General features: G+C 45.0%; 1 protein-coding gene, 1 long non-coding RNA gene and 1 pseudogene across 2 annotated transcripts; 2 read left to right on the top strand and 1 right to left on the bottom strand.

The window, feature by feature from the left end:
• The first annotated feature begins 27,153 nt into the window (after positions 1 to 27,153).
• On the top strand, positions 27,154 to 30,197 carry LOC132766751 (uncharacterized). The gene is made up of 3 exons (XR_009630562.2): positions 27,154 to 27,240; positions 29,924 to 30,019; positions 30,139 to 30,197. It is a non-coding gene; the product is annotated as an uncharacterized lncRNA (long non-coding RNA).
• Positions 30,198 to 33,229: 3,032 nt separating this feature from the next.
• LOC137096168 (serine protease HTRA2, mitochondrial-like) lies at positions 33,230 to 44,884 on the bottom strand (annotated as a pseudogene).
• Positions 44,885 to 45,162: 278 nt separating this feature from the next.
• LOC132765665 (nuclear factor 7, brain-like) lies at positions 45,163 to 58,296 on the top strand. Its single transcript, XM_060759944.2, has 5 exons — positions 45,163 to 46,188; positions 50,548 to 50,643; positions 51,750 to 51,983; positions 55,583 to 55,605; positions 57,420 to 58,296. Exons 1-5 carry the CDS (start codon positions 45,781 to 45,783, stop codon positions 57,856 to 57,858), a joined length of 1,200 nt encoding a protein of 399 aa, XP_060615927.2. The 5' UTR covers positions 45,163 to 45,780; the 3' UTR covers positions 57,859 to 58,296.
• The last annotated feature ends 2,917 nt before the right edge of the window (positions 58,297 to 61,213 follow it).

The raw sequence follows: 61,213 nt of genomic DNA, 5'->3' as shown, positions 1-61,213 counted from the left end.
GTAGCTCATGGTAGAAATTGAGCTTTCCGGCACTAGTATATTGGTATGAACCATCCCTTTTGTAATGCAAAGTATTCTGTGGTTCTCAGACATGAATGGACAAATCAGACCATTAGTTGATCAAACCATTCTTTTTTGGTAGAGGTGGAGACTGAGACCCCATCTGTACTGCCATATAATCCAATGACTTGTCCCATATCATCTGCTTTGAACTGGATTATATAACAATGTAGACTCATATAACCCAATTGAAAGCAGATAAACTAGGATGATAGTGTAAGCTTGTCTTATGAGCTTGGTTTCCAAGCTTTTAGTTTCCCTGGTGATGAAATGACTCTCCTCCCAGGCCTATCCTTTCACTTTTTAAAAAATTCCTTCTGTTGTTGCTGCAGCTGGGAGCATTTATTGAAAGAAGTGAGTCTTGCAAATACTCTGGCTGCTCTTTCAAGGGATCCCAGTCTTATTTATTTATTTATTTGCTACATTTATATGCCACCCTTCTTACTCTGAAGAGGACACAGAGCAGCTTGCAAATTATATGTATATACAATCTCTCCCTCTCTCTCCCTCTCTCTCCCTGTCTCTCTCTCTCTCTATCCATCTATAAATGCTCTGTTCGTTTTGAGTGACATCATAACTCAAAAATCACTGGACTAATTGCCACCAATGACGGAATTGAACCAAACTTGGCACATAGGACTCCCACAACAGAAAACACTAGAAGGGTTTGGTGGGCATTGACCTTGAGTTTTGGAGTTGTAGTTCACCTACATCCAGAGAGCACTGTGGACTCAAACAATGAAGGCTCTAGACCAAACTAGGCATGAATACTCCATATGCCCAAATAAGAACACAGATGGAGTTTGGGGAAAATAGACCTTGGCATTTTGGAGTTGTAGTTACTGGGATTTATAGTACACCTACAATCAAAGAGCATTCTGAACCCCACCAACAATGGAATTGGGTCAAACTTCCCACACAGAACCCCCATAACCAACAGGTTGAGAAGCACTGACTTAAAGCCATCCAATCCAACTCTCTTCACCAGGGCAAGAAAACATAAACAAAGCCATCTTGACAAAGAATTATCCAGCCATAGATATAGATAGTATAGATAGATGTATCTGATTTACACACACACACATATGTATATGACAGATATAGTATCATAGATTTGAAAGAGAACCCTAAAGAAGGACAATTATATGTTGCTCTGGAACAATTATATGTTCCAGAGTAGGCAAACCAGACAATCTCCACATCAACACGGACAAAGAAACAACTAGAAATACTTTTTACCCACAAGCAAAAAGGAATTACATATATTAAAAATGAACACTTTCTCATTACTTTATTTTCCAGATCACCAGACTGGGCCACAGCAATGCGTGACAGGGGACAGCTAGTATATTATATTATTAGCATAGCACAATATTAGTATTATATATTACTATACTGTACTATACCACTATACTGTAATATTATTAGTCATATTACATGTAATATAAAACATATAATTATTATATCTTAGGCATAATGAAGACTACCCAAAATCTATTAATTGCAACTGGCATGTGCATTCTGAATTTCTCAAATAAATATACCTGTATTCTGTATAGAAATTGCTGCAAATTATGTAAATATATAAAGACATGATCAGCTAATCTTCCACAGCCTGATTCCCTTCAGATATTTTAAACTACAGCATCCAAATTCCACAGTCAATGTGGCTACAGTATTGCCCATAGAATGCAGTGTAGCCCATCTGGTTAGGTTTCATCTGAGAGAGGAGTAAACACAGATAGCCATGAACAATGTACTCAGAGACAGGATTTGGAACAATGCTTCAGTGCTGTATGTATTTAACACCCCCACACCCAGCATGTGAATTTCAGCCCATCACAAGACATGCCGGATGCCTTGCTTGACCAGCAGTCTAAAAGCATCAAAACCCAAAGCCTCCTCTCCTTCGCTCTACAACACCACATCCTGTCTATAAACAGAAGACTATGAAGCCCATTTCTGATCATGTTACTCAAAACCCAATTTGTCTGTCTGGCAAGGTTTACATGACCAAAGAAGCAGAGCTTCAAGGATGTTTAGTATAATGTTCTAAGGACAACCTCAGTGACCTTGTCGTGCAAGTGGTGTGAGAACTGATCAAGTGAGCTCACACCTACTCGGGAAGGCTGGAGACAGACTCTACAAAGACTGAGAGAGCCTCAGAAGTGGTAGAGCCCTCCGGCAAAACATTATTCCCAGAAGGCCGGAGGCAGACCCTTTGAAGACTGAGAAAATCTCAGAAGTGGTAGGGCCCTACGATAAAACATTATCCCCTGATATGGTACCTCTTTTTACACATTGGGTTAGATAACAGACCTGCCTTTGCCCATGAAGTATTACAAACCTTAGCCAAATTACTGAAGATAATCTGAAAACTCTATTGCACATTTAACCATTTGTTCACTGCATTGAGTTCCACTCATGGGAGAAAAGTGGGATCTAAATAAATAAATAAATAAATAAATAAATAAAATGCTTGCACATACCTCTGGTTAAAATTCTTTCCAACTCAGACATGTTTCCAGATACCTTTAGATATTCCAAAATCTGTCATTCTTTTTTATGGTTCTTATTTGAAGCAAATTACAAACAAAGCAGGCAAATACAAATATTGTAAACTAAATGGTTAGAGGAACCTATCTGGAGAAGGGTTGAAAACATGGCTTTGTGACCAAACCTTTGGCAACTATTACAGTGCAATAGATGACTTGGATTTATGTGTAATGATCATTGGAATGGCCTGACCTTGATTGTGGATAACATGATTTCATAGCTGTAAGTGATATTGTTTATGTTTTAATTGTTTTTAACCTCATTTAGATTTTCAACTAAATGTTATTTAAATGTTGAATGTTTAAGGCATTGAATTTTGCCTCTGCTGTAAGTTGCCTTGAGTCTCTCCTTTGGAGCGGAGAAGGGCAGCATATAAATATGGCAAATAAATAAATAAATAAATAAGGGTCATCTTTATGAAGTTGGGGAGGGGGCTGGCTTCACAAAGCATCCTATAGTAACAACATGTATGTATATGCCATAAATTTGGGAAGCAGTCAGTGCACCTAACTCATACAACCTTAACTGCTTCAAATCAACTGTCATTCTTCACAGATGGTCCCCACTCTTCCTGTTGTCATCAGATCATCCTGTGGGTGGGGTCCTTTGTAATTGCCCTCCTACTAGCAGCTGTCATGGTCTTAGGTGAGTATAAGAATAGTGTATATAATATATTCACAGTATAGTATGATTTTTATAGGGATGGGCAAAGCTAAGAACACCCCTAAGCATGCCCATCCAACATTTTCCAGTCCTCAACACTTCCTAATGAAACAAATAATAAAATAGAATAATAGATTTGGAAGAATGTTTAGAGGGAATCTCTTTTCCTAAAATTTGAATTCATTGTTCTGTGCTCTATGATCTTCTCCATCCCATCTTGGGAGTCCATCTGCAAGTCCAATTAATTTGTTGGTGCTGCTGCTTACTACTTGTCTGACTGAACAATGTATTAGGTAGCCTGCCTCTTCTTGGTTCTATCATTTCCAAAACATTTTCTCTAAATGCTATTTCACTAGCTTATACCAGTAGCCCATATCCTGCTGTTTGCCCCAATTGGAGTAGGCTATAGAATCAATGGGAACATGATACTTCAACTCAAGGGTCATTTCCATTGTCTCCAACCTATACCTCGTTTCCCCCCTTACACATACAAAATCAATTAACCATTTATAAATAAGTGCTAATTACATTTATATGTATGCTCAGATCTTGTACACAGTTTTTCATGATGGCTTCACCATTTTATATAGCCTTTGGCCCTTAAAATCAGCATTGATATTTGGTACACATTGTGTTTTTTTTAATACTCTGGTTTTTAAAGAAGATTGTTTTAGTTTTTAATGAATGTTTCTATTTTTTTTAGCAATCATACATTGCTCAGCTGCAAAGCCATCCACAAATATTTTAATAAAGGAAGTAAAAGTTCTCTGCTTTTCCAAAGCTTGGCAGGTGCAGGTTGCCAATGTGGAAAAATACATTTCTTTGGCCAAATTTAAGTCTCACCTAAGAAGCAAACTCTGCAGTAAGATCCAAGAGAGCTCCTCAGGTAATGCATGAAGGCTTTGCAGTTTATAATTTCTAGCAAAGATGCAACATTATTAGAATGCAATGCTGGGAAAGTATTATTAAGAATGAAACACAACAGGATATTTTCATCTATGTCCAACCTCTCCTTTCTGAACAAGGTCTTTGAGCATGTGGTGGCCTCCCAACTCCAGGGATTTCCAGATGGAATGGATTATCTAGATGCATTTCAATCTGGTTTCAGGCTAAATTTGTTCAAATGACTGCAATGGAACAGAGACAGCTTGGTAGCCTTGGTGGATGACTTCCACAGAGGACTAGACAGGGAGAGTGTGTCCCTGTTGGTTCTGGGTGGGGTCACACTCCCCCTGAAGACACGGGTCTGCTTTTTGGGGGCCCTCCTGGACTCGGCACTGAATCTGGAGGCCCAGGTATCTGTGGTGGCCAGGACAGCCTTTGCACAATTAAAACTTATGTGCCAACCGCACATAAGAGAAGCCAGATATGGCCATGTTGGTAAATGCCTTAGTTAGTTACATCCTGTCTGGATTACTGTAACGCACTCTAGGTGGGGCTGCCTGTGAAAAGTGCTTGGAAATTTCAGCTGTTCCAAAGAGCTGAAGCCTGTAGGACTGGAGACCGACAGGTTAGAGGCTCGAATCCAGGGAGACTGGGTTGAGCTCCCTCTGTCAGCTCCAGCTCCCCATGCAGGGACATGAGACAAACCTCCCACAAGGATGGTAAAACATCAAAATATCCAGGGGTCCCCTGGGCAACGTCCTTGCAGATGGCCAATTCTCTCATACCAGAAGCAACTTGCAGTTTCTCAAGTCACTCCTGACACACACACACAAAAATGCTTTGAATCCCCTCGGGAGTGAGAAAAGTGGTATATAAATTCAGTAAATACATAAATAAATAATACCTGCCGAAATTAAGAACATTAATTTCAACAGGGAGAAATCTAAAATGGTACACTTGGATGAGAAAAAGTAGCATAGAGATTTAAGATGGGTGCTGCCTGGTTTGACAACAGTATACATGAGAGTGATCTAGGGGATTTAGTAGATCATAAGCCGAGCATGAATCATGTATGTAACAACTTTTTAAAAAAACCAACTGCCATTCAATTCCACTAAGACAGAAAAAATGAAATAAAAAGATACAGAATGGGGACTCCTGGCTCAACTGCAGTACATGTGAAAAAGATCTTGGGGTCTTTGTGGACAACTAGTTAAACATGAGCCAACAATGTGATGCTGCAGCTAAAAAAGCCAATGGGGTTTTGGCCTGCATCAATAGGAGCATAGTGTCTAGATTCAGGGAAGTAATGCTACCCCTCTATTCTGCCTTGGTTAGACCTCACCTGGAATACTGTGTTCAATTCTGGGCACCACAATTGAAGAGAGATATTGACAAGCTGGGATGTGTCCAGAGGAGGGCAACTAAAATGATCAAGAGTTTGGAGAACAAGCCCTATGAAGAGTGGCTTAAAGAGCCAGTCATGTTTAGCCTACAGAAGAGAAGGCTGAGAGGAGACATGATGAGGGCCATGGATCAAGATGCGAGAGGAAGTCATAGGGAGGAGGGAGCAAGCTTGTTTTCTGCTGCCCTGGAGACTAGGACGTGAAGCAATGGCTTCAGACTACAGGAAAAGAGATTCCAAAGAACTTTCTGACTGTGAGAGCTGTTGAACAGTGGAACTCTCTACCCTGAAATGAGGCTCCTTCTGTGGAGGCTGGATGGGGGTGTTTTGAACGTGGCCAGGGGTTGGGGGTGTTTGGACTGTTGGGGGTGTTTTAAATGTGCCCGGGGGTTGGACTGGATGGCCCAAAAGGTCTCTTCCAACTCTGTGATTCTATGATCAGACCTTACCTTGAATGCAGAGTCTAGTTATGGGCACTACAATTTAATTTTTTTTTCTAATGGTAAGTAAAAATTGCTGCTATGGAGCGTGATGGAATTTCCTTCTCTGGAGGTTTTTAAGATGAGGCTGCCTAGCTGCCTGTCAGGAGTCTTTTGATTGTGTATTCCTTATGACAGGAATATGATTTTCCTACTTCTTGGCAGTGGGTTGGACTGGATGGCCCACAAGGTCTCTTCCAACTCTATGATTCTATTATTCTATGACAGCATCAGCATGTTAGACTGGATGAATCTTGTGGTGTGTTCCAACTCTATGATTCCAATAGCTTGAATTAAGCCACACAGAAACCTATGAGTTAATCACCAATGCTTTGATAAAGGTGAACAAGAGGAAAATGTGTTTACAGTTGCATACCTTTTGTATGCTCCTCAATGCTTCATCTTTTAAAATGCAAGGCCACCCACTCACATAGCTAATCAGAAACATCTTTGAATGGATTGTTCTGGCTCACCTGGTCTTTTATTGTGTACCCATTATTTACCCCATCCCTATAATAGCAGACATCAAGATACACCTGTAGGTCTACTGAATAGGAAGGAAAAATGTAGACTTTTTTGTATACTTTCTGTATGTGTGTGAATTTTTCTGCTAATCAGAACATTAATCCCTTTCCAAATTTTCTTTCCCCAGTGAATTCCTCCTGCCAAGTTTGCCCTGCTTATTGGCATCTCCACAGCAACACATGCTATTGGCGGCAGTCAAACAATTATCTTAAAAACTGGAATGACAGCAGAGATGACTGCACAGCAAGAGATGCCCAACTCTTGATCATCCAAGACAAGGAGGTGTTGGTAAAGGAAACAATGACACATCTCTTGAAGTGTATTTGTGTGTATACAGATTATATGTACAAGATTAGAGAGAAGGGCCAAAATTAACAAAATGAAGTCAACAGGGACAAATGCATGACACTCCACTTAGGCAAAAAAAAAAATGAAATGCAAAGATACAGAACAGGGGATGCCTGGCATGACAGCAGTATGTGTGAAAAAAGATTTTGGAGTCCTCGTGGACAACAAGTTAAAAATGAGCCAATAATGTGATGCAGTAGCTAAAAAAGCCAATTTTAGTGTGCATAAATAGGAGTCTAGTGTCTAGATCCCAGGAAGTCAAGCCAGCCCTCTGTTCTGCCTTGGTCAGACCACACCTGGAATCACACTGTGTCCAATTCTGGGAACTGCAATTTAAGGGAGATGTTGACAAGCTGGAATGTGTCCAGAGGAGGGCAACTAAATTGATTATGGGTCATGAGAAAAAGCCCTATGAGGAGAGACTTAAAGATCTGGGCATGTTTAGCCTGCAGAAGAGAAGGCTGAAAGGAGACATGATGAGCCATGTATCAAGGTGTGAGGGGAAGTCATAGGAAGGAGGGAGGAGGCTTATTTTCTGCTGCCCGGTAGACTAGGACATGGAACAATGACTTCAAATTACCGGAAAGGAGATTCCACCTGAACATTAGGAAAAACTTCCTGACTGTGAGAGTTGTTCAGCAGAGTGCCCCAGAGTGTGGTGGAGGCTCCTTCTTTAGAGGCTTTTAAGCAGAGGCTAGATGGCCATCTGTCGGGGGTGCTTTGAATGCGATGTTCCTGCTTTTTGGCAAAATGGGGTTGGACTGGATGGCCCACGAGGTCTCTTCCAACTCTATGGTTCTACGATTCTATGGTAGAGTCTTGGTGGTGCATCTGTAAATGGCTGTGAAGGTCTATCACAACAAGAACATAGATGTATTGTTGAAGGCTTTCATGGCCAGAATCACTGGGTTGTTGCAGGTTTTTTCGGGCTATAGGGCCATGTTCTAGAGGCATTCTCTCCTGATGTTTCACCTGCATCTATGGCAAGCATCCTCAGAGGTAAGTGACCTCACTACCTCTGAGAACATAGATTTCTAGATGGAAGATAGGGGATCACTCATGCTTATAATTTTGAGGCTTTCCTAAAGTCGGCAAAAATTTAGAAAATAATAGTTCTGTGTAAGTACTCCAAATGTTTTCTGTCTTTATAATACAGGATTTCATAACAAAAATCACCCAAGATAAACATTTTGCATATGCATACTGGATTGGACTGTCTTTATCACTGCCAGAGAAGAAATGGATATGGACTACAGGCTCCCAAATAGACAGAAATATGTGAGTTCATTTTTCATATTACCTCTGCCTCTCAAGATGGGCATGAAAAGATGGAGATTTTATTGCTGAGACAATCTGAATGTACAAAGGTCAATGTCAGGGCCCTTCTGCACAGCCACATAACCCAGAACATGAAGGCAGAAAATTCCACAATATCTGCTTTAAACAGGGTTATCTGAGTCCACACTGCCATATATCCCAGTTCAAAGCAGATAATGTTGGATTTTATTCAGCTATATGGAAGGGGCCTCAGTGAGGGAGGGGTTTAGGTGGTAGATTTCCCAGAGACAGGGAAGCATTGAGATTTCAAGGTGGCATCTCAGGCAGAGTTGGCAGGTTGATTTTTATTAAAACTGGGAAGTTACTACAGCCACGAAACCCACGGTGTGAATTTATGTTCTTTTCTTCCATAGAATCCAAGAACCAAACCACAGTGAAGAACAATTTTGTGGAGCAATAAGGAACAGCAAAGTCCTGCCGGAAGCCTGCAGTGTTGAATTCAGATGGATTTGTCAGAAGGACGCAGTTTTGATATGATGTTGAACGTTAATTCATGGGGTCATTATGTTGTTAATAACAATTTTGTTCTTTGCTAGAAACACAAACACACAAATAAAAACTCACCTAGAATGCATTTCTGTTTCTATAGTAATCACTCGTTGAGACATGTTCAATTCATTATGCCAAGACTCACTCCGTTCAGGATACTAGACTAAAAGTTTTTTCTGTTGTGTGCTAAGAGTCCAGATATGGGTGGCACACAATTAGGAGGCACTTTCTCCTTCATACTCTAAATGTGAGATGGACCACTACTAGAAACTGGTCTTAGGGCTAAGGACTTTGTGGCATATGTCTGCTATTCCACTGCAGTCGAGTTATTGATGGTGGACGAATACTAGATTGATCACATTTATTTATTTATTATTATTTATTTCTTGCACTTATTGACCGCCACTCTCAGCCCTAGGGCGACTCGTGGCGGTGAACAACAACACAGAAAAGACAGCTTACAGTGAATCAAGACAATACATGACAATCTACTACTACATAACACATACTTATGCTAAAAATCCGCTTCGTCAAATCCTGGGTCGTAATCCATTTCATAGTCATTGTCCATTCCGGTCATCATTCCAATGATATAGCACTCAATTGAAGGCCAGCTCGAAGAGCCATGTTTTCAGGCTCCTACGAAAGGCCATAAGGGAGGGCGCCTGCCTAACTTCAGCAGGGAGGGTGTTCCACAGCCGGGGGGCCACCACCGAGAAGGCCCGCTCTCTCGTCCCCGCCAGGCGTGCCTGTGAGGCGGGCGGGACCGAGAGAAGGGCCTCCCCGGATGATCTCAAGGTCCTCGTGGGCTCGTAGGCCGAGATGCGGTCTGCAAGGTATTTTGGGCCGGAACCGTTTAGGGCTTTGTAGGATAACACCAGCACCTTGAATTGGGCCCGGTAGCAAATCGGCAGCCAGTGGAGCTGGGACAGCAGAGGCGTTGTATGCTCCCTGCGCCCTGCTCCTGTTAACAACATGGCTGCCGCGCGCTGGACTAGCTGGAGCTTCCGGGCCGTCTTCAAGGGCAGCCCCACGTAGAGAGCGTTGCAGTAGTCGAGGCGGGATGTGACCAAAGCGTGTACCACCGTGGCCAAGTCAGACTTCCCAAGATACGGGCGCAGCTGGCGCACGAGCCTAAGCTGTGCAAATGCTCCCCTGGTCACCGCTGAAACCTGGGGGTCCAGGCTCAGCGACGAATCCAGGGTCACACCCAAGCTGCGAACCTGCGCCTTCAAGGGGAGTGCGACCCCGTCCAGCACAGGCTGTAACCCTATACCCTGTTCGGCCTTGCGACTGACCAGGAGTACCTCTGTCTTGTCTGGATTTAGTTTCAGTTTGTTCGCCCTCATCCAGACCATTACAGCGGCCAGGCACCGGTTCAGGACTTCGACGGCCTCCTTAGTAGCAGGTGGGAAGGAGTGACAGAGTTGGATGTCATCTGCGTACAGGTGACATCGCACCCCGAAACTCCGGATGATCTCACCCAGCGGCTTCATGTAGATGTTAAACAGCATGGGGGACAGGATGGAGCCCTGAGGAACCCCACAGGTCAACGGCTGTGGTGTTGAACAGGAGTCCCCCAATAACACCTTCTGGGTACGACCCTCCAGAAATGACCGGAGCCACTGCAAAGCAGTGCCCCCAAGACCCATCTCTGCAAGGCGCCCCAGAAGAATACCGTGGTCGACGGTATCGAAGGCCGCGGAGAGGTCCAGGAGCACCAACAGGGACACACTCCCCCTGTCTAGCTCCCGGCGCAGATCATCCACTAAGGCGACCAAGACCGTCTCGGTACCATGTCCCGGTCTGAAACCAGACTGTGCCGGATCCAGATAATCCGTGTCTCTCAAGAATACCTGGAGTTGTGAGGCCACCACGCTTTCCATGACTTTGCCCAAGAAGGGAAGATTGGAAACAGGCCGAAAGTTTTCAAATTTAGTGGGGTCAAGTGATGGTTTCTTCAACAGCGGCTTTATAACAGCCTGTTTTAGGCTCTCTGGAATCTTGCCTTCCCGGAGGGAGGCATTAACCACCACCGTTACCCACTCGGCCAATCCCCCTCTGGCCTCCTTCAGAAGCCAGGATGGGCAGGGGTCTAGGATGGACATGGTGGGTCTCATTCCTCCAAGTATCTTGTCCACATCCTCGGGTTTCACAAACTGAAAAGAATCCAACAAAATCGGACAAGCAGGTGCTTGTGTCACATCCACGGAGACTGCATTTAATGAGGCGTCCAGCCCAGAGCGGATCAAAGCGACTTTGTCTGCAAAGAACCGAGCAAATGCTTCACAGCGCGTGGCCGAATTGTCAGGGCTCCCACCTGAGATAGGGGGAGTTAAAAGACCTCTGACAATCCGAAACAACTCCGCCGGACGGTTTTTTGCAGACGCAATAGTGGCCGCAAAGAAAGTTTTCTTTGCGGCTTTTATTGCCGCGGCATATGCCCTTAGAAAGGACACAAACCGTGTTCGATTTGGCTCGCTTGGGTCCGAGCGCCACACGCTCTCTAGAACCCTCTTCCTTCGCTTCATCGCTGCCAGCTCCTCAGTGAACCAAGGGGCTGGTTTAGCTCGGCTACTTGAGAGGGGACATTCCGGAGCGATCCTGTCAATTGCCCTGGTCATCTCCCCATTCCAGAGAGCGACCAGGCCTCGACATGGTCACCTACCGAGGTGGCGGGAAACTCCCCAAGAGCCGTCAGGAATCCATTCGGATCCATAAGCCTCCTGGGGCGGACCATCTTAATGGGTCCTCCACCCTTGCGGAGGTTAGGGGGCGCAGTGAGCCTAAACCTGATCAGGAAGTGGTCGGTCCATGGCAACGGAGCGGTAGATAACTCCTCCACACCGCCACCCTGCTCCCATCCCTGACAGAAGACCAAGTCCAATGTGTGTCCAGCACAATGGGTGGGGCCAGTTATTCGTTGGGACAGCCCCATGGTTGCCATGGCGGACATGAAGTCCTGAGCCGCTCCTGTGAGGGTTGCCTCGGCATGGATGTTGAAGTCCCCCAGCACAAGAAGCCGTTGGGACTCCACCGCCAGGCTCGAGACCACCCCCGCTAGCTCAGGAAGGGAGACTGTAGTGCAGCGAGGTGGACGGTACACTAACAGAATCCCTATTCTGTCCCGGTCACCCACCCTCTTTCCATTGTGAAATTGCACTGATTTAACAGTTTGTGGTCCCATGATTATACTTCCACACTTAGAGCCCATCCAGACAGAACCTTTATCTCAGGAGCTTCCACAGCAAACAAGAGGGTGGCCAGGCACCGTTCCCGGTAAGCACGGAAGCAATCACTAAAAATGGCAATGCGAAATTTTCAGGTGCAGGAATATCCCAGTTCTGAGACAAAAATCCACATCTTTGAATACCTATATGTCCCTGCACTGGTTTTTTTTTAATCTTGGTTTGTTTCTGGGTTTTAGATGTTTGTTCCTGATTGGTCAGTTCCTAAAAAGGTGACAGTTGAGTAAAATGTGAAAACTTTGTGTGCCAGAAACTTCATGAAACATTTGGAGGGAGCATTTTCTCTGACCAGGAAAAGTTGTGTCCTCCCAATCAATGTTATACATCTTTTCACAATAAGAGCAATCAGGAACCCTAACCCTCACCCTCACCCAGGAACAACACCCTGTCTGTACAGATAGCCCTGCAGCTTATATAACCCAGGAACAGAACTTAACAATAATTTACATCTTCACATGTTCATATCTTAAGTATATTTATGTCATGTGTTGTTGGAAATAACTTCTGTTATGGTAACAGTGTTTAATTCCAAGTAGATCATGAACCAGGAAGCATTTGGAATAGAGAGCTTAGTTGGTGCCCTTCCCGTTCTGAAACAAGCAGCTGTTCGTCAATGGGAGCTTTGATCAATGACAGCTAACCTGCATGTTTAATGCACCACACTTTAACAGATTAAAATGTATGAAATTTCATTCTGCTCATTTTTCAGAAGAGCTTTTTAAAATTTGCTCATTACTTCATACATAAAATGAAAAGAACTTTCAGATTGTTTAAACAAAAAATGGCATATTTACATGCAGGCCCAGGGCTTTTGAAACTGGCATTGGTTCAGTATGTATTCAACACTTTTGATGGAGATGAATTAGGGTTTGGTACTTTAAAAAGATAACAAGAAACTTTTTATTTATAATGGCAGAAAGGGAAAGCTTGAACTTTCCCTGGAAATGCCTGTAACTATTGAACTGGCCAGTGTTGAAACCTTTGAATTTCATTCTACAGTGTTCCCTCGCTACTTCGCGGTTCGCTTTTTGCAGACTTGCTGTTTCACGGGGAAGGGGAAGAGGAGGGCTTGCTTCCATTTCTTCCTTTGCTGTGCAAGCATATAAGGAGGAGGGGGGAAAGGAGGAGAGGGAGGGCTTTCTTTCTTTCCTTCCTTCCCCATGCAAACGGGGAAGGAGGAGGGGGAAAAGGAGGAGGAGGGCTTGCTTCCTTTCCTTCCTTCCCCATGCAATTTGTTATTTTGAGACACTGCACGAGCGGGGAAGGAGGAAGAGGAGGAGGGCTTGCTTCCTTTCCTTTCCCATGAGAGGTAGGAAGGAGGAGGGGGAAAAGGAGGAGGAGGACTTGCTTTCTTTCCTTCCCTGCATGAGCGAGGAAGGAGGAGGGGGAAAGGGAGAAGGAGGAGAAGGGCTTGCGTCCCTACTTCACAGGTTTTCACTTATTGTGGGTGGTCCTGGAACGTAACACCCACAATAAGTGAGGGAACACTGTACTTGTTTTTGACAGGCCCATATTCAAGTTCAAGTTCACTTTATTACAGTCAATAAGCAGCTCAAGAGAAGCAGGACACAGTCCCACACAAACACATCAGGAGTAAGGGTCAAGAGATTTAAAATTTTCAAATAAGTGCATCATTGCCAGGACATCAAGACAATTAACCAAAGAATCTGAGCCAAAAGCCACATACAGGATTTTACTAGCTTGGAGACTGAGATCATCTGGGGAGGCCCTGCTCTCGGTCCTGCCTACCTCACATGTCCGGCTGGCGGGGACGAGAGACAGGGTCTTCTCAGTGGTGGCCCCTTGGTTGTGAAACTACCTCCCTAGCGACATCAGATCAGCCCCCTCCCTACTAGCCTTCAGGAAAAGAGTCAATACCTGGCTATGTGAACAGGCTTTTGAAAATTAGGGCAATGCAGTATTCCGAATATTGAATTATGTGCAATTTGACCTTGGAATAGCCTTAGACCTTGAACTCTGGATGGTGTGTTTTTAACTTTGAATGTATTTTAATCATGTCTATTATGTTGTAGTTTTAAACTATTTTTAGGTGAATTTGTTATTTTGAAGTACTGTGTATGTGCCACCACCTTGAGTCCCCTGCTGGGGTAGAAAAAGGTAGGATATACACATGGCAAATAAATAAATGATCAAAACCCAATACAATTAAAATATGTGTATACTATGGTGTATGTAAGGAAGTCATGAGAGAAAAGCTTTGGTATTGTTTTCTACTTTCATTTTTTGGCAGAGAAGACTTAATCGCCTCCCTGAAGGGAACATTCTTGCTTATGATCACCAGGCTATCTTAAGCTTGAAAAGTAAATATGAATTAATAGTTCTGTGTATGTACCTGAAATACTTTATGATCCAGGATTTCGTAACAAAAACTACTCAAGATAAAAGTTATGAACACTGGATTGGACTGTCTTTATCACTGCCAGATAAGAAATGGATGTGGACTACAGGCATCCAGCTGGTCCAGAAACAGCTGGCCTGTTTTTTTCCTAGTACCTCCATCTCTCAAGTTGGGTGGGAAAATATCCAGATTTTAGAGCGGAGACAATCTGAATTCACAAGAGAAATTCAGATTTGCAACACAGATAGAGCCGAGACAGTGAGGGAGATTGTTTTTCATTAGAACTTGGAAACGCTACTGCAGCCTGAAACCTACCAAGTGAATGTGTCCTTCTTTTGTTTGTAGACCTGAAGTATCAAAACGTGATAAAGAACTACATTGTGGAGCAATAAGGAACAGAAAAATAATATCTGAAAACTGCAGTCTTAAATTCAGGTGGATTTGTGAGAAGGGTGCTGTCTTAATATGATATTGTGAGAGATAAGGATGTTGTTGATAATAATTTTCTTGCTGCCTAAAAACATGAACCAAATAAAATCGTGCTTGCAATGCATTTCTGTTTCTATAAAAATTACAGAAACATGAGCCACTTCATTATCAAACTGAAGAGTCACTAAAGAATTGCAGCTATACTCCTTCTTATGGGTCAACTTGCAGGCTTTTCAGAGGTAAGGTAACACAGGTATGCACACAACTTGCTTTTTACACCATTAAAGCAATAGCGACTGCAGAAAGAGTCTGATTTTAAAAGTATGTGCATACCACTCCTCTACAGGTAGTGGACCGGTATCACATTGATACCCTTATGTATCCAAAGGGTCCTTGGTTGGAGAAGAGGGCTGAGCCAATTTCCGGGTTGGGAAGCTCCACTAATAATAATGGTGCCCACTCGCCAAATATCCCAGATTATGTACACACTGTCCAAGTATGGAAATCTGTATCTGAAATATTGCATACTGCAGCAATATTAAGCAAAAGAGAAATTTTGCAAAAAAGCAATTTTGTTGTTGTGTGTTTTTAAGGATATTATCACACACAGCTGGTAGCATAGGTTTGAAGCTTCCCAGCCATGAACAGAATTGCTTAGCATCATACAACATCATTCTATACCCGCCTCAAACCAGTCTGCGACTTATGTTGGAGTACTTTTCCAAACAGAGTACTCCAACAGTTGAAAGAGCGGTAAATCCAAAAGCATTTCAACTATGATTATTGTGGCTTTGATGGGGGCATCGTTTTGAACTGCTTCAATTATCCACATCCACCTGGCAATCAAAATGAGAGGAACTCTGGAGGCAAAATCATAACTGTCCTCTTTCACCCATTTACCTCCTTTAAAAATACAAAATTACACAATTTAATAATTAATTATTATTATTATTATTATTATTATTATTATTATTATTATTTATACCCCACCCCTTCTCCCCAAAGGGACTTGGGGCAGCTTTCAACAAAATAACAAATACATAGTATAGCAAAAATTAAAAAAAGGATTTATAAACAATAAACAGTTATCAACTTACCGTAATACAATTTAGAATAACATAGCTATTAATAAATAACAATTAAACGCTATTTGCCCATTAAAACAATTTTGCTGCAAATTTTTCCTGTTGGTTAGGTATTTTTGTACAGTTTGCTTTCTTTTCTTCTTTTGTAATGTTCAAGCAATGTGTTAGAATCAAACAGCTGTAAACTCCAGCCAGAACAAGGTTGCAGGGTTGGAGGGTGCTCATGCCGTATTTTTTTTAGTACTAAGTGCATACTGTATTCAGATGGGATGCATACCGACCCCATTACAGTGTTCCCTCACTACTTTGCTTTTAGTGGACTCACTGTTTTGTGGGTTTTTGAAAATATTAATATAAAATATAAAATATTTACATCCAGTGGAGGTCAGGGACCCTGGAAGTGCAGTGGCCTGAGGTGCAGCAGGTAAGGCATGCCTCCCTGGCCTCCTGCTGCCGGGGTCTGCTGAGGCCAGGGGGCAGGCAGATGCTCTTGGGATGGGCCGGGAGACAGGTAAGGAAGTGCGGGTAAGAAAATAATATATAAATATATAAAATAATGTATAAATATTAAAATTAATATGGCGTCCCTACTTCGCGGATTTTCACTTATCACAGGTGGTCCTGGAACGGAACTCACACAATAAGTGAGGGAACACTGCATACCCAATTCTTACGTTTTGAAAATATTGCACTTTAACTCATCACACCATGGAAGGCTGACTCCTCCTAATCCATTCAAATATCATTCCATGTCACTCCAGGATCCAAAGTGGAAGAACTGCTGAATGGCCTTTATTTGTCTGTATGTCTTGTATGTCAAAAACAGCATTGAATGTTTGCCGTGTATGTGTGCATTGTGATCCGCCCTGAGTCCCCTTCGGGGTGAGAAGGGCGGAATATAAATACTGCAAATAAATAAATAAATAAATAATTGGGTGTTCTTTTGCATTGGCTTAAGCCATTCCAAAGTTATTGCTCAGTTGGTAGTGATAGAATTTTCAGGTTCTAAGATTTTTTGTGGTGTGCTGGCTGCACTTTTCTTATCCTTAGTCTACAATCGTAGGGGGCACACACTGGAATGTCAAGTTTGCTATAAAACTCCTTTATAATTGAGTAGACTTTTTGGAGAACCTTCAAGCCAACAGAGAAAGATTCTGGATCAGCCTTTTCATTGATCAATGAAACTGGGACTGTGGCGCAGCTGGCTGGGAGTCAGCTGCATTAAGATCACTACTGACCAAAAGGTCATGAGTTCGAAGCCAGCCCAAGTCGGAGTGAGCTTCCAACTAATTTGTGTAGCTTGCTGTCAACCTTTGCAGCCCGAAAGACAGTTGCATCTGTCAAGTAGGAAATTTGGGTACCGCTTATGTAGGGAGGCTAATTTACGATGCCATAAAAATCTCCAGCAAACTTGCAAAGAATGAGGAAGTACTTCATCAGTGTCACAAATGGGCGGTGAAGCGACAGATCCCTTGGTGGCCAGAATACCCTCATGAAAAAGCTGGAATGTTAAATAGCCTCTGTGTGTCTGTCTATATATGTTGTGTGTCTATGGCATTGAATGTTTGCCATGTATATGTACATTGTAATCCGCCCTGAGTCCCCTGTGGCATGAGAAGGGTGGAATATAAATACTGTAAATAAATAAATAAATAAATTTGTCCTTAGACTGACCACCTTGTTTCAAGAGAATGTGATTTCTGCCCACATTAGTACAGCAGTGGGGGTATGGATATTGGTTTGTTGGCCTCCATAGGTGGGAGACCAGGGTTAATTTATCTTGGCATTTTATCCCAGGACAGTAAGGAGTGAAGTTGGTTTTTGACTGGGCTACTTAAAGCAGCTGTGCCTCTTCCTTTCCTATGGAATCAACCTCGTTCCTACCTGCTTTCACAGTATAAGTCTTCTAGTCATTTCAGGGTAGTGTGCGATTTTTCCCACTCCTCTTTAAGACTCCACATACACACACACACACACACACACACACACACACACACACACACACATACCGATCCTATATTGTCATGGAGGACTTGGCAATTGGCATGGGGTGATGTAATAAATAAAACTTCCTGGCAAGCATTGGGACTTCTTCAGGCAAGAGATTGGAGAAATCATTTCTGAAGAGAAAGAAAACTTGGATCCTGATTGTGATCATAAAACCACAAGAGTTCCTCATTGGACTCATAACAGGGAGGATATATGAGTCAATGAACACCTTCTGACTCATGCTTGCTGAAGGATGGGACACATACTGTCTTTGAGACCAACCCCAAGGGCAGTATTTTTCCTATCTCCTAAATAACGTGATACACAAGGGCAGTTCTACATTCCCATCCTTCTACAAGGCTTTAAGGGCTTGAACCTCCTGGTCAGCCTTCCAGTTTGTAGCTCGCCTGGGAGCAACCCTGAGTTTCAGGGATTCCACTTGGAGGTTTCAGTGTTTTTTGCCCTGGGGAGGCTGGGAAGTATGGTCTGGATGAGACTTACTGCTTTCGCTGCTCCCACATCAGGTTGTTCTCCCCTTTAGTTTTGCTCACTATAAAAAAAAAAACAATTCAATAGGTAGCAATCAAAACTGTTGCTCTTCTTTCTTTCCATATCTTGTGTCTGGTCTTATTATTCTGTGGTTGAACCACATAGAGTTTACTGATTGTTTGTTGCAAATGTTTAAGTATGTATTGTATTGAACTAATGGTAATTGCAACATATGTACAAGCAAGAATTAGTTCCATTTGCACAATAAAAGTTAAGAGCATCATCAAACAAGGAAAACAAATGGCTGAGGTTCAGTCTTACAGTCTTTAGTTGCAATAGGGTGTGATTCGGTTCTGTTCTTGGGCAGTTATATTGTACATGAAAAAGCTGGTGAGAACCGAATTACAACCTCATCACACTTACCAAATTCAGCATACTAGTGTTGTGCTGCATCCAATGAAGCCAGCATATTTCTGTCCTGTTTGGGTGATGCTTCCCCTGTATGACGGGGAAAATGTTGCCACGCTGGAGCAGTATACAGGGTGTCAGAGTCGCCCCTTGTGCCTGCTGTTTTGCCACACCTGTTGGTGAAACGCCATGGGGAGAGGCTCCCCCATTTGATAAAGTAGACTATTGACATGTTACATATTAGCACAACCTTCAGCATATCATCTTACTGAACAAACAAAGAGAACTTCTGTCACAGCTCAATAAAGTAAAACAAAACATTACAAAGGCGCAGTTTGTTTATTGAAATGATACGGGATTAGAATAGTGAAGTATAGATATAAATAGGTAAATATAGATATCAGGAGAGTATGAGTTATAATAATGGTATGTGCTCTGAGGTAAAGAACAAGACTATATTCTATGAGGTAAGTACTCTCTATGATGGTAAACACAGGCTATGATAACTGAGGAAAGTACCACTCTAATCTCTAAGGCATACAAGATGTCAGTACGTGTGAAAAAGATCTTGGAGTCCTCGTGGACAAGTTAAACATGAGCCAACAATGTGATGTGGCGGCAAAAAAAGCCCATGGGATTTTGGCCTGCATCAATAGGAGCATAGTGTCTAGGTCCACGGAAGTAATGCTACCCCTCTATTCTGCTTTGGTTAGACCACACCTGGAATATTGTGTCCAATTCTGGGCACCACAATTCAAGAGAGATATTGACAAGCTGGAATGTTTCCAGAGGAGGGCGACTAAAATGATCAAGGGTCTGGAGAACAAGCCCTATGAGGAGCGGCTTAAGGAGCTGGGCATGTTTAGCCTTAAGAAGAGAAGGCTGAGAGGAGATATGATAGCCATGTATAAATATGTGAGAGGAAGCCACAGGGAGGAGGGAGGGAGCTTGTTTTCTGATTCCTTGGAGACTAGGACGCGGAACAATGGCTTCAAACTACAAGAGAGGGGATTCCATCTGAACATGGGGAAGAACTTCCTGACTGTGAGAGCCGTTCAGCAGTGGAACTCTCTGCCCCGGAGTGTGGTGGAGGCTCCTTCTTTGGAAGCTTTTAAACAGAGTCTGGATGGCCATCTGTCAGGGGTGATTTGAATGCAACATTCCTGCTTCTTGGCAGGGGGATGGCCCATGAGGTCTCTTCCAACTCTTTGATTCTATGATTCTATGATTCATCTTTGTGGCAAATACAAAACTATAGACTCTAAGGCAAGTACTACTATAATCTATGACATGTACAGGATATAGTCTTTGGCATGTACTGCTTATAGTCTATGACATGCACAGCTCTGATCTATGAGGCATGTACAACTATACTCTTTGAGGCAAATATTGGATATAGTCTCTAAGGCAAGTACAGGATGTAATCCAGTGGTTCTCGACCTTCCTAATGCCGTGACCCCTTAATACAGTTCCTCATGTTGCGGTGACCCCCAAACTTACAATTATTTTCGTTGCTAATTCATAACTGTAATTTTGCTACTGTTATGAATTGTAATGTAAATATCTGATATTCAGGGAGTATTTTCATTCACTGGACCAAATTTGGCACAAATACCTGACACGTCCAAATCTGAATACTGGTGGGGATTTGGGGGGTTTATTTTGTCATTTGGAGTTGTAGTTGCTGAGATTTATAGTCCACCTACAATCAAAAAGCATTCTGAACTCTACCAAACTGGGCAGACAAAATTCCCATGACCAACAGAAAATACTGGAAGGGTTTGATGGGCATTGTCTTTGAGTTTTGGAGTTTTGGTTCACCTACATGCAGAGAGCACTGTGGACTCAAAAAATGATAGATCTGGACCAAACTTGGCACGAATACTCAATATGCCCAAATATGAACACTGGTGGAGTTTGGGGAAAATAGATCTTGATATTTGGGAGTTGTAGTTGCTGGAATTTATAGTTCACCTAAAATCAAAGAGCATTCTGAACCCCACCAATGATAGAATTGGAACAGACTTCCCACACAGAACCCCCATTACCAACATAAAATACTATATTTTCTGATGGTTTTTGATGACCCCTCTGACACCCCCTCGTGACCCCCTAGGGGTCCCGACCCCCAGGCTGGGAAACACTGATGTAATCTCTGATCATTTAGATGTACAACTCTAATCTTTGGCATGTACATCTATACTCTTTGAGGCAAATATGTGCTTAGGATGCCTGTTTCAGATTGCCAAGCCAGACCAGACACTTTCTGGCTCAACTACTAAAAGCTCTGCCAAAGAAAGAATGAAGGGGAAAAGTCTTTCCACCAAGCTCTGAACCAACAGGGCTAAACCAACAGAGCTAGGCTTCTAGGGGGATCCTAAGCTCCACTCCTAAACTCAGCAAAATGGAACAGTCCACCTTCAAGACAGCAAACAGGAAAATGAACAGAGGAGTAAAACTAGGCCAAGACTTCACAATTTATATTCCACCCTTCTCCCCTAGGGGACTCAGAGCGGATTACAGCATTTTTTTATTATTATTATTATTATTGTCGTGTCAGGAGCATCTTGAGAAACTGCAAGTCGCTTCTGGTGTGAGAGAATTGGCCGTCTGCAAGGACGTTGCCCAGGGGACGCCCAGATGATTTGATGTTTTTATCATCCTTGTGGGAGGCTTGTCTCATGTCCCCGTATGAGGAGCTGGAGCTGATAGAGGGAGCTCATCCGCCTGTCCCCGGATTCAAACCTGCGACCTGTTGGTCTTCAGTCCTGCTGGCACAGGGGTTTAACCCACTGCACCACCGGGGGCTGCCGATTACAGCATTGACATAGGCAAACATTCAATGCCTTTATAATCAAATACAAATGAGACATACAAACAAAGGCAAAGGCTTCTCCTTTCATTTCTGGCTTCTGGAGGCAGTGTTCATCTCTGGCTCTGGGGAGGTGCTTTTTTCTCCATTTTCAAGCCGAGGAGCCTGCATTGTCACCTCCTGGTTATGTGGCCAGCAAGATTGCTTGGAGTGTCTCTTTGCCTTTTCCTGCCAAAGTGGTACCTATTTATATACTCATATTTGCATGTTTTTGAACTGCTAGGTTGGCAGGAGCTAGAGCTTGACAGATGAGAGCTCACCCCATCTCATGGATTCAAACTGCCAACCTTCAGGTCAGCTGTTCAGCAGCACAAGTGTCTAACCAATTGTGCCAGCAGGGTAAACTGTTTTCCCCCAAAAATCTAAAATGACCTCATCATAAAAATGAATAATAAATAACTATGATTTGAATGCAATATTCCTGCTTCTTGGCGGGGGGTTGGACTGGATGGCCCATGAGGTCTCTTCCAACTCTTTGATTCTATGATTCTATGAAATAAAACCCGCCTCTTTGGACTAGGAACTGTGAATTCTAATTTTCTTTCTTGGCTATGTCAATCAATTCTCCTGGAAAAGGGTGAGTTTCATCTTAGTTTCATACTTGTGTTATGTGTTTGTGTATGTTTGTGCAGCAGGTAAGTAAGAAACCACATAAATAGCTCATATGATATATAAGTACAAAAATCTCTCAATTTCCTGTCAGTGAAAAGAAGTGGGCAACAGCAGGTTCTTCTTGTCTTTTATTTATTTATTTGTCTTTTTTACCATGAAAAATAGAACTAAAATATGCATGTTTGGACAATGTGGAAAAAACACACTTTAATCACTGGGGAGAAATGAGAAAAATATGTTTATATTAGAACAACTGCATTCATGTCTCAATAACTACCATTAGGAACAGTGCACATCAAAACAGCTACAAATTTACATGAAAGGAAAAATGCTTGCAACCCAATAACAACGGGTGCATATACATGCATTAATTCTACAATGCAGGTGTACCCTAGAATGAACAAGATTACTGTTTGTATTACGAAAAATGAAAACTACTTTCCAGATCCTTTCAAAGAATGCTGCAGTTCTTGATACTTGGGGGCAGATCTACACTGATCACTTATCCTGGAGCCAAACCAGAATAGTGAACATGGATCGGCCCCTGCATAGTTTAGGCCACCACCTCTAATGGCTGTTACTCCTAATCAGCCCTGAACCAACCCTCACCTCCCCTTCTCCTTGACACAGTGTAAACTGGGGGGGGGGGGGGGGGGGGGGGGCGGGGAAAATAAATTTAGCAGGTTCACTTAGAATCATAGAATCATAGAGTTGGAAGAGACCTCATGAGCCATCCAGTCCAACCCCCTTCCAAGAAGCAGGAAAATCACATTCAAACAGATGGCCATCCAGCCTCTGTTTAAAAGCCTCCAAAGAAGGAGCCTCCCCCACACTCCGGGGCAGAGAGTTCCACTACTGAACAGCTCTCACAGTTAGGAAGTGCTTGCTAATGTTCAGATGGAATCTCCTTTCTTGTATTTTGAAGCCACTGTTCCATGTCCTAGTCTCCAGGGCAGCAGAAAACAAGCTTGCTCCCTCCTCCCTATGATTTCCCCTCACTTATTTATACATGGCTCCTCTCAGCCTTCTCTTCTGAAGGCTAAACATACCCAGCTCTTTAAGCCGCTCCTCATAGGGCTTGTTATCCAGACCCTTGATAATTTTAGTCACCCTCCTCTGGACACATTCCAGCTTGTCAACATCTCCCTTCAATTGTGGTGCCCAGAATTGGACACAATATTCCAGGTGTGGTCTGACCAATAGAGGGGCAGCATGACTTCCCTGGATCTAGACACTATACTCCTATTGATGCAGGCAAAAATCCCGTTGGCTTTTTGGCTACTGCTTACTAGATATTACAATGAGTCTATGGCCCCATCTAGTGTAGACTCATATCATGCAGTTTTAAATGGCAGTGTAGATGGGACGTTCAAAGTCTAGAGGAAAGAAAGTTGTTCTAAGCTTTCCTGAAAGATACACATTAATATTTTACTGTCTCTATTTAATAGAGGTTGCTGTTATTAATCTTATATGTTGGTTTTATCTACTGTGTTAGTAATCTTATATGTTGTTTGTACTCATCTTATATGTTGTATGGCACCATTGTGTTATCTTGTAAGCTGCAAAAAGTCTCTATGGGAGATGGAGGCCGTGGATAAATAAAAGTTTATCATCATCATCATCATCATCTCACAATTAAACAGGAAATAACACTTTCAAACCCAGACGAGCATTTTTTTCAAATTTTGTTACAGGGTGTTACTATTTCTTCCTCCTTTTCAGACAAACAGAAGGAAGTTGAATGTCTTGTCAAAGGCTTTCATGGCCTGAATCACTAGAAAGAAGTTGTTTCACCATGACTCTGCCCATGTACATATTAACCACTGGTGCTTGTTTTGAATATGACCCTTGAGCACCCCTAATGTGTTGCAAGCAGCTTTGCATCCCAGCGAGGAAAGAAAGATGGGTTATAAACAAATAAAAATTGCCTTGATGCCAGCTATTCATCAAATCACATCTGCTCTTGAAAAATAAGCAGGGTCTACCCTGTTTAGTATTTAGATCAGAGACCACAAATGATTATCAGATGTTGTAGGCTAGAGGAAGGAACTAGCAAAAACACCTCTGAGTATTCTTTGCCTAAGAAAGCCCTATAAAATTCATGGGGTTGCCTTACTCACAGGCAACTTGAAGGAACACATGCACACACTACAAAATTTAGAGATTATATTATTATTATTATTATTATTATTATTATTATTTTATTTGTACCCCGCTAGCATCTCCCAAAGGACTCGGTGTGGCTTACATAGGCCAAGACCTCAAAACACAACACAACAATACAACACCCAAAGCAAATTAAAAACAGTTAAAGCAATATAAACAACAAGCAATAAACAATACATCAAGACACTATAAAACTGGGCCGGGCCAGAGTAATGGGTACAAGATTAAAAGTGCTGATGTGGCAGGGGGTATGTAGGGTTATAAAGTAAGTGCAATGTGCGGTGTGCAGCAATCTTAGTTCTACTAAAGTGCTTCTAGGACTTGGTATTGGAGATTCCTAATCTGGGAAGGCACATCGGAACAGCCAGGTCTTCAAGTTCCTTCTGAAGACTGCCAATGTAGGGGCCTGTCTAAGATCTTTTGGGAGGGCATTCCAGAGTCGGGGAGCCACCACAGAAAAGGCCCTGTCTCGAGTCCCCATCAAGCACGCTTGCGACGCAGGCGGGATCACGAGCAGGGCCTCTCCAGATGACTGCATGGGTTAGTAGACGGAGATGCGGTCACGCAGGTAGGGTGGTCCAAACTGTTCAGGGCTTTGTAGGTAAGTACCTGCACCTTAAATTGGGCTCGGAAGATAAACGGCAGCCAGTGAAGCTCCTTGAACAGGAGGGTTGACCTCTCTCTGTAAGGAGCCCCGGATAACATCCTGGCTGCTGCCCATTGAAACAGTTGGAATTTCCGAGCCGTTTTCAAGGGCAGCCCCACGTAGAGCGCATTGCAGTAGTCCAATCTAGAGGTGACCAAGGCATGGACCACCCCGGCCAGATCTGCCTTCACGAGGTACAGTCGCAGCTGGCGCACGAGTCTCAATTGTGCAAAAGCCCTCCCGGACACCACCGATGCCTGAGCCTCAAGCGTGAGCGATGAATCCAAGAGGACTCCCAAGCTGCGAACCTGTGGCTTCATGGGGTGTAACCCCGTCCAGCACAGGTTGCCACCCTATACCCCGATCCGGTTTGTGATCGACCAGGAGGACCTCTGTCTTGTCGGGATTGATCTTCAGCTTGTTCATCCTCATCCAGATAGACACAGCGGCCAGGCACTCGTCCAGCACCCAAAAGGCCTCCTTGGAATTAGGTGGAAAAGAGTAGTAGAGTTGTGTGTCATCTGCGTAGAGATGGCACCCGACTCCAAAACTCTGGATGACCTCTCCCAGCGGTTTCATGTAGATGTTAAAAAGCATGGGAGATTAAACTGTGTTCATTGCTATAAGATGTTGCCCTCATCCTAGTCCTGTTTGATAGTTGTGACCTTTTTAAAACAGACATGCGATCAAGGAACTAGTGTAGCATTCTTTCGGTCCAGTAGTCCAACATGTCATTAATTCAAGGTTCTCAGTGCCCTTCCATTTGTGAGAGATTTTGCTAATGTTTCTACAAGTTCCTTTATGTCCCACTACATCCATAGTCTCTCCACAGTGATTAAAAGAACACTAAGAAGGACTGAATACAATAAACATTCAAGTTTGTGAAGCTTTCCATGTTTACACTGAAATAGTCTGGCCAATTATATATATACACACACATACACACACTGTTCATGCACCGCCTTTCTCCCTTTGGGGACTCAAGGCAGCTAACAATCTCAAACTTTGGTCACAGTTTTTAAAAGTGCAATACAAAAATTCCAAATCTTCCTGGCTATATGTTTTGGTGAACCAAACTATGTGGGCAATATGCCTTGCTCTATGCCAGTGGTTCTCAACCCTCCTAATTCTGCGACCCCTTAATAAGGTTCCTCATGTTTTGGTGGCCCCCAACCATAAAATTATTTTCTTTGCTACTTCATAGCTGTAATTTTGCTACTGTGATGAATTGTCATGTGAATATCTGATATGCAGGAGGTATTTTCATTCACTGGTCAAATTTGGCACAAATCCCAGATACGCCCAAATTTGGTGGGTTTGGGGCAGAATTGATTTTGTCATTTGGGAGTTGTGGTTTCTGGAATTTATAGTTAACCTACAATCAAAGAGCATTCTGAACTCCATCAACGATGGAATCGAACCAAACTTGGCACGAAGAACTCCCATGACCAACAGAAAATACTTGAAGGGTTCAGTGAGTATTGACCTTGGGTTTTGGAGTTGTAGTTCACCTACATCCAGAGAGTACTGTGAACTCTAAAATTGATGGATCTGGACCAAACTTGACACGAATACTCAATATGCCCAAATGTGAACACTGGTGGAGTCTGGAGAAAATAGACCTTTACATTTGGGAGTTGTGGTTGCTGGGATATCTAGTTCACCTACAATCAAAGAGCATTCTGAACGCCACCAATGATAGAATTGGGCCAAACTTCCCACACAGAAGCCCCATGACCAACAGAAAATTGGTGGAGGCTACAAGGGTGTGCTAGAGACCGAAGTATAGTCAATTTTACTGCTGGAGGGGAGCGGGGTGTTGAAAGAGGAAAAGCATTTCCCCATTTTTGCTGGTTATCCCCCCCCCCCTCCTCACTTCCCATGGTCTTTGGTGACCCCTCTGACACCCCCTTGCAACCCTCCTAGGGGTTCTGACCTCCAGATTGCAAATGCTGTGTTAAATGTTTCTTAGGAACAGTGCTTCATAGAAGATACTACACATGAAGCAACATGCGTACCAGGCTTGCAAAACATTCACTTCTCTTTTTTAAAGACTATATTTATTAAACCCTCTTGGTTTTTTTAACATTGTGCTATTAATTGTTTGAGTAGGAAGATGGACCAAGGTGAAGGGAGACACCAGGAACTTGATCCTAGGAGAAGTAAAAATGAAGTTGGCACACCTCAAGGTAGTATTCTTTTTTTTAAAAAAAATTCATTAATTATTTGACACAATCTATAATACAATTAGAAAAATTACATTCAAAAATAATGAAACGTGTCTAGATCTATATTCAAATGGCAATTTGTGCAAAATAAGTATAACATACTTACCATTCACTGGAATTCAATACATTTTCAAAGCAAAATCTATGCAAAACTATTTTAGCTAGAATTATTGGTTACTATGTTTTAGGAAAAACTGTTTCAATCGGGATAATAGCAATAGTACCACCAGCTAATCCCCTCCCCTCCATATCATATGCAAAGATCCTAATGTAATTTTTTAAAGGAATTCCTTGCAAGGCAGAGAATATATCTTCAGAATCAAGAGAATAACACTGAAAAATATCTGTTTTTCAGTGTTATGTGTCACCTTCTTGCCTGGCTCCGGCTTCGGTCATCCTATCCCAGTGGTCCCTTGTCTCTCTCAATCTTCTCTATTTCTTTGCAAGGGAAGGGTCCCCAATTACCCTGCTTGCCCCAGGTACTCGCTGCAACTGCTGCCACTGCATAGCCAGGAAAGGTGAGCCCTGGAGGCTGAGCACCTGCCTGGCTTCCCTCCCTCTCTCCTTCACCCCATCCAACTCGCATCTCATTCAGAATGCCAAAATTCAAAGTGCGCCAAAGTACTCCATGGATAGCCATGTGAACAATGTTGAGATGGGGACACCTTTGCTTTCCTATGTTTTATTGCACATGCATTTTGTTTCATGTTGTATAAAATGACTTTCACATTATGTGCATAAGGTTATACAAAACAAAAGAATTTGTTGCTTCAATTCAAGTCTTATTTATTTATTTCTTTACCATATTTGTGCCTTGCCCTTCTCAACCCTGAGGGGGACTCAGAGTGGCCTCATATATCAGCGCCTTAGAATCATATAATTGGTAAACATCTACATTAGAAACCAAAGAATTAAAACATCTAAAAACAGTTACAACTATTATTAAAATCACAAAATCCAAAGTCATAATTCAGGACCATTTCAATTGTCATTGCACAGATTCTACGTCTATTTATTGCACTGCGGTTATTCTCCAAAAGCTGGGTCCCACAGCCATGTTTTAACTTTCTTTCTGATGGCTAGAAGGGAAGGGGCTGATCGAATATCACTGGGGAGGGAGTTCCACAATCGAGGGGCCACCACTGAGAAGGCCTGTCTCTCATACCCACCAACCACACCTGCAAAGGAGGTGGGACTGAGAGCAGGGCCTCCTCAGAAGATCTTAATTCGGCGATGGTTCATAGAGCAGTGTTTCTCAACCTGGGGGTCAGGACCCCTGAGGGGGTCGTGAGGGGGTGTCAGAGGGGTCACCAAAGACCATTAAAAACACAATATTTTCTGTTGGTCATGGGGGTACTATGTAGGAAATTTGGCCAAATTCTATCGTTGACAGGATTCAGAATGCTCTTTCATTGTAAGTGAACTATAACTCCCAGCAATTACCAACTCCCAAATGTCAAGGTCTATTTTCCCCAAATTCCACCAGTGTTCACATTTGGGCATATTGAGTATCCGTGCCAAGTTTGGTCCAGATCTATCATTGTTTGAGTCCACAGTGCTCTCTGGATGCAGATGAACTACAACTCCAAAACTCAAGGTCAATGCCTACCAAACATTTCCAGTATTTTCGCTTGGTCATAAGAGTTCTGTGCGCCAAGTTTTGTTCAATTCTATCATTGGTGGAGTTCAGAATGCTCTTTGATTGTAGGTGAACTATAAATCCCAGTAACTACAACTCCCAAAAGACAAAATCAATTCTCCCTCCAACCCCACCAGTGTTGAAATTTGGCATATTGGGTAAGGTAAGGTAAAAGTTTTCCCCTGACATTAAGCCCAGTCATGTCCAAGACTGGGGATTGGTGCTCAATTTCTAGGCCGAAGAGCTGGTGTTGTCCATAGACACTTCCAAGGCCAACATGTCTGCATGGAGCTCTGTTACTGGTTATTTGTGCCAAATTTGGTCTAGTGAATGAAAATTCATCTTGCATTTCAGATATTTTTATTATGATTCATAACAATAACACAATTACCATTAGGAAGTAGCAACAATAATTATTTTATGGTTGAGGGTCACCACAACATGAGGCCCTGTATTAAGGGGTCGCGGCGTTAGGAAGGTTGAGAAACACTGTCATAGAGGGAGATATGTTCAGATAGGCAAGCTAGTCTGGAGCCATTTAGGGCTTTATATGTTCAGATAGGCAAGCTGGTCTGGAGCCATTTAGGGCTTTATAAGCTAAAGCCAGCACTTTGAGTTGTGCTTGGTAAAGACTGGCAGCCAGTGGAGTTGATGCAACAGGAGAGTTGTTTGCTCCCTGTACACTGAGGAACCTGGCTGCCACCCATTTCCAAGATATCTCATTATGTATATATGTGTGTGTGTGTGTGTGCAATGCAGATTAAAAAAAATAGCCAAGTATCTTGGATAAGGTATCTGCAACAGTGATTGTATTAGTTCCCTTGACCCACACAATACACAATGATGGTAGGGATGATGAGGTATTTGTTTCAATATCTCTGCTTTTCCCGTTGTTATGATCTCCCTTTTTAAAAGCCCTGCAAAAAGTGGGGTCAATCCTGTGATCTTTTCCAGGAGACACTGGCCCAGTTTCGGCTGAAGTTTTTTTAAAATTCATTTTCACAGCTCCTTCACTCTTCCTCTGGTGCAAAATCATCCTGGGAATTCTGCTGTTGGGAAGCATTGCTCTAAAATTGGCTGTGATTCTTCTCCTCTTCTCAGGTAAATTGCTTATCCAGTTACAAACATAGGAATGTGGGAACCATTCCCCTTGCTCACCATTTTCCTTGTTCCGTGTGAGTACTAAAGTAGACTCAGACTTTTGACTTTTTGTTTTGAAGCTTCCCAGTGTAAGGACAACAAAGCTGATCCCATGTTTAAAGCAAAAAATATTCATCAGCCCTGCACAGCACCAAAAAACAGTGTATTTGGTAAGTATTTGGTCTGATAAATATGTTTGCTGGAACAACTTTTGCCACAATCTAATTCAGTGTTTTGAACGTCCCAGCTATTTCAGTGAGAAAGATTAGGAGAGGCTTGAATCTCTTCCATTGATTTTGTGTGTACTGTATATATACTTTCAATTTGCCTCATTTACTTGAGGCAACCCCAATTTATTTATTTATTGTGACAGACGTGAGTTGAGGGTACAGTTAAAATGTATTTAAAAACACAAACAAAGTTTTAAAAACTTGGCATTATTCTAAATGTCCGTTGGCCAGAAGCTGGCCACTTGGAGTGCCTCTGGTGTCGCTGTAAAAAAGGTCCTCCATTGTGCATGTGGCAGGGCTCAGGTTGCACTGTAGTAGGTGGTCTGTGGTTTGCTCTTCTCCACACTTGCATATCATGGAGTCCACTTTGTAGCCCCATTTCTTAAGGTTAGCTCTGCATCTCGTGATGCCAGAGGACAGCCTGTTCAGCGCATTCCAGGTCACCCAGTCTTCTGTGTGCCCAGGAGGGAGTCTCTCCCCCATTCTCAGCCACTGATTAAGATGTTGGGCAACCCCAAGAATTTATGAGAGATTTCTTAGGCAAGGATTATTTTGCCAATTCCTTCTTCTAAAATTTAGGGTATTAATTGGTGATCTCCCATACAAGTACGACATAGAGCCAACCGTGCTTAGCTTCCAAGATCAGATGGGACACGAATGAAATCACATCTCCTTTGCACTGCACTATAAGAATAATAATAACATCACGGTTGTGGAAAAGAAAAAAGTTTGGATTATTGATGTCACCATTCCAGGTGACAGTCGCATTGAGGAAACACAACAGGAAAAACTTAGCCGTTATCAGGACCTCAAAATCGAACTGCAAAGGCTCTGGCATAATCCAGTACAGGTGGTCCCAGTGGTAATCGGCATACTGAGTGCCATGCCAAAAGATCTTAGCCAGCATTTGGAAACAATAAACATCGACAAAATCACAATCTGTCAACTGCAAAAGGCCACCTTACTTGGATCTGCGCACATCATTCCAAAATACATTACACAGTCCTAGATGCTTGGGAAGTGTTCGACTTGTCATGTTATGATACAAAATCCAGCACATATATCTCATTTGCTGTGACATACTGTGTTTAAGTGTCTGAAGAAGAAGCAGAAGCAGAAGCAGAAGCAGAAGCAGAAGCAGAAGAAGAAGAAGAAGAAGAAGAAGAAGAAGAAGAAGAAGAAGAAACACAACAAGATGAGTCCAGAGCAAACAAGATCATTCTGCTGGCTTTTGTATTGGATCAAACGTCAAACACTTCCCAAGTGTCTAGGACTGTGTGATGTATTGGTGAATAATGCGTGCAGATCCGAGTAGGATGGCCTTTGGCAGTTGGCAGATGGTAGTTTTGTCAGTGCCGATTGTATTTAAGTGCAGGCCAAGGTCTTTAGGCACTGCACCCAGTATGCCAATCACCACTGGGACCACCTTTACTGGCTTGTGCAAGAGTCTTTGCAGTTCAATCTTTAAATCCTTGTATTTTGACAGCTTTTCCAGTTGTTTCTCTTCAAGCCTATTATTATTATTATTATCAATATCATTATCATTATTATTATTATTATTCCCCGCCTCCATCTCCCTGAAGGGTCTCAGGACAGCTTACAAGGAGACAAGCCCAAAAATACAGATTAACACACACACAATAAAATAAAATCAACAACAACACATCAGGAAAAAAACATATCACAACCACAAGCAAACATTTTAAAACCATATAATGGCTGAACGATTAGGTGCTGAATACGGAGGGCTCAGGGTATGTACAATGGTTCCTAAATAGGGCCGAGGGAAAGTGCAAGATTCAATTCAAATTCAATAAAGCCCAGCTGGGAGGGTAATGTCCTTAGTCAATTAAAGTGTCAGGATTACAGGAAGGAGGGCCAAACTAAAGTACAGGAGCTTTGGTGAGATCAAACCAATTCTCTGGTGAACTGCTTAGTCAAATGCACAACGGAACATCCAGGTTTTTAAGTCCTTGTGTAAAATGGCTAGAGTAGGTGCCAGTCTGATCTCCTTAGGTAGAGAGTTCTATAACCTTCCTTCTGTTGGAGGAAAATATTTTAAATGCTTCCATTTGTGTATAGTAGTCTTCTTCCCAAAATTTATTTCCAAATGTTTACTTCTGGAAGAAGTTGACCATAGACTCTTGCTAGAGGAGTTTAGGAAGGTGTTCTCTTGAAATGTAAAAAAAAGTTTTTCCCACCTTGGCAGGGACTCTCGATCCCTAACCCCAGCAAATGTGGAGGGATGACTATAATGTTAAGTTTTGTGGCAGCCAAAATGCTATTGCAAGACAAAATAACCCGGGTTCCGCTTTTCAACTGATTCTACTTTAAATAATAATAATAACAACAACAACAACAACAACAACTTTATTTGTACCCCGCCACTATCTCCCCAAAGGGACTTGGGGCGGCTAACATGGGGCCAAGCCCAAGCAATTACAATAAGGCAAAATAAAATACAGGACAGACAATAACATCAAGTTACATGGTGATACCATAAAATAGTTACAATAACATAATAAAACAGAGTGTAAAATGGTATACAAGGATTAAACGAGGGCGAGCTGGGCCAAATGCAAAGGGTAAAAATTGTAAAACCCGTGGGTGAGGTAACCAGATAAAGTACTGTGTCTAGTGGGAGTCTCGGGTGGGATAAACGATGAGGTTAATCTCCACTGAGGGATGAGATAAAGTGCATTAGAAAAACAATTGACACTGGGATGGGACTTGGCATGGGAATTATTCATTCATCAAAAGCACACTGGAAAACCCAAGTTTTTAAACTTTTCCTAAAGGCTGCCAGGGTGAGTGCTTGCCTAATCTCCCTGGGGAGCAAGATCCAGAGCTGAGGGGCCACCACGGAGAAGGCCCTCTACCTCGTCCCCACAAGCCGTGCTTGTGATGGAGGAGGGAGTAAGAGGAGGGTCTCCCCTGAAGATCAAAGGGATTGCACAGGTTCGTAGGGGGAGATGCAATCATGAAGGTAGGCAGGTCCCAAACCATTCAGGGCTTTGTAGGTGATAGCCTGCACCTTGAACTGGGACCAGAAAATGAGCGGCAGCCAATGGAGTTCCATAAACAGGGGTGTTGACCGCTCCTTGTAATTCGCTCCAGTTAGTACGGTAGTTTGGCTGCCAATTGCTGGACCAATTGAAGTTCTTCAAGGGTAGCCCCACGTAGAGTGCATTGCAATAGTCCAATCTAGAGGTAACTAAGACATGGACCACCATGGCCAGATCAGACTTCCTGAGGTACTGCTGACGCATGAGTTTTAGTTGTGCAAAGGTCCTCCTAGCCACCGCTGACACCTGCGCATCAAGCGTCAATGCTGAATCCAGAACCCCCAGACTGCGGACCTGTGTCTTCAGGAGCAGTACGACCCTGTCAAGCACAGGTTGCCGCCCCATACCCCGATCTGACGTGTGACTGATCTGGAGGATCTTTGTCTTGTCAGGATTAAGCAACTTGTTTGCCCTCATCCAGGACATCACAGTGGTCAGACACTGGTCCAGTATCCAAGGGGCTTCCTTGGATTTTGATGGAAAAGAGTAGTAGAGTTGGGTGTCATCTGCCTAGAGATGGCACCGAACTCCAAAACTCCGGATGACCTCTCCCAGTGGTTTCATGTAGATGTTGAAAAGCATGGGGGACAGAATGGAACCTTGCGGGACCCCACAGGACAATGGCCAGGGGTCCGAGCAGGTGTCCCCCAGCTTCACCAACTGGGAACGGCCCTCCAAGAAGGACCAGAGCCACAGCAGAGCCATGCTCCCAAGCCCCATCCCAGAGAGCCGACCCAGAAGGATACCACGACTGATGGTATCTGAAGCCACTGAGATGTCCAAGAGAACCAGCAGGGTCACAGTCCCCCTGTCCAGATCCCTGTGGAGATCATCCACCAAGGCAACCAAAGCCGTCTCAGTACCGTGCCCAGGTCTGAAACCAGACTGCGACTGGTCTAGAAAATTGGTGTCATCTAGGAATCCCTGGAGCTGAGAGGTGACCACCTGCTCCAGCACCTTGCCCAAAAAAGGGAGGTTAGAGATTGGTCTGTAGTTGTTTAATACAGTAAAGTCGAGGGAGATCTTTTTCAATATTGCCTGCTTAAGGCATGACGGAAATTTCTCTTGAACCAACGAAGCATTTATTATAGCCACAAACCACTCTACTAACCCACCTCTGGCCAGTTTAACTAGCCAAGAAGGGCAAGGGTCCAGGGCACAAGTGATCTCTCTCACAACCCCAAAGATCCTGTGACAGATAAGTGGGGGCTCCTGTCCTGTCAGATAACAGGGGGCTTCCTGTACCTGTCTCCAACTTCGATGCTAACAAACTCTTTTCCTTCTTTTTCCACACCATTCTACTTTTTTGTAGCAAATGTGATGTTCGATCCAGATACTGCACATCATATACATGCCATCCCTATGAATTTAACAAAAGTACTGTGGAAAACACAGACTGCGACAAACAACTTGAAAAGCTTTGATGTCAGCACTTGCGTGCTGGGCCAAGAAGGATTCACCTCAGGAAGCCACTGGTGGGACGTAGAAGTAGTCAGCGGCCACTCCTGGGCCCTGGGTGTTGCCAGAAAATTTGTGGATCAGAAAGAGAACTCCCAGTTTGAAACATGGTTCTACTGGACTACTGAAAAACCTTATTACTCCTTATATATGAGTCAAAACATCCATAGAATAAGAGTTGTTCTGAACTATAGCGGTGGCCAGGTGTTGTTCTTTGATGCTCACAGTGGAGATCAGCTTTACGAAATAAAAGTTGTGTTCTTAGGAGAGAAAATCTACCCCTTCTTCTGTATGGGGTTCAATACTCATCTTAGGCTCCTTGACTACTCACCTGGAAAATAGTGTTATGTCCTAAACTGACCACCTTCACTTGGTTACTCCTGAAAATTTAGATAAACATCATATTGTTGAAGGCTTTCATGGCTGGAATCAGGCCCGTAGCGACGGGGGGTGGGGGGGGGGGGTGGGGGGTGGGGGGGGTGTTTAGGGGTTCAACCCCCCCCCGAAATGTTTCAGATTTTTTTAAAAAACCTGGTTTACTCATGAATTTTAACTGGTTAACCCAATCCCCATGCTAAGTCTATGAGATGCAAAAAATCAAGAGTCCCTCCAGAACTGCAAGCACTATCTCAAGCAAATATTAGCAGTTTATTCACACTGTCATTACTTGCAGCAATAGCCGATGTAGTTGTTCTGGTACAGCTGTACCAGGAGCTCCAACTTTATTTGCTTTGTATTAAATGTTTGCTTGCAGTCCTAGGTTTCAGGGACTCTGCAGCTAGGTGGCTTCTTTGGTTGCAGTCATAGGGCAAGTCATCATTGTTAAGTTTTGGTCCCGCCCCTTGCTCAGGGCAATTGGGAAGGGAAGGGAGCCATTTTTAGTTAGTCTCAGCAAGGTAAACTTATGTATAGGATGTGTGCAAGCTTCCCCTGTACAAAAGCTTCAACCCTTAAGACCTTCCGGGGGAGAAAGGTCTTAAGAGTCTCCAAAGAGTTTCCAGGAAAACAGCCCTAAAGACCAAAGAACTCCAGCTGGAGAACATCTACTGCCTTGCTGGTAGGTCCACTCAGCATTCGAGACGTAGTTCGACCCGGTAGCAGAGCCCACATCAGTAAGGGTTAGATTACAGTCATCCTGGGAGAAGTTAAAACGGGGATTTTCCTTAAAAGAAGAAGTTATTGAAGACAGTTGCCTGTCCTTCGTGGGCAAGATTAGGAATTCACCAGTTGCCTAAAAGCTTGGAATCATTTGCTTAACTTTACTGAAGACAAGAGAAGTTTCTGTTTGATTGTTCATTAATAAAAGACTTTGTTGTACTTTGTTGTACACAAAAGACTGTTTGTGGTGGAAACCTCTGAGAACTTCTCTTTAGGCCCCTGGCTTCCCGCTGAGCAAAGGTTGCACATCCTGTTCTAAAGACAATTATTTACAGGCCCAGCGCACAACAGAACAGTAGTGAAGCAACCAAGGGGGGATGTTGGGGGGGGGGGGATGTTGAATGCTCTCATTAAGGAGGCCAGACTTGGTGGAGGTGGTTGACAAGGGAGAAGCTGCAGGCTATTGAAGGCTGCTCTGCCCTCTGCTGTGCTCTTTGCTTCAGCGTGAGCTAGGAGGCAGGTTTCAACCCCCCCCCCCCCGAAAATTTCAACCCCCCCCCCGAAAATTTCAACCCCTCCCGAAATTTTTTTCTGGCTACGGCCCTGGCTGGAATCACTGAGTTGTTGTATCCATTACATGCACCCTTTAGGGGAGCCCACTGCTGTATAGAAATACGCCATGAAAGCACTTCTGAAAGATGGCCATCCAACCCCTTTTCAAAGACATCAACAGAAGATGTGTTCACTATCATCCAAGGCAAACTGTTCGATGAACTATCTCAGGCTGGATCCACACTGCCATGTAATGCAGTTGGAAACAGAATTATATGATCAGGTTTTGTGTGTGTGTGTGTGTATCTGAGGAACGACTTGAGAAACTGTGTCACTTCCGGTGAGAGAAAATTGGCCATCTGCAAGGATACAGGTCTGCATGCCCAGGGGAAACCCAGATGTTTGATGTTTTGTCATTCTGTGGGAGGCTTCTCTCATGTCCCTGCATGCTGAGCTGGAGCCGACAGAGGGAGCTCACCCGCTCTCCCCAGATTCGAACCACTGACCTAATGGTCAGCAGTCCTGCCAGCACAAGGATTAAACCCACTGCACCACATGGGGCTCCACTGATCAGTGTAGTCCGATATAATGCAGTTTAACTGCATTATATGGGACTACATTGTATGAATCTATATTCACTTTATAATGCAGTGTAAAACTGCGTTAAATGGCAGTATAGTTCCAGCCTCAGATAGGCCTACTTTTAGCCAAAAAAAAACTTTGGCTGGATAAAATATGGCGGCACATATTTTAAAACTGTTTTTAATCTTCCAAGATTGTAAAACTGTTATAGATTTTTTTGCAGAAGAAAATGAGCTGATAATATTCGATTTTGACAAGTATTAGAATTAGGTTAGCAGATGAAGTGTACAGAGCCGTTTAAAACTTTATACACTTTCAACCCTCCTTACCCATGGATTCTACTTTCATGAGTTGAAAATATGTTTTTAAAAAATCCAAACTATATATATATATATATATATATATATATATATAATTATTATTATTATTACTGTGCTTATATACCGCCGTTTCTCAGCCTAAATCGGCGACTCAACGCGGTTTACAACACAACGACAAGCAGCAATATTCCATTAAAAAGCATAAAAACACATACACAATACACAATATTATTGGGCCACCAATAATAATCCAATGCATCTCTTAATTGTAGTCGCAATCCAATTTCGTCGTCTGTGATTAACCAATCCTTGTTCATCAGTTTCGTTGCACCAGATTAATCGAATGCTTGTTTAAACATCCATGTCTTCAACCTTTTTCGAAATACCATCAGCGAAGGGGCTGATCTCACCTCTATGGGGAGGGCATTCCAAAGCCGAGGGGCCACCACAGAAAAGGCCCTGTCTCTCGTTCCCGCCAGCCGCACCTGTGAAGCAGGCGGGATAGAGAGCAGGGCCTCCCCAGAAGATCTTAGGGTCCTGGTGGGCTGATAGGCCGAGATACGTTCGGATAGATAAGTTGGGCCAGAACCGTTTAGGGCTTTAAAGGCCAGCGCCAGCACTTTGAATTGGACCCGGTAGCAAATCGGCAGCCAGTGGAGCTGGTACAGCAGAGGAGTTGTATGCTCCCTGCGCCCCGCTCTGGTTAGTATCATGGCTGCCGCCCGTTGGACTAATTGGAGCTTCCGAGCCGTCTTCAAAGGCAACCCCACGTAGAGAGCGTTGCAGTAGACAAGACGGGATGTAACCAGAGCGTGGACTGCCGTGGCCAAGTCAGACTTCCCAAGGTACGGTCGCAGTTGGCGCACAAGTTTTAACTGTGCGAATGCTCCCCTGGTCACCGCCGAAACCTGGGGTTCCAGGCTCAGCGATGAGTCCAGGATCACACCCAAACTGCGAACCTGCGTCTTCAGGGGGAGTGCGACCCCGTCCAACACAGGCTGTAACCCTATACCCTGTTCGGCCTTGCGACTAACCAGGAGTACCTCTGTCTTGTCTGGATTCAATTTCAATTTGTTCGCCCCCATCCAGACCGTCACAGCGGCCAAGCACCGGTTCAGGACCTCAACAGCCTCCTTAGTAGCAGGTGGAAAGGAGTGACAGAGTTGGACATCATCTGCGTACAGATGACATCGCATTCCGAAACTCCGGATGATCTCGCCCAGCGGCTTCATGTAGATGTTAAACAACATGGGAGACAGTATTGAACCCTGAGGAACCCCACAAGACAAAGGTTGTGGGGTTGAACAGGAGTCTCCCAGTAACACCTTCTGAGACCGACCCTCGAGGAATGAGCGGAGCCACTGCAGAACAGTACCTCCAAGACCCATCCCCGCGAGGCATCCCAGAAGGATACCGTGGTCGACGGTATCGAAGGCCGCTGAGAGGTCAAGCAGCACCAACAGGGACACACTCCCCCTGTCGAGCTCCCGACGCAGATCATCCACTAAGGCGACCAAGGCTGTCTCGGTACCATGCCCCGGTCTAAAGCCAGACTGTGCCGGGTCCAGATAATCCGTGTCTACCAAGAATGCCTGAAGTTGTGAGGCCACCACACGTTCCATGACTTTGCCCAAAAAGGGGAGATTGGAAACAGGCCGATAGTTGACGAATTGAGTGGGGTCCAGTGATGTGAGTGGGGTCCAGTGATATATATATATATATATATATATATATATATATATAATGCCATTTTATATGAGGGGCACCATTTTACATCATTGTATAAACTGGGACTTCAGCATCTATGGATTTTGATATCCGTAGATGTGCAGGTACAACTGTACCAGGAGCTCCAATTTTGTTTGCTTTGCATTGAATGTTTGTTGTAGTCCTAAGTTTCAGGAACTCTGCAGATAGGTGGCTTCTTTTGGTTGCAATCATAGGGCAAGCCACCTGTCAATTATAGTTAGGTTCCCTGTTCCCGCCCCCCTTTTGAGTTTTAGAGGGAATAGGAGCCATTTTGGGTTCAGTCCACACAGAGAAGCCTTTCATGCAGGACATAATACCAAGAGCTCCTGTAGAAAGCTTCGTCTTCTACGGCTTGGCCAGGGAGATATACAGCCCACAGCTTGGCCAGGGTTACACAGCCCTACATCTCCTTTGCTCAAGGACTTCAGTCAGCCATCACAGAAACCTGAATTCTTTTTCCCCTGGAAGTCTACAAAGCTCTGCTTGGTAAAGGTCACTCGCGGAAGCCAGAAGCAGTTGGTACCGGGTGCAGGGGCTCCACGCCAACAGAGGCAAAGACAGACTGCCCAGATTAGAAGTTAAGGATTTCCCCATTAGTTACAGTTATGAAGATAGTGCCTGTTCCCTGTGGACAAGATTGAGAGAGAGCCAATAGACTGTTAAGAAAGCCTCAAAGTACCTGTTTGTTTTCATTAATAAAGAACTTTGTGAACCTTTGAGCAATCTAAAGACTCTGTTTTAAGGAAATCCAAAGGCCTTTAATCTGAGGCAGCCCCGGCGTCCCGTTGGGCACACAGAATTTATGTCCTGTCTACAGTCTGATGCACAGGCCCAGCATGCGACAGCACAGTAGAAGTTTTGGAGCCAAACTGTATACCAAGGGCCCATCACCTTATATACTTGAGTATAAACTGAGCCGAATGTAAGCCAAAGCACCTAATCTTACCACAAAAAAACTGGGAAAATTTATTGACTCAAATATAAGCCGGGGATGGGAAATGCAGCAGCTACTGCATTTAAACATAAAAATAGATATCAATGAAATTACGTTAATTGAGACATCAGCAAGTTAAATGTTTTTGAATATTTACATAAAACTGTAATTTAAGACTGTCTAACCTTAAAACCGCATTGAGTCGCCTGTCTGGGCTGAAATATGCGGTATAGAAATAAAGCAAATAAATAAATAAATAACCTTCTTCAATGTAAATGTACTTACATGTCCTTCCAATAATAATAAAGAAAGTAAAATAATAAATTAATAAAAAATAATAAAATACTACAACTACACAACCCTGAAACATCAGGCCTAAATCTCCATTTGCAGATTTTTTTTGTATTTGTTTCTGGCTCAAAATGGTTAGTAAAAATTGATAACTTGATAACTCATTGTTTCAGGTTAGCCTTCCTCCATAATAAGTGGATCCTTGAAAATACAGATCTGCATGCTTAGGAGACACAAGAAAGGGTGCTGTCTTTATTTTGGTGCTATACAACACAATGAAATTATACAACCATGAGCCACTAGATGGCATTAGTGTTCAGTCCAAGCCTGTCAAACTTCTCATTCAAAAACGTCAGGTTTAGCACAGCTGCTATTTACAATACAACTCCTAGTAGTTATCTGTCTCCATGATATGCCCAGAGGCTTCAAGGTCAGAAAAGTTTCTTCTGACTCCTTCTTCCACAATTTGTCTCTCAGCAATTCCTCTTATATGTCCTTACAACTTTCCTTCACTGGTCTCTCTTTCCCAATCTCTCTGGACCTCTAAATGGTTTCCTATTACTACTAATCCTTTACAATCCAGTGCACTCTTCTAGGGTCCACTCAGAATCCTCTGATTGGGTGGTACCCTCCCTAAGTGCAACTCTGTTACACTAATTAAACTCTTTTTAACTTTTTGAGTAATTTTAATAAGTTTTTTTTTGTCGTGTCAGGAGTGACTTGAGAAACTGTAAGTCGCTTCTGGTGTGAGAGAATTGGCCATCTGCAAGGACGCTGCCCAGGGGACGCCTGGATGATTTGATGTTTTTATCATCTTTGTGGGAGGCTTCTCTCATGTCCCCGCATGAGGAGCTGGAGCTGATAGAGGGAGCTCAGCCACCTCTCCCTGGATTCGAACCTGCGACCTGTCGGTCTTCAGTCCTACCGGCACAGGGGTTTAACCCACTGTGCCACCAGGGGCTCTTGTTTTAATAAGTTTCTATCATGAAATATACTGCTTTGAAATTGGGTCTATCATTTTGAAACATCCTGTATAGTGGGCCATCTGCATTGCCAGAAATACAGCTTAATGGTGTAACATTAGAAAACGTTCACCATTTCCGCTACCTTGGCAGCCAGCTGTCCACAAAAGTCAACACATCCAGAGAATGCTGTGGACTCAAACAATGATGGGTCTGGACAAAACTTGGTTGTAGTTGTAGTTGTTGTTGTTGTTCCTGCTGTTAAAGATGTACCCCAAGCCTCTACCTTCCAAGTGGACAATTTCAGAGTTTAGATTTCTGGATTCTGCATAAGAGGTGCTTAAGTCTTACTGGATACATTCACCTGCATCTATGGCAGGCATCCTCAGATAACAATTCATTGTTGTTAACAGTTGTCAAACCAACTCCAAATTATGGTGGTCCTATGGGTGAGAAACTTGTTTATTAACAGCTCTCTTAAAAGCTTGCAAATTCAGTGCCCTGGCTTCCTTGATTAAGTTTATCTATCCTACAGATTCATCTATAAATCTAGATATTTCAGTTTGGGTATCAGCCAGCACATCAATAACTTAAATCTAGAAATAGTTTTCTAAGATCTACAGAGACACTCGCTGGAACACCCCAGCAAGCGAGAGTCCAAAAGTGGCAGGCTCAAACCCAGAACCTCAACCAATGGCTGATACCAAATGAGAGACTCCCCCCTGGGCACACAGAAGACTGGGCAACTTGGAAGGCGCTGAACAGACTGCGCTCTGGCACCAGGAGATTAAGAGCCAACCTCAAGAGATGGGACCACAAAGTGGAATCCACAATATGCAAGTGTGGAGAAGAGCAAACCACTGACCACCTGCTGCAATGCAACCTGAGCCCTGCCACATGCACAATGGAGGACCTTCTTGCAGCAACACCAGAAGCACTCCAAGTGGCCAGATACTGGTCAAAGGACATTTAATCAACTGAGTGTTTTGTTTGTTTGTTTGTTTGTTTTTATTTAAAATTACAGCGTCCCAAGATTTATTTCATCAAAACCTTAGGAGGGTGGGTCAAGCCCCACAGACCCTACACATAATTTTCCGGCAGCTACTGTAAAAAAAGAAAGAAAGCTCAAGGCGCCAGTCCTTATGGCAACCTACACAATCCAGATCCCTCTTTCTGCATTGGACTACAACTCCCACAATCCCCATCCAGCACAGGCCACTGCCACGACATTATCCTCTGATTTCACACCAAGTCCTTTAGGAAGAGATGTGATGCAATGCACATAAGATATAAATTTCTGGACCAATTTGAGCTACGACTTACAGGGGCCACAAAAGTCCGTCCCCAACGCACTCAAAATAGGCATGTGTCTGCCCTTGTGCTCTCATTGTCAGCATAGTGGGCCTGGAACACCCTGTGCCCACAAGTCAGAAAGTGGAGAGAGCACAGCTACTGCTGCACAGCCTTTCCACAGTCCACTTTGAGGAATGTGGGAGTCATAGAATCATAGAATCAAAGAGTTGGAAGAGACCTCATGGGCCATCCAGTCCAACCCCATTCTGCCAAGAAGCAGGAATATTGCATTCAAATCACCCCTGACAGATGGCCATTCAGCCTCTGTTTAAAAGCTTCTAAAGAAGGAGCCTCCACCACACTCCGGGGCAGTGAGTTCCACTGCTGAACCAGTGAGTTCCACTGGTCACCTTGCACATTCCCACTTTTGAGGGAACAACTCTGATTTAATGCCCCCTTGAACAAGGCATCCATTTTGAAAATAAAGGGACCATTCTCCCTTGTTCCTGCTTCACTTTGTAGTTGGTCAGGAGCAGGGCCTCATAGCCTCGGTGGACCAGCAGGGTCAGGCGGTCCTGCGTCTGCACAGCTTTGTAGACATCCTCCGCCCGGCGGGAGGCCCAGCTGTTGATCTCCACCACCACGTCACCCGCCTTGAGTCCTGCCTGGTGCGCTGGAGAGCCAGGCCCGTAGCCAGGATTTTGTTTCAGGTGGGGGCTGATTTTTTTTCAGGGGGGGGGTTTCGAGGGGGCTGAGTTTCGGGGGGGGGGGCTGAGTCTGAGTGAAAGAGGGTCTACCCTAGCAAACCTTTTGTATTGTTACCCCAATACCCCCATGCATATGGGATATATTGAGTATGGTGATCAGATCATGATATGAATAAACATAACAGTTTAAATAATGCACCAGAAATTTGTTTGTACAGCTTTGCGGCTGCACGCATTACAATTGCCAAGGATTGGAAAGGGGAGAAAACATTAAGCATCAAAGATTGGAAGGATAAATGGTGGGATTATGCACAGATGGCTAAGATTTCTAGCAATTTGAAATATGAAAATAATGAAATATTTGAAAGAAACTGGAAGCTGGCCTTAGCATACTTGATGGGAGAGCTAAAGAAATAAAAACAAGAGGAATTTATTGTATTAGTATAGAGAGGGTTAAATAAGTTGTGCATAAATCCTGCATGGATTAGTGACGGAAGTCAAGGTGGTGGGTAGCACTGGGGTGGGTGGAGGGGTAACTGCATGGAGGGCTATTTGTGTATGTGCGTTTGTTTGTGTAGGTGTATATTTTTTGCAACATATATGGTTGGTGTATTATTTTTTTGAAATTAAAATTAAATTTAAATTTAAAAAATAATAATAATGCACCAATAAGGCCTTTTCGCGAACCACCACGAGAATTTTGGGGGGGGGGGGGAAGGCTGAAGCCCCCCCCCCCCCTACATGCCTGTGGAGAGCCAATGATAACCTTGTGGATCAGGATTTCATAGGAGACCTCCGGGAAGGAAGGGTCTCTCATCTTCAGTTCTGACAAGATGCTGGAGGTCAGGGTCAGCATCATCACACCAATGTAGCGCCTCTTCCCCTCCGTCGTGGCAACAAACCAGGAGCCTTTGTGCTTCTCCTCCTTCTCCAGAAAGGCCCAGAGACGGTCCGAGGGGATGGCAAAGGAAATCCCAGGCGTCACCTTCATGGTGTTCACCCCAATCACCTCCCCATCCAGATTGACAAGAGTTCCCAAAGTCGATGGCAGCATGGGTCTGGATGTACTCTTTGTCCGAGGAGGAGAGTCCCAGCCCCCCCCCCCCCCCCCCGCTGGGCCGAGCTGCCGATGCCGGAGGTGATGGTGTTCTGGAGGGCAAAGGGGCTGCCCATGGCCACCACAAACTCCCCCTGGCGCACCTCCGAGGAGCGGCCCAGGCGGAGTGTGGGGAGGGGTTTCTTGGGGGAGATCGTGAGGGTGGCGATGTCGGCCACCTGGTCCACCTGCCGCACTGTCGCCTCGTAGAGCTCCCCACTGGCCAGGCGCACCCGCACTCGCCTCCGGTTGGCCACTACGTGCGCATTGGTCACGATCACCCCGTCCGAAGACACCACGAAGCCTGAGCCGTTGGAGATGGGCACCTCACGCCCAGAGAAGGGCTGCCTCCCCAGGATCTCGATGTAGACGAGGGCCGGCGGCGCGGCGATGAAGTTGTAAGGCCTTCCTCGGGCCTCCGCCGTTTGCGAGGGAGGAAGAACAACAGCTCCGCGCGCTCCCATTGCTGCCCAACGCCAACGAGGAGGCGGAGGAGGAGGAGGAGGAAGCCTTCCGAGTTTGTTTGTTTGTTTAAAAACTGCAGTACAACTGTTTGGTCTGCTCCTGACACGATAAATAAATACTCGATAAAGCTAATATTAGCAGGCCTGGGCAAACTTGGGCCGTCCAGGTGTTTTGGACTTCAACTCCCACAATTCCTCACAACCTACCAGCGGTTAGGAATTGTGGGAGTTGAAATCCAAAACACCTGGACGGCCCAAGTTTGCCCAGACCTGTGCAGGTATAGCAGGCCAGGGCAAACTTAATCGGCTGAGGGGGGAAACAAAGGAGCTGAGGCTGTTAGGAATTGTGGGCGTTGGAGTCCAAAACACCCGGAGGTCCCAAGTTTGCCCAGGACTGTGCAGCTATAGCAGGCCTGGGCAAACATAATCAGCTGAGACGGGAAAGGAAGGGGCCTGAGTCTGTTAGGAATTGTGGGAGTTGGAGTCCAAAACACCCGGACAGCCCAAGTTTGCCCATACCTGTGCAGCTATAGCAGACCTGGGCAAACCTAATCAGAGACTGTTAGGAATTGTGGGTGTTGGAGTCCAAACACCTGGAGGGCCCAAGTTTGTCCAGGACTGTGCAGCTATAGCAGGCCTGGGCGAACTTAATCAACTGAGGGGGGAAAGGAAGGGGGCTGAGGCTGTTAGGAATTGTGGGAGGTGGAGTCCAAAACTCCCGGAGGGCCCACGTTTGCCCAGGGCTGAGCTCTAGCCTGTGGTCTCCTCTCTGCTTTTCCAAGCGGCGCCCTCCCTTCCGGAGAGTTGGTAACAAAAGCGAAAGCAGCCGTGCAAAGAGGAGCCTGCCCTGCCCTGCCCCCCAGGGAGAGGAGCCCGGAGAGTGTGCGAGCGCCCCTAAGCCTCCCTGCCACCCCCAGCGCCATGGCTTCCAGCCTCGAGGAAGACCTGGTGTGCCCCATCTGCCTGTCCCTCTTCCAGGACCCGCACATGCTGAGCTGCGGGCACAACTTCTGCCTGGCCTGCCTGAAGGGCTGCCTGTCCCTGGGGGCTCCAGGGGCGCCCTGCCCGGAGTGCCGCCTCCCCTTCCAGATGCGGGACCTGGTGCGGAACCGCGCCCTGGCCAATGTGGCCAGGAAGGTTCGCCGCTTGGAGCGCGACCAGGGATTGGGGGCGCTGCCGGGGGAGGGGGACTTCTGCGAGGAGCACGACGAGCCCCTCAAGCTCTTCTGCCTCCAGGACCAGCTCCCCATCTGCGTCATCTGCCGGGATCTGCCCCGCCACCGAAGGCACCGTTTCCTGCCCACTAAGGATGCGGTGCAAGACGCTCAGGTGAGACCCACACACACACACACACACGTAAACCCAAGTGCGCATCTCCTCTGGGCAGGCACATAGCCAGGATTTCGATGGGGGGGGGGGGCTGAGTCTGATTGAAAAAGGGTCTACCCTAGCAAACCTTTTATATCGTTACCCCCAGGCATGTAGCCGGGGGGGGGGGGGCTTGAGGGGCTTCAGCCCCCCCCCCCCCGAAATTCTCATGGTGGTTCGCAAAAAGGCCTTAATGGTGCATTATTTAAACTGTTATGTTTATTCATATCATGATCTGATCACCATGCTCAATATATCCCATATGCATGGGGGTATTAGGGAGCCCCCGGTAGCGCAGTGGGTTAAAGCGCTGAGCTGCTGAGCTTGTTGATCGAAAGGTCGCAGGTTTGATTCCGGGGAGCAGCGTGAGCTTCCGCTGTCAGCCCTAGCTTCTGCCAACCTAGCAGTTCGAAAACATGCAAATGTGAGTAGATCAATAGGTACCGCTCCGGCGGGAAGGTAACGGCGCTCCATACAGTCATGCCGGCCACATGACCTTGGAGGTGTCTACGGACAACGCTGGCTCTTCGGCTTAGAAATGGAGATGAGCACCACACCCCAGAGTCAGACATGACTGGGCTTAATGTCAGGGGACTACCTACCTACCTATGGGGGTATTGGGGTAACGATACAAAAGGTTTGCTAGGGTAGACTCTCTTTCACTCAGACTCAGCCCCCCCCCGAAACTCAGCCCCCCCAACCCCCCCCCTGAAAAAAACTCAGCCCCCCCCCCGAATCGAAATCCTGGCTGCGGGCCTGGTTACCTCAATACCCCCCTGCATACCAATATGCCAATATGTACCAATATGGCCTTTTCGCAAACCAACATGAGAATTTCGGGGGGGGGGGCTGAAGCCCCCCAAGCCCCCCCCCCCCCCCCCCGGCTACATGCCTGCCTCTGGGGAGGACCTCATCACACTAGAGGAGGGGTCCGCAAACTAAGGCCCAAGGGCCGAATGCAGCCCTCCAAGGTCATTTACCAGGCCCTTGCTCAGGGTCAACCTAAGTTTGTAACAACTTGAAAGCACACAACAACAACAACAATCCTATCTCATCAGCCAAAAGCAGACCCACACTTCCCATTGAAATACTAATAAATTTATATTTGTTAAAATTGTTCTTCATTTTAATTATTGCATTGTTTTCAAGTGGTTTTTGCACTGCAAATAAGATATGTGCAGTGTGCATAGGAATTCATTCGTGTTTTTTTTTTCAAATTATAATCCACCCTCCAACAGTTTGAGGGACTGTGACCTGACCCTCTGATTTAAAAGTTTGTGGATCCCTGCACTCAGGCATGTAGCCGGGGGGGGGGGGGGGGGCCTTCGGGGGCTGAAGCCCCCCCCCCCCCCGAAATTCTCATGGTGCTCTGCAAAAAGGCCTTACTGGTACATTACTTAAACTGTTCGGAGCCCCCGGTGGCGAAGTGCCGGCAGGACTGAAGACCGAAAGGTCGCAGGTTCAAATCCGGGGAGAGGTGGATGAGCTCCCTCTATCAGCTCCAGCTCCTCATGCGGGGACATGAGAGAAGCCTCCCACAAGGATGATAAAACATCAAATCATCCAGGCGTCCCCTGGGCAACGTCCTTGCAGACGGCCAATTCTCTCACACCAGAAGCGACTTGCAATTTCTCAGGTCGCTCCTGACACGACAAAAAAACCCCCCAAAACTTAAACTGTTGTGTTTATTCATATCATGATCTGATCACCATGCTTCATATATCTCATATATATTGGGGGTATTGGGGTAACAATACAAAAGGTTTGCTAGGGTAGACCCTCTTTCACTCAGCCCCCCCCCCCCCCCCGAATCAAAATCCTGGCTACGGGCCTGCCTGCACTAGAGAATCCAGCTGCTGCCTCTTGCAGAATTCTGGGGTTTGTAGATTAGGGAGGAGCCTTTTCCACCTTCACTAAACTACAAACCCCAGAATTCAGCAAGAGGCAGAAACCAGATTAAAAGTGGATTCATTCTCTAGTGAAGGGGTCTCCAATCTAAGGCCCAGGGGCCGGATACAGCCCTCCAAGGTCATTTACCCGGCCCTCACTCAGGGTCAACCTAAGTCTGAAACGACTTGAAAGCACACGACAACAACAATAATAATCCTGGGTTGTTGTAGGTTTTTTCGGGCTATATGGCCATGTTGTAGAGCAATGGTTCTCAACCTGTGGGTCCCCAGTTGTTTTGGCCTTCAACTCCCAGAAATCCTAACAGGTGATAAACTGGCTGGGATTTTTGGGAGTTGTAAGCCAAAGCGCCAGGTAGCACGCAGGTTGAGAACCACTGCTCTAGAACATGGCCATATAGCCCAAAAAAAACCCCCAGGATTATTGTTGTTGTGTGCTTTCAAGTTGTTTCAGATTTAGGTTGACCCTGAGCGAGGGCCGGGTAAATGACCTTGGAGGGCCGTATCCAGCCCCCTGAGCCTTAGTTTGAGGACCCCTGACCTAGAGAATGAATCCACTTTAAATTTCTCCTGACAATTTCAACAGAAAAGAAGTAACCATGAAAATGAACAAAATCTGGCTACCAGTATTAAAAACTCTAACATAAAAACTCATAACAGTAAATAAAGGAGAACACACAAAAATGAGAGAACTCCAGACAAGAAATTATCAGGGACAGCTAATCATCTCTCAACAAGGAATCCCCCCAGGTCCTAAGAAGCCAGACCTCGAAAACTGCTAGGCCTTTAAATGGTAATCAAGGTGGCCAATTGCAACATTCACACCTACCTTCAACAGACAAGAGTGCTTTCTTCCACCCTGGACATTCCCCAGATATATAAACCTCATTTTCCTAGTTTCCAACATACTTCACAACCTCTTATAACATACTTATAACTTGGTGACAGTGTGTACATTAATTGCCATGGCTCAATGTAATAGAATCATTGGAGTTGAAGCTTTACGAGGTCTTTAGCTTTTTCCAAAGAGTACTAGGGCCTCACAAAGCTTCCAATTCCAGGATTCCATACCATTGAGTCATAGCAGTTTAAGCCCCCTTCTACACTACCATATAAAATCCAGATTATCTGCTTTGAACTGAATTATATGGCAATATGGACTCATATAACCCAGTTCAAAGCAGATAATGTGGATGCCTGACTTGGGATGTGGAGGGTGCCCACAACCAGGTCCGTGTATACCAGTAGCTGCTTCTGGTTAGGAGTGAGTCTCCTGGTTTTATACCATAGCTCTCTCCCTGCTGCCACCCATTACATGTGGTGTAAACATGCATTTGTGAGTAAGGGGGCACTACACTGTAGAATTAATGCAGGTTGACACCACTTTCAGTGCCATGGAATCCTAAGAGCTGTATTTTGGTGAGGCAGTTGTATTTTGGTGAGGTTAAAGCTTTTTAGAACTACAACTCCCATTATTCCATAGCATTGAGCCATGCCAGTCTGGTATCAGTGTAAGGACTGTATTCTGACAATGGATCATAAGAGTGTGATGGTTTGGATGAGGACAAATAAGCTGAGGATCAATCCTGACAAGACAGAGGTCCTCCAGGTCAATTGTAGGCCAGATCGAGGTATAGGGTGGCAACCTGTGCTTGACAAGGTTGCACTCCCCCTGAAATCACAGGTCCGCAGCTTGGGTGTCCTCCTAGACTCAGCGCTGACGCTTGAAGCTCAGGTGTCGGCAGTGGCTGGGAGGGCCTTCGCACAATTGAAGCTCATGCACCAGCTGCGACCGTACCTCGTGAAGTCAGATTTGGCCATGGTGGTCCACGCCTTAGTTACCTCTAGATTGGACTATTGCAATGTGCTCTACGTGGGGCTGACCTTAAAAACAGCCCGGAAATTCCAATTAGTCCAACGGGTGGCAGCCAGATTATTAACTGGTGCAAATTACAGAGAGCGGTCAGCCCTCCTGTTTAAGGAGCTCCACTGGCTGCCGTTTATTTTCTGGGGCCAGTTCAAGGTGCAGGTTTTGACCTACAAAGCCCTGAACGGTTTGGGACCCGCCTACCTGCGTGACCGCATTTCTGTCTACGAACCCACACAACCTCATCGATTCTCCAGAGAGGCCCTTATTTTGCTCCCGCCCGCATCGCAAGTGCGACTTGTGGGGACGAAAGAGAGGGCCTTCTCTGTGGTGACCCCCCAGCTCTGGAATTCACTCCCCAGGGATATTAGGCAAGTCACTACCTCTGAGGATGCTTGCCATAGATGCAGGCGAGACGTCAGGAGAAAATGCCTTTAGAGCATTGCCATATAGCCCGAAAAAACCTACAACAACCCAGTGATTCCTGCCATGAAAGCCTTAGACAATACATTTTTTCACTGATGTTTGTGTTTCTGTGCTCTTCAGGGAAAACTGAAGCCATATCTGAAGCTACTGAAGAGAAATCTGGCATCTATCACTAGAGATGAATCTCTTCAGGAAAAAGAAATTACAACACTGGAGGTAAACGTGGTTTTGGTTGTGAGATACTTTAATTCAAAGGAAGAGCCCCAATTAATCAGCTCGTTAATTCTTCCTCCCACCCTTTCAGTGTGGCATGCAAGCTGCAAGATAGCCCTCCTGGTGTATTTGATGCTTTCTTTAACAATCTATATAAATAAACATGTAATGTTCGTTTGTCGGATTAACATAACTCAAATACCACTGGATGAACTGACACCAAATTTGGACACAAAACACCTCTCAGGCCAACAAGTGTCCATCACCCCTAAACACACACACACACACACACACACACACACAAAACCCCAGCAGAACAGACTTAAAAACCCAAAAAAAATACACCATATATACATGTACAAATACACTCATATACATATACACATGCACACATTCATACACATACACGTATATATATGCACAAACACACAGAAATATACACACATAGATACATAAACACACACATATATATACACATGCGCACACAAATATACATATATGCACATATACATATACACATGCACACACATATACATATATATACACACAAATATGCATATAGACTAGCACACACATATACACAGTATACATGTACACATATAAACACACAAATACATGAGCACACATATATACACCCATAGATAGATAGAAAGATAGATAGATAAATATACATGCACATACAAACACACATATATACACACACATAAACGCGGAGCCCCCGGTGGCGCAGTGGGTTAAACCCCTGTGCCGGCAGGACTGAAGACTGACAGGTCGCAGGTTCAAATCCGGGGAGAGGCGAATGAGCTCCCTCTATCAGCTCCAGCTCCTCATGCAGGGACATGAGAGAAGCCTCCCACAAGGATGATAAAAACATCAAATCATCTGGGCGTCCCCTGGGCAACGTCCTTGCAGATGGCCAATTCTTTCACACCAGAAGCGACTTGCAGTTTCTCAAGTCGCTCCTGACATGACAAGAAAACACACACACACATAAACACATATATACGCACACAAAACGCATATACACAGACTGGGCCACAGCAACACATGGCAGGGGATGGCTAGTCAATATTAAAATTGAACATGGGGTTGTTTTTTTCTGGTTTCAGAGTTTAACTGAAGATATCTTGAAGGACATTTCGAAAGGTTTTGAAGTTCTTCACCAGACCTTGCATGAAAAAGAACAAAGTTTTAAGAAGATTGTTCAGGGGATGAAGGAGGAAAACCTGAAGGAGATGAAGACCGCCTTGGCTTCCTTGGAAGAGGACAGGGCTTCGCAAGCTGAGACTCTTTCCAACATCAAAGCAGCATTGGTCACTACAGATCACATTGCCTTTCTTAAGGTAGGCAAGAGCATAAAAGATCCCCCACATTCACCGGGTTAGGATCACAGAACCCATGTAAAAGTGGGGGGGGGGGAAGCATGAATTATAAATGCTATTTTCTTTAATCTGAGAGAACACATCTCTCAGAATATCTAGGTTCTCCAGTGCAATTCTATGGTCAACGTCTGCACTTTTTGACATCCGCAAAAGGGTCCCAGAAGTGAATCTTGCAAATCCAGAGAGCCCGCTGTGTATAAATGCCATTTATATACGCTTATTTTTCCTAGCCTTCATCTTGGTGATCAAGGTGATATAGATGTCCTCATAAAATTATATATTTTCAACAGCTTCCTGAGATAGACTAAGGTCAACACTGATCAGGAATAATAGAGTTAGTTGGAAGGGACCTCTTGGGCCATCCAGTCCAACCCCCTGCCAAGAAGCAGGGCAATCGTGTTCAAAGCACCCCCCAACAGATGGCCATACAGTCTCTTTTTAAAAGCCTCCAAAGAAGGTGTCTCCACCACACTTCGGGGCAGAGAGTTCCACTGCTGAACAGCTCTCACAGTTAGGAAGTTCTTCCTAATGTTGAGGTGGAATCTCCTTTCTTGTAGTTTGAAGCCATTCCTCCATTGCGCCCTAGTCTCCAGGGCGGCAGAAAACAAGCTTGTTCCCTCCTCCCTATGATTTCCCCTCACATATTTATACATGGCTATCATGTCTCTTCTCAGTCTTCTCTTCTGCAGGCTAAACATTCCCAGCTCTTTAAACCGCTCCTCATAGGGCTTGTCCTCCAGATCATGCTCTAATCACTGACCCACATAACTATCTCATACCAAATACTGAGTGCCTGAGTGTCGAATTGCAAGTTATATGCCTCTATTAGGCCTGTTTGATCAAGAAAAAATTTGTTTCTAAAATCGTTTTGTAATTGGGGGTTTTTTTTGTTTCGATATTTAAAATATTTACGAAACTTTCTAAAAACAAGTTTTGATATTTACGAAATTTCGTTAATATAAACGAATTTCGTTATTCAGGCCCAATAACGAATCGATTCGTTAAGATGGCGCCCGCAGGTTTTTAGCGCATGCGCGAACATTAACTCCATTTGCCTAGTTTCCAACAGACCTCTGAGGATGCCTGCCATAGATGTGGGCAAAATGTCAGGAGAGAATGCTTCTGGAACATGGTCATACATACAGCCCTGAAAACTCACACAAGCGGCCTCCGCGCGCCATCCGGCTCCGGCTCCTGCGCCCTCCTCCTCCTCCTCGGGTGAGCGCGCGCGCGCGCCATCCAATCGGCTCCAGCTTCTGCGCCCTCCTCCTCCTCCCAGCTGTGTTGCAGGAAGTGCTAGGAGGAGGAGGAGGAGGAGGAGGAGGGCGCAGAAGCCGGAGCCGGATGGCGCGCGGAGGCCGCTTGTGAGCGCGCGCGCGCGCCATCCAATTGGCTCCGGCTTCTGCGCCCTCCTCCTCCTCCTCCTCCTCCTCCCAGCTGTGTTGCAGGAAGTGCTAGGAGGAGGAGGAGGAGGAGGAGGAGGGCGCAGAAGCCGGAGCCGGATGGCGCGCGGAGGCCGCTTGTGAGTGCGCGCGCGCGCCATCCAATCGGCTCCGGCTTCTGCGCCCTCCTCCTCCTCCTCCTCCTCCTCCTCCTCCTCCCAGCTGTGTTGCAGGAAGTGCTAGGAGGAGGAGGAGGAGGAGGGCGCAGAAGCCGGAGCCGATTGGATGGCGCGCGCGCGCTCACAACCGGCCTCTTTCTCTTCCTTCCCTGGCCCGTTTCCCTCCTGACTGACAGCCAGGAAGAAAAAGGGGGTAAGAGAGAGAGAGAGAGAGAGAGAAGAAGGGGAGGGGAGGAAACTTCTGGCTTCCGCAGCCTGGGTCCCGTCAGTGCCGCCGCCGCGCGTGCCTCCTCCTCCCCCTCCCTTTCTACCCCCTCCCTCTCACGCTGCGTGCGCCTGGATCCCCACCTCCCTCGCCTTCGGCTCTTCCGCAGGAGAGCAGAGAGTGTTTCTCCCTCCACAGGCTTCTGCCACGGTGCACTGCTGGGGTGCTTGGGAGCGCCGGATTGGCTCCCAGGCACCAGCAGCAGCACTCAGTCAGCACAGCAGCCTCCATCCCATTAACGACACGAGCTGAAGCTCGTAAAAAAAATGGGGCTGCTGTTTCGATATTTTTAAACCCTTCCGGGTTTGAAAATGTGTTTTGAAATCGCTTCGGATATGGTAAAAATAACGATTTAATTACGAATTAACGAATTAACGAACTAAAACCGACAGGCCTAGCCTCTATTATTGATCATTATGAGGTGCTGTAGTTTGCAATAGTTTGTACTTATTTCCAGCTTATTTTGAGGGGATTTTTCAAAGGTGGTTGAATAATAATGATACTTGCAGATAATAATAGAGATAAAACAATACTTTTTATTGAATTGGAAGTGTGAAAGTGTTGTTCGGGGACACATGCTCAGGCCCACAGCCTTTGTCCTGTGGGGTCCCACAGGGTTCAATACTTTCCCCCATGTTGTTTAACATCTACATGAAGCTGCTGGGAGAGGTCATCCTGAGTTTTGGAGTTCAGTGCCATCTGCACCTCTACTACTCCTTTCCACGTGCTGCTAAGAAGGCTGTTCAGAATGCAGACAAAACAGAGGTACTTCTGGTCAGTCGTAAGGCTGAACAAGGTATAAGGTTACAGCCTGTGTTAAACAGTGTTACACTTCCCCTGAAGACATAGGTTTGCAGCTTGGGAGTTGTCTTGGATTCGTCTCTGAGTCTGGAACTTCAGGTTTTGGCGGTGGCTAGGGGAGCATTCACACAGTTAAAACTTGTGCGCCAGCTGCTCCCGTACCCTGAGAAGCCAGGCTTGGCCACAGTGGTCCACGCTCTCATCACATCTTGAACAGATTACTGCAACGCACTCTACGTGGGTTTGCCTTAGAAGACTGGTCAGAAACTTCTAGCAGTCCAATGGGCCGCAGCCAGGTTGCTCACTAAAGCGGCATACAAGGAGTATAGCACCCCCTGTTGCGTCAGCTCCACTGGCTGTCAGTACTTGCCTTAGTCTATAAATCCCTAAATGGTTCTGGTCCAGCTTACCTGTCCAAACCCATCTCCCTTTATGAGCCAGTTAGAACACTAAGATCTGCCAGGGAGGTCCTGCTCTCAGTCATGCTGCCCTCACAGGCGCAACTGGTGGGGACAAGAGACAGGGCCTTCTCGGTGATGGCCCCTCATCTATGAATCTCCCCAGTGAGATTAGATCAGCCCCCTCCCTCCTAGCATTTAGTAAACAACTTTAGACCTAGCTTTTCAAGCAGGCATTTGGTGAATGACAGTAATATGGAAATATGGAAGTAGATAACCTTGGGATTGATTCACGGTCTAAATGCTTTATATTGTGTCTAAGAGTGTTTTTTTTATAGTTTCGTGGTTTTAATTTATTGACATATATTGTTGATTTGATATGTGATGTTCTATACATGTGAGGCACTGAATTTTGCCATTGATTATGTTGTGAACCTCTTTGAGTCACCCCAAGAGTGAGAAAAGCACTATATAAATGCAATAAATGATAATAATATATATATGACTACATTTCAGTCCTTTCTCTTTTGTCTAGGATTTCAAGAATCTGATGGACAAGTAAGTTTTAAAAACGTATTTCCGCAACTTGTCACTGTATAAACACCTCTTTTTAAACCCTTTCTAATTTTAGAAACACACTCAGAAGCTAATTTTAAAATCACACTCAGATTCCTAGTGCCCCCTAAGACAAGGCTTACCTGAAGCAGAAGGGAACAAAATGGCTTCTTGCTTCCTCAACTTCTGTGGGAGCACAACATAATAAGGATACAGTCTTGTATAGGTATAAGTCAACCTCATGCATAAATTGAGGGCAAATGTGGGGGGGGGGGGTGAAAATTATGGATTTTGATAGGATAAGTTGAGGGCTATTCCACAGAGAGCAGAAAGCTCCATTGCTGGTTCTGGGCAGTCACCCCTATGGGGCACCCATTCCACTGTCCAGGCATTCAAAAGGTCCAGAAGTGGTGTCATGGTGGAGGGTAGATGGGGTCATCCCCTTTTTAGGTTCTCTCATGACCAGACTCTGTTCTGTCACCATTCTACTCACAGAATGGGATGGTTCCTTTTTTAAATAAAGAGTTAAGGTACAGTATTCAAATGGACTAATGGATAAATTGATCCAGACTTTCTAGGTTGAAATTTTGACTAAAAAGTTTTAAATGTATACCTGGTTATATAGGATAATACATTGTCCTGTTTGCTCATTTTAACTTGCTTTTTAATGTTACCGGTTCTCAGTAGTATTTTGCTTTAATTTTATGAAAGTGGCATATTTATTTCTTTGTATTAATTTGAGTAATTGATTTTTTGCCTTTTTGTTTTGTGTCTGTAAACCACCCTGAGTCCCTTTGGGGGGGAGAGGGTGATATAGAAATAAATAATTATTATGATTAGTATTATTATTATTATGAGAAACACAACAAGTTTATTACACAGCAAACAAGGTCACTATTGAATTACATATCGTACACTTCCCAAGTGTCTAGGATTGTGTGATGTATCAGCGACTAATGCATGCAGATCTCAGTAGGATGGCATTTTGTAGCTGACAGACTATTATTATTATTATTTGAAACACAACAAGATAAGTCCACAGCAGACACTCTGCTGGCTGTTGAATTGGATCACACGTCGGACACTTCCCAAGTGTCTAGGACTGTGTGATGTATCGGCGAATAATGCGTGCAGATCCCAGTAAGGTGGCCTTTTGCAGATGGTAATTTTGTCAGCGCCGATTGTGTTTAAGAGCAGGCCAAGGTCTTTAGGCACTGCACCCAGTGTGCCAATCACCACTGGGACCACCTTTACTGGTTTGTGCCAGAGTCTTTGCAGTTCGATTTTTAAATCTTCATATCATGTCATCTTTTCCAGTTGTTTCTCTGCAATCCTGCTGTCACCTGGGATTGCGACATCAACGATCCATACTTTATTTTTTAACATGATTGTGAGGTCAGGAGTATTATGCTCCAAAACTCTGTCTGTCTGAATCCAGAAGTCCCAGAGGAGTTTGGTGTGTTCATTCTCTGTAACTTTTTCTGGCTTGTGATCCCACCAGTTCTTTGTCGCAAGCAGATGGTATTTGTGGCACAAGTTCCAATGAATCATCTAAGCAACGGTGTTGTGCCTCTGCTTGTAGTCTGTCTGCGCAATCTTCTTGCAGCAGCCGAGGATGTGATCTATTGTTTCATCTGCTTCCTTGCAGAGTCTAAATTTGGGATCTGTTGTCCACTTTTCAATTCTGGCTTTGATGGCCTTGGTTCTAATTATTATTATTATTATTATTATTATTATTATTATTATATTTCAGACTCTTTGAACTATATATATAAGCTGTTAAATTTTTAAACTTAACCCTCTCTCCATCTTTTCAGAGTTCAGAAATACCCTCTAGAGGAAGAAGATAAAGGTGAAAGCAGTAGCGATGAGGAGGAGGCATCCAACAAAAATAGAGAACACTCTGAGCAAGAAGAGGCAAGAAATGATGAAGAGGAAGGGGATGGTGATGAGTTAGAAGAGGATGATGATGAGTTAGAAGAGGATGATGATGAGTTAGAAGAGGATGGTGATGAGTTAGAAGAGGATGGTGATGAGTTTGAAGAGGATGGTGATGAAAGGGAGTATGAAATTGAAGAGTTTGGGGACGAGAAAGAGGAAGAAGAAGATGAGGGAAACGTGGTATTGGTGGATCCAGCCCTTGAGGAATTTAAGGATAACATGGACTTTGAGGCTTGGAAGGAAATGTTGCTACAGGAAATCATGGCTGGAAAGGAGAATGAAGAGGAAGCAACAGATGATGAGCCAGTGGATTAAATTTACCAATCCTTAAGGATCAATTTCACCAGCCTCTTTTGAGGAAAATGGCATCTTGCAAAGGGGCTAGTGATGAGAAATTCTTCAACTAAGTCTTCAACCGTTTTTATTATTATTTCAGAGCTACATAATATTTCTTGTTATTTTCAATAAGAACAGACCGAACTGGATTCCTTGACCTTTGCTGTGAGCAGTCTTTGGTCTTAGCTTGCCATTTGCTGCTCCGTCTGGCAGTGCCTAAAGATATTGAGTCGTTCTGTGACATCCAATGGAGCCCTGTAAAAGTTTTTGTTCCTTTGTTTTTTGGAGTGTGTGGGACTACTATTCTCAGAATCTCCAGTGGTCATTCTGGCTGTGGGATCCTGGAACCTGTAGTCAAAGTTTTCTGCTATCCTTACAAGTTCCAATAAGTAAATAAATAGTTACTGATCTTATAAATATTATGTGTAAGTTTTATTCCTTATTGCATTTTGTGTTTTTCTCTAGACTGTAATCTTGTTACTATGAAATAATTTTGGAGTAGGATTCACCTGTACTTAAAGTGTGAGTTTGGATGTGTTCACAAAGGTGATTTCTTTCAATCCTTTTTGACACAACATAAAGTACATTGTTTCAGTATTCTTATGTCTACAAAAATGAGAGTCTATGACCTACCGGGGTGCTCTGTTCCCAACTTATAGTCTTGTACTATCCAGGAATTCTTCATAACAATTACTCAAAATCTCCTTTCCCCCCACTTTGAACTCTTTGTTTAATTTCAAATATGTTTAATATGTTTGTTTTATAGAATATGTTTAGATGATTGTATGTTTTTAATGATGTTACCTTCCTCAAGCCACGAGGAAAGACAGAAAAGAAATAAAAAATAATTTATTATTATTATTATTTGAAACACAACAAGATGAGTCCACAGCAGACACTCTGCTGGCTGTTGTATTGGATCACACGCCGGACACTTCCCAAGAGTCTAGGACTGTGTGATGTATCGGCGAATAATGCGTTCAGATCCCAGTAAGGTGGCCTTTTGCAGCTGGCAGATGGTAATCTTGTCAGTGCCGATTGTGTTTAAGTTCAAGCCAAGCCAGGACTTCATGTCTGCCATGGCAACCATGGGGCTGTCCCAACAAATAACTGGTCCCACCCACTGTGCTGGACACACATTGGACTTGGTTTTCTGCCAGGGATGGGAGCAGGGTGGCGGTGTGGAGGAGTTGTCTATCTCTCCGTTGCCATGGACCGACCACTTCCTGATCAGATTTAGGCTTACTGCGCCCCCTAACCTCCGCAAGGGTGGAGGACCCATTAAGATGGTCCGCCCCAGGAGGCTTATGGATCCGAATGGATTCCTGACGGCTCTTGGGGAGTTTCCCGCCACCTCGGTAGGTGACCATGTCGAGGCCTTGGTCGCTCTCTGGAATGGGGAGATGACCAGGGCAATTGACATGATCGCTCCGGAACGTCCCCTCTCAAGTAACCGAGCTAAACCAGCTCCTTGGTTCACTGAGGAGCTGGCAGCGATGAAGCGAAGGAAGAGGGAACTAGAGAGCGTGTGGCGCTCGGACCCAAGCGAGCCAAATCGAGCACGGTTTGTGTCCTTTTTAAGGGCATATGCCGCGGCAATAAAAGCCGCAAAGAAAACCTTCTTTGCGGCCACTATTGCGTCTGCAAAAAACCGTCCGGCGGAGTTGTTTCGGATTGTCAGAGGTCTTTTAACTCCCCCTACTTCAGCCGGGAGCCCTGACAACTCGGCCACGCGCTGTGAAGCATTTGCTCGGTTCTTTGCAGACAAAGTCGCTTTGATCCGTTCTGGGCTGGACGCCACATTAAATGCAGTCTCTGTGGATGTGACACAAGCACCTGCTTGTCCTATTTTGATGGATTCTTTTCAGTTTGTGAAACCCGAGGATGTGGACAAGATACTTGGAGGAATGAGGCCCACCACGTCCATCCTAGACCCCTGCCCATCCTGGCTTCTGAAGGAGGCCAGAGGGGGATTGGCTGAGTGGGTAACGGTGGTGGTTAATGCCTCCCTTCGGGAAGGCACGATTCCAGCGAGCCTAAAACAGGCTATTATAAAGCCGCTGTTGAAGAAACCATCACTGGACCCCACTAAATTTGACAACTTTCGGCCTGTTTCCAATCTTCCCTTCTTGGGCAAAGTCATGGAAAGCGTGGTGGCCTCACAACTCCAGGTATTCTTGAGAGACACGGATTATCTGGATCCGGCACAGTCTGGCTTCAGACCGGGACATGGTACCGAGACGGTCTTGGTCGCCTTAGTGGATGATCTCCGCCGGGAGCTAGACAGGGGGAGTGTGTCCCTGTTGGTGCTCCTGGACCTCTCAGCGGCCTTCGATACCGTCGACTACGGTATTCTTCTGGGACGCCTTGCAGAGATGGGTCTTGGGGGCACCGCTTTGCGGTGGCTCCAGTCATTTCTGGAGGGTCGTACCCAGAAGGTGTTGTTGGGGGACTCCTGTTCAACGCCACAGCCTTTGACCTGTGGTGTTCCTCAGGGCTCCATACTGTCCCCCATGCTGTTTAACATCTACATGAAGCCGCTGGGTGAGATCATCCGGAGTTTCGGGGTGCGGTGTCACCTGTACGCAGATGACGTCCAACTCTGTCACTCCTTCCCACCTGCTACTAAGGAGGCTGTCGACGTCCTGAACCGGTGCCTGGCCGCTGTGACGGTCTGGATGAGGGCGAACAAACTGAAACTAAATCCAGACAAGACAGAGGTACTCCTGGTCAGTCGCAAGGCTGAGCAGGGTATAGGGTTACAGCCTGTGCTGGACGGGGTCGCACTCCCCTTGAAGGCACAGGTTCGCAGCTTGGGTGTGACCCTGGACTCATCGCTGAGCCTGGATCCCCAGGTTTCAGCGGTGACCAGGGGAGCATTTGCACAGCTTCGGCTCGTGCGCCAGCTGCGCCCGTATCTTGGGAAGTCTGACTTGGCCATGGTGGTACACGCTTTGGTCACATCCCGCCTCGACTACTGCAACGCTCTCTACGTGGGGCTGCCCTTGAAGACGGCCCGGAAGCTCCAGCTAGTCCAACGCGCGGCAGCCATGTTGTTAACCGGAGCGGGACGCAGGGAGCATACAACGCCCTTGCTGTCCCAGCTCCACTGGCTGCCGATCTGCTACCGGGCCCAATTTAAGGTGCTGGTGTTATCCTACAAAGCCCTAAACGGTTCCGGCCCAAAATACCTTGAGAACCGCATCTCGGCCTACGAGCCCACGAGGACCTTGAGATCATCTGGGGAGGCCCTTCTCTCAGTCCCGCCTGCCTCACAGGCACGCCTGGCGGGGACGAGAGAGAGGGCCTTCTCGGTGGTGGCCCCCCGGCTGTG

This window comes from Anolis sagrei, chromosome 2 (genome assembly GCF_037176765.1).
Source record: "Anolis sagrei isolate rAnoSag1 chromosome 2, rAnoSag1.mat, whole genome shotgun sequence".
In the NCBI taxonomy this organism is placed as follows: domain Eukaryota; kingdom Metazoa; phylum Chordata; class Lepidosauria; order Squamata; family Dactyloidae; genus Anolis; species Anolis sagrei.
Note: the sequence above shows the minus strand (reverse complement) of the source record. Positions and strands in the feature narration are given on the sequence as shown.

What these genes read in the sequence shown, in the direction of transcription:
- LOC132765665 (XM_060759944.2), top strand. Translation starts at nt 45,781, where the DNA reads ATGGCTTCCAGCCTCGAGGAAGACCTGGTGTGCCCCATCTGCCTGTCC. An exon ending in AAGAAATTACAACACTGGAG is followed by an intron (nt 50,644 to 51,749) that starts GTAAACGTGGTT and finishes TTCTGGTTTCAG; the next exon opens with AGTTTAACTGAAGATATCTT. An exon ending in ATCACATTGCCTTTCTTAAG is followed by an intron (nt 51,984 to 55,582) that starts GTAGGCAAGAGC and finishes TCTTTTGTCTAG; the next exon opens with GATTTCAAGAATCTGATGGA.